General features: G+C 38.0%; 2 pseudogenes; both read left to right on the forward strand.

Moving 5' to 3' along the window:
* The first annotated feature begins 22246 nt into the window (after positions 1-22246).
* LOC138150491 (keratin, type I cytoskeletal 18 pseudogene) lies at positions 22247-23494 on the forward strand (annotated as a pseudogene).
* A 7796-nt stretch (positions 23495-31290) lies between these two features.
* On the forward strand, positions 31291-40252 carry LOC138150492 (large ribosomal subunit protein eL28 pseudogene; annotated as a pseudogene).
* Positions 40253-72089: the final 31837 nt, after the last annotated feature.

The raw sequence follows: 72089 nt of genomic DNA on the forward strand, positions 1-72089 counted from the left end.
CAAGTGACTGAGGGGCGACATGACCAGGCAAAGGAAACAAAGAAGACAGAAGATTCCAACATTAGACTCCTATTTTGGGGGACAAAAAGGAGCAAAGCATGGAACAGGAGGAAGACAGTGAAGTCAAAACTCCTGCACCAAAAGCATCAAAAGAAAATACGAGCTGGTTACAGGCCATAGAGGACCTTAGGAAGCAGATAAGAGAAGTGGAGGAAAATTGGGAAGAGAAATGCGAACAATGCAAGAAAATTATGAAATGAGAGTCAACAGCCTGACTGAGGAAAATAATACCTTAAAAAACAGACTGACTCAAATGGCAAAAGAGGCTCAAAAAGGCAATGAGGAGAAGAATGCCTTAAAAAGCAGAATTTTCCAGATGGAAAAAGAATCTCAAAAGCTCACTGAGGAGAATTATTGCTTCACAATTAGATTGGAGCAAATGGAAGCTAATGACTTTATGAGAAATCAAGATACTGTTAAACAGATCAAAACAAATGAAAGAATAGAAGGCAATGTGAAATATCTCATGGGAAAAACCACTGAACTGGAAAATAGATGCAGGAGAGATAATTGAAAAATTATTGGTCTACCTGAAAGCCATGATCAAAGTAAGAACCTAGAAATCATCCTCCAGGAAGTTCTCAAAGAAAACTGCCCTGATGTTTTAGAACCAGAGGGCAAAATAGAGGTTGAACAATCCACCGATCACCTCCTGAAAAAGATCCCCAAAAGAAAATTCCTAGGAATATTATAGCCAAGTTCTGGAATTCCCAGATTAAGGAGAGAATATTACAAGCAGCCAGGAAGAAACAATTTGAATATTGTGGAAACACAATCAGGATAACACAGGATCTGGCAGCTTCTACACTGAGGGATCGAAAGGCTTGGAATATGATATTCCGGAGGTCCAAGGAGCTGGGATTAAAACCAAGAGTCACTTACCCAGCAAAACTGAGCATCATGTTTTAGGGGAAAATATGATCATTCAATGGAATAGAGGACTTTCGAGCATTCTTGCTGAAAAAACCAGAGTTGAATAGAAAATTTGACATTCAGATACAAGAAGCAAGAGAAGCATGAGAAGGTAAACAGGGAAAAGAAATCATAAGGGACTTATCACAGTTGAACTATTAACATTCCTACATGGAAAAACAATAATTGTAACTTATGAAAGTTTTCTCAGTAGTTGAAGGGAAAATATATATATATATATGACGTCATATGGGCATATGAATACATATGTGTATGTGTATATATGTTTACAGGTATACATAGATAGAGGGCATAGGACCAATTTAACAGGAAGGGATGATACTTAAAAGGTGAAATTAAGAGGTGATAGAGGAATATAATGAGAGGAGATGGGGAGAGACATAATGGGGTAAACTATCTCATATAGAAGAGGCAAGGGAAAATGGTTACAATGGAGGGGAAGAATAGGAAGGCAAAAGGGAATGGGTCAACCTTATTCCCATTGATTTTGGCTTGAGGAGGAAATGAAATACACACTAAATAGGGTATCTCACCCTCCAGGAGAGTAAGGGGTGAAAGGGATGAGAGGGGGGATGATGGAAGGGAGGGCAGGCTGAGGGGGGAGGGAATTTGGAAGGACCCACTTTTGAAAAGGGACGAGATCAAAGTAAAGAATAGAACAAGTGGGAGTTGGGATAGGAGGGAGGGAAATATAATCAGTCTTTTACAATATATCTACTATGTTATTGTTTTGCATCAGCCACACATGTACAACCTATACTGAACTGCTTATCTTCCCAGTAAGGTTGGGTGACAAGGGAGGAAGGGAATGAGTCTGGACTTCAAAGTTTTAAAATCAAATACTCAAATATAAATACTATTATTAATACTATTTTACATGTGATTTGGAAATAAGATATACAGGCACTGGGGCATAGAGATCCACTGGAAAAGACGAAAGGGGTATGGGAGAAAATATGGGAGAGCGCACATTGGAGGAGGGGATATCCTGCTATTTTGGGGTGGTGGGTAGGGGAAAAATGGGGAGAAAATTTGTAACTCAAGATCTGGTAGAAATGAATGATGTAAATCAGAAGTTAATAAAGCATTTGAAAAGTTAAAAAATTTAAAAAATTAAAAATAATAATCCATGTGAACATTTGGGGTGCATACTCCAAATTTGCACATCCTATGTTTCCTTTGAGCTGTCTCAATTATGCTTTGTTCCTAGAGCACAGCACCTTTTCTGATGCAGGCATGCCACGCTGCGCAGTCCTGTGCCAGTGTTTACTATGTCACACAATCAATTCCAAAGTTGTTTTTTTTTAAGCAATTGGGGTTAAGTAACTTGCTCAAAGTTACACGGCCAGTTGTTTCTGGGTGTGGTGCTGAGTGTCTGAGCCTGGGATTCAATCTCCAGGTCATTCCGACACTGGAGCTGGTGTTCTTACTCGCTGAGCCATCTGGTCACCCTTATTCCAAAGTTCTTAAAAGAGACCTTGAGAGTGTCTTTGTATCACTTCTTCTGACCATCATATGAACACTTGCTCTGTGTGAATTCTCCATAAAATTGTCTTTTTGGCAAGAGTACATTTTTCATTGGAACAATGTGTCCAGTCCATTGGAGTTGTGCTCTCTGAAGCAGAGTTTGAATGCTTGGCAGTTTAGTTCAAGTAAGGACCTCAGTGTCTGATATCTTAGCCTGCCAGGTGATCTTCAGAATTTTCCTAAGACAATTCAAATGGAAGCAATTCAGTTTCCTGGCATGGTGCTGGTAGACTGTCTAGGTTTCACAGGCATACAAGAATGAGGTCAGTACAACAGCTCTGTATACCTTCAGATTGGTACTCAAGTCTAATACCTCTTCTTTCCTATACTTTCCTTCAGAGCCTAACTTTTAGTTGTTTCACAAATGTACTTTATATCTTTTCAAAGTGATATGAGGTTGAAAGCTGGGACCCTCATCCTTCTTTTTTATAATAGTTGTACACTAAAGAACTAATGGGGCAGCTAAGTGGTGTGGTGGATAGAGTCAGGCCTGGAGTCAGGAGGACCTGAGTTCAAATATAGCCTTACTAGCTGTGTGACCCTGGGAAAATCATTTAACCGTGTTTGCCTATTTCCTCATTTGCCAAATGAACTGGAAAAGGAAATGCAAACCACTCCAAAATCTTTGCAAAGAAAACTTGAAATGGAGTCACCAAGAAAAACAACTGAACAATAGCAACAACAACCAAAAAACCCCACAGTGGTTTTGGAACCAGTAGATCTCAGTTTAAATTCCATCTCAGTTTTAATCATAATAAAAATTGTTAAATTGATTTATCAGTTAACAAACATTTATTAATAGTATACTATGTGCCAAACACTTTGCTAAGTAATGGGGATACAAACAAGGCAAAGAAATGCCCTTATCTTAAAGATGTTCATAATATAAATTGTATGTATGACAAGTCACTTAAATTCTATCATTTCAATTTTCTCATTTACAAAATAAGAGGTTTTTCCTGAATGTTTTCTGAGCTCTCTTTCTTTCTAAAGTCCATGAAACTTGCCCCATTGGTCCACTGTCTGTCTGGGTCAGTCTTTTCCTTTAATGAACTCATTAACATTAGTCAATGTGTCTGTATTCATTTGACAAATGTTCCTTAGCTTGGGATAAAGATCATGGATTAGAAAAATAATTTGTAGGCTTTGCAATGGGACTTGGAGGGATGTATTTCAAGGTGAAATTAGAAGTTTCTAGGTAAAGAAGCTGTTTCCCTTGCCAGAGGACTGAAAAGAAGGAAGGTTGGAAACTAGAATCCATTTGTCTTGATTTGGAAACACTTTAATTCTCATAAGGTTTTAATCATCAGCTGGATGAGCAAGAATCCCTTGTCCAAAGTGCCAGGGGCTAAAGCAGAATAGGAGCCACTACTCATGTACAGATTATGAGAAAGTTCATTGGAAAATGGGCAAAATGCTTTTGGCCTACAACAAATGACAGCCACAGAGAGTTAGCTCCTCCATTGACCCAGGAGTCTCAGGGGAGAAGATTTTTGTTCTCTTCTTTGATTTAGGATGATTTAACCAAAGACCTGGATAAAGATAAGCCTCACATCTAGAGCTTAGGATTATAGAAATGCTCTATCTTAGAAGGAAATCATATCGGTTATAGAGCTATGAGTAGAAGTGTTCTTAACCCAGCAAGGGAGAGAGGTCATTACAAAAGATGAAATGGACAACTTTGATTATATGAAATTGAATAGCTTCCTCATAAATAACATTAATATATCTAGGATAAGAAGAGAAGTGGTCAAATGGGGAAAAATATCTTTGCATGAAATTTCTCAGATAAAAATTTCACATCCAAGATAACATAGACAACTAAGACACACATATATGTACTCATACACAAATATGTATATACATGTATATGTACCTCTATATAAATTGTATATTCTTCCCTATATATACATATGTGTATATGTATTTGTATGTATGTGTACACATCTATCTATATTTATCCATCTATCATCTATCTATCTACCTATCTATCTATCTATCTATCTATCTATCTATCTATCTATCTATCTATCTATCATCTATCATCTATCATCTATCATCTATCTATATCTATCTAGCTACCAAGAGTCATCCCCTAATAGATAAGACTAAACAATTCTCAAAATAAAAATCACAAACTATTAACAACCATAGAAAAATGCTCCATATACTGATATTAGTAAGAGGATAACTAATAATAAGAGAAATGCAAATCAAAAAATAATCTAAGATTTCACTTAATATCCTGGAAATTGGCAAAGATGACCAAAAATGGGAATATTTAATATTTTAGGGGTTGTAAAAATAGTCACGTGAAGTGTTGGTAGAGTTGTGAATCAGTGCAATTGTTTTGGAAAGTAAATATGGCCCTATGAAAATTAAGTTACTAAAATGTTCACATGTTTAACTCAGAGATTCCACTACTAGGCACATGCCCCCAAAAGGCCATTGATGAGAAGAAAGTCCTCATTGCACCAAAATAGTTGTAGTAGCACTTTTATGATGGCAAGAAATTGAAAACAAAGTAGATTTCCATCAAATGGGGCTTAGCTTAAAAAATGTGGTACATGGAAGCAAAAGAATATTACTGATCTGTAAGAAATGATATATATTATGAATATAGAGAAGCATGTAAAGATTTATATGAACTGATGCAGAGTAAAGAAAGCTTAGTCAAGAAAACAATATACACAATGACTATAAGAATGTGAAGACAATGTTCAACCACACAAAGATCAAAAGTGATTTTGCAAAATTTGCAAAGAGTAGCTATGGCTCCAAATAATAGATTTGAAAAGACACACCCTACTCCCACCCCTTTTCAGAGGTGGGAGGTCCACAAATGTGGTAAATTGAATGTATTTTCAGATTTATTTTGATGTATTGATCAGTTTTTATTGATTTTCCCTTTCTTTTTTGTCTCTAAAAATATTGTTTGTTATATGGGATGCCTCTCTGGGAGAGGAATGGGAAGAAATACTCAGGTAAATTTTGATGGTATAGAAAATGAAAGAAATCAATAGAATTTATTTTTAAGGGGGATGATAATATATACTACTTTTCTTGAGACTGTTCAGAGAGAAGGATTTGTCAGACTTACAGACACACACATATACATACACATTATCTGTATATAATAATATATGATATATAAAATAGATATGTGTGCATATATGTATATGTATATACACACATGTGAATCTTTGTTGTATCACAGAAGCATAGAAAAATGTATGTCTATCCCCAGAGATCGGAGACAAGAGTAAGACACAGCATACAAATCTGCATTACACTAGAATATAGTTAAATACTCAACCATGTCGTGCATTTTTTAAAGGTTCATAGAATTTTGGAGTTGGAAGGGAACTTGATGGTAAGTCATCTAATTCAACCATAAATGGAAAGAACCACAAAACAATTAAAATTAATGTTGCAAAATTGCAAAGAACACATATTGCCCTAAGGAAGAGATAATGAGAAATATACCTCCATTCAGTTCTTTGTGGAAGTGGGAGTTTCAGGGGTGTGGAATACTGAATGTATTTTCAGATGTGGTATTTCTTGGTATTGCTGATTTTTTTCTTACTTAAATTATTGTTGTTGTTTTATGAGATGGCTCTCTGGGAAGGGAGAATGTAGAAATTTTCAGAGAAATTTCAATAATATAAGAATGTCAAAAATTATTTTTACCAATAAAGAAAGAAATTATCTATCTTAAAAACATTTTGACCAAAAAGAAGCATTAGAAAATTAGGTAATAAAATGATGGTTTAGCATGGTTCTAATCCAACTTTGAAATTACCTTAGGCAAGTCATTTTAACCTCATTTTTCTGATCTGTAAACTCAGGAGATTGGACTAAATGATCTCTAAGTTCCCTTTCAACTCTAGCTCTATAAGCCATAACATTAATATTATTAATAAAATCAATAATATTAATCAACAGTGGTAATTAATATAATATTATTTTATTATTGCTAATAATTGATGTTATTAATATTTATATGACTTCTTATAGTTCACAAAGAACTTTAAAACAGTTATGCAAGGGATGTGGAAGCAGGATTATTCATCTTCTTTTACATTGAACAAGCCAAGATTCAGAGAGGCAAAGGGTCTTTTCTGAGGTTAGACAGTCAGGTGTCACACTGGAACCCTGGTCTTCTGACTCCAAGCCCAGTGATCTAACCATTCTACCACAATGCCTCCATGTTAGTCCAAAAGCCCCTGAGAATGAAAACATGGAAGGACACTTAGGTGGGCATCCTGTTCAGTAGCCTCATTTGAATGAGAAGTGAAATGATTTGCCCAAGATTATCCTATGAGTAGTAAGATAGCCAAACAACCCTATGAGATTCATTTAACAAAGCAACAAACTAAGGCTCAGAAAGAAGGAGGGAGTAACTATAATTTTGTAGTTGGTGCCTGTATTCATTTGAGGTAGGCAGTGGAAGACCCAGGTCTCCTTGTTCCCATTCTGGTACTCCTTTTAGTAGGATGACTCTAATAAGGAGTTAACAAATTGATTTGAAGTCAGTAAGTGGCCCTTGTCATAGACAGCTACCGCAACCCCTTCACTTAACTCCCTAGGATTTTCCCCAGGATGTTCCATCTAGGCCTTAGAGAAAGTATGGTCAGAGGATTATGCTCCCTCATCTTGAATGAGCCAATTTTGAACCAAACCTTCTGCAAGGTTAAGTGGCCCAGAGATTAGGCTTTTGGGAAGTTAGAGAAGCAGAAAAAAACCTCCACTTCCAGTAGCCATTAAGGACCACAGGGCTTCTCCAGAAGGTTAGAGGCCTGATCCTGGGGTGCCCAGCAGGATTCCTAATTAGGAATAGCTGGCTCTGTGGGCAATTTCACAGTTGTCTAGACAGCTGAGCTGCTGCCTTGTTTTCTTGTTGGCCAGAAAAAAAAGAGAAAGAAATAAAGAGAGAAAGAGAGAAAGAAAGAAAGAAAGAAAGAAAGAAAGAAAGAAAGAAAGAAAGAAAGAAAGAAAGAAAGAAAGAAAGAAAGAAAGAAAGAAAGAAAGAAAGAAAGAAAGAAAGAAAAAAAAGATAGAGAGGAAGGAAGGAGGAAATAAAGAAGGGAAGAAGCTCGTCATTATAGAATGTTTTATACAGCACTTTCCTCACAATAGTCCTATCAGGTAGGCAGTGCAAGTTTTATTGCCCTCATTTTATAAAAAAGGAAACTGAGGCTCAGAGAGAGGAAGTAGCTCTCCATAGTCTCATATGCATATCTTTGTAAGGCCGGTAATAAATTCCTGTTTTAAAGGTGGGATGCCCCTTATCCAAGCCTCAGTTTCTGCATCTATAAAATGAGAATAATAATTCTTCTTCTGCGTTAACTCAAACAGATAGATTTTCTACTTGAATGGTTATGGAAAGTCACTTTCTGTCTCTGAGACTTAAAATTCACTTAATAATCATCAGATCTGGGGCTTAAATACTCTTTATTTTAATGACCCATCTGGGGATTTCAGTATCCCTCCCTCCCATTTCTAGGGTTTTTTCTGAGACAACATCCTTTGGCATTAATGACTTTTGAATACCTCTGGGAGTCTGGGTTGCTTCAAGGAAAGGTGTCTATAAACCCATGCCTGATAAGTAACCCTCCTTTCCCCTTTCAACCATCTCCCCAGTTCTCTAGATTCTCGCTTCTCACCCTCCACAGCTGTATTTATAGTGACTAGTTTATATTCAGTGGTTCTTGTGATGAACAGTATCCTAGTCAGACCCCTTGTGCCTGGGGTGGGGAGGGGGGTTTATATTAAATAGGCCTCTTGAGATATGTGGAGTTTAATCTTTACTTGAAAGGGTTTTTGATCATCTTTCAGGCTATTCCCCAACCCTGTTCCCCTTTCTTATTCCCTCCCAGGTCTTTGTCCCAAAACACTTTCTCTTCCTCTCCTTGGAATTCACTTACATCTATATAATGCACATCCATCTGCAGTGAAAGTTGAGGGTTATTTTTTTTTCCTTCGATTCCTTTTATCTCTTCCCTTCTGATCCCATCTCTTCATTTAGACTGGGAGGAGGAAGAGCTGACTCTGGTCACTTCTGACATCAGCAGCAGTGAAAGCTGTCTGTCTAACTGTTCCTGAGTCCTCCTTGATACTGCGTCCCCTACCCCCACCCCATTTGGCCCCTCTCTCACCCCCACCTCCAACTTCTCCTTGGCTGTTTTAACTAAGCTCTGAGTGATTGTCTCTGTGCCATCCTTTCATGCTGCAGAATGATTCGCTAATGCAACCCCCTGCCGGCAGAAGCCCAGTCTGATCTCATCCTAAATAGGCCCAGTGTTTGCCTGGGAAATGATGGATCAACGTTCCACGGTCTCATTATATATTCATTGGGCAGAATGCAGGTGGAGCGGGAGGCCACTTGCTTATTCCATAAATGAAGTCCCTACCAACTGAGATTCAGCTGGATCGAAAACTCCTCCAGGTTCACTTTTCCTGTAGAGAAGCCCAGGGCTATTCTTTTTCAAATAAGCCAAGTGTATAGTCACGATAAAGGGGCCTGAGGAATCCTAGGTGGGAATGACTAGATTAAACTTGCTTGGGACCACCAGGGAAGAAGGGAGACCCAAAGAGAATCTTATTTTCCTCCATAAATCCCTGGTTCTCTGCACTTGCCCAGCATCTTGGCCTAGCTATTAATGCTCAGTGTTCTTATACCAGTATAGATCACTTCACTATCAGGGTTAGAGAATGAATGAACCATGGTGGTAGAGAAGAATGGCTTGTGATAGAAGAGAAGAAAACTAACCATAATCTAATCCTTTCTAGATGTTTGAGGGAATACATTTCAAAGGGTTCAGAGGAAATATAGGCCAACTCCCATGGATTGAAGTTTTAAAGGGCAAATCAGCATTCAGGAAAACTTGAATGGGAAATAATCGAGAACAAAATTATGGAGGCTTAAAGGGGAATCATCCATATAAGAAGAAATTCGGGTTGTCCAAAGAGTTTGAGGCAAACAAAACTCACCAACCAACTTATATTTTTAAAAGATATGTACAGAAAACAAAATCAAGGGCTGCATGTGGGGGATAGATGAATAGAGGATAACTATAGAAACAATGTTAAGAGTGGTGTAGCTCAGTTTAGAGAGAAAGAGAGGGGGATATAGAGAAAGGGGGGGGAGAGAGAGAGAGAGAGAAAGAGAGAGAGAGAGACAGAGAGTGAGAGAGACAGAGAGAGAGAGAACTTAATATATGCCAGGCACTGTATTAAACACTGGCAACCAGGTCGTGCAGTGGATAGAATAATAAACTAATGAATTTGGAATCGAGAAGTCTTGAATTCCAAGCCTGCCTTAGACCCTTACTATGATTCTGAGCAACTCATTGAAACAATTTACCTCAATTTTCTCATTTGTAAATGGGAATAATAATAGTTCCCACCTACCAAAGTTATGGTGAGGATAAAATAAGATAATGTAATTAAGATACTTTGCAAATCTTAGAGTGTCATATAAATGCTAGTTATTATTATTGGTATTATACAAATACAAAAAAAGCAAAATGGTCCATATCATCAATGAGCTTGAATCCTAATGAGAGAAAGCAAATGCATAAAGGGGATCAAAAGGAGGGAAGCAAGTGATTGGGGCTTGAAGGTGGAGGTCTCTAGGGCACAAGTTAGTGAGGGGGAGGAGAAGCAGCACTCGTGAGATTTGAGATGTGAGTCAAATGAAGCCTGTTTTGGCAGCCACCAGATTAGGGTGGCTGTATCTCCAGAGGGGCAAGACAGCTAGCAAAGATGAGTAGAAAAATCAAAAGAGTCACATTGTAAGTGAGCAATAAGCAGAGCCTGGTGAAAAGAGCTAAGGGCAACTGAAAGTTTTTCTTTAGATCAATATTAGGTGGAAGATGAGCATTCTCAGGATGGATGGGATGATGACAGCAGGCAACACAAAGGAGGCAGAACTTAATTCTTAACTTGGATTTTCTTGTCCCTGACAATGACTATGGCTTTAGAATGAAAGGACAGGATGAAACTGGCTAAGAGGGAGCTGAGAAGATGGTAAAGAGAGATCACAGTTACCCCTGATGAATTCAAGTCATTTTTTCCCAATGACTTACATCATTGGGTACAGATGAAATCGTTGCATGTATTTGTTGAGCCACCATCTATTATATTTGAGCCATCATAGTGTCTGGCATATAGCAGGCACTTAATAATTGTTTATTGATGATGATCAGAGTGAACTAAAGAACTACCATAGGATTACATAAAGAAAAATGTTCCAATTTGAAAAAAAATGGAGAATAGAATCTGAAAACTCTAGGTTAGTGGACTTGATTTTAATTCCTCACAAAGTTCAAATATTGTTAAGGAACTGGCTAGTAGATATTTAAAAAGGGAAGCAGTGATCACAAAAAGTCAGTATGGCTTCATTAAGGAGTCATGCCACAATCACTTTATTTCTTTTTGTGACAAGGCTATCAAGATGGTAGAGCAGGGAAATACTTTAGATAGGATGTATTTCGACTTTAACAAATCATTCAACAAAATGACTCACACTATTCTTGTGGAAAATATGGAGGAAAGTGGACTAGATGATACCAAAGTTATATGAATTTGGGACTCGTCTATATTTGGAGAATTGTGTTTACCTAAAGCTCAATAAACTAAAGAAGATCCAATGGAGGGAGCCAAGATGATGAAGGGCCTAGAAATTGTCCTCAGTGAAAGTCAGTTGAAAGAATTGGGGATGAATAGTCTGAAGAAGATTCAAAAGGGACATGAAATTGTCTTCAAACATTGAAAGGACTATCATATGAAAGAGATGTTAGACTTGTTTGGCCCCAAAAGGCATCAATGAGAGTGTGGGGGGAGTTTTAAATAGGAATACTTATGCTTTGTTTAAAATATTTTTATTATTATATAATATATTATAGTATATCATATAATATTATATAATATAAAAATAATATTATTTTTATTTTTTACAATTAGATCTATTCCAGGGTAGAATATAATACTTCTGACTGCACATGTGTAACCTGTATCAAATTGGTTGCCTTCTCAATGTGAAGGAAGGGAAGAGAGGGAGGGGGAGAATTTGGAACTCAAGAAATTTTTGAAAAAAAAAGTTGAAATCATTTTTACATATAATTGGGGGAAATAAAACATTATATTATAAATAAGATATGGAAGGGAAAAGAATGTAATGCCTCAGGAAATAGTAGGTTCTCCTTCATTGAGTATAATAATAGGGAGATTCCCCTGTCGCCGCCCTCCAGGTTTGGATTGAATGATCTCTTTGGTTCCTTTCTCACTTTAAATTCTCCAATTCTAGTATAATGGAAAGAACACTGAACTTGTACTCATTTTATTTCAGTTCTAGTTCTTATTCTTCCACATGTTCATTTTCTTCCTCTGATTGGAAGACTGGTGGGTGGAGCAAAGAGCTCTTCCCACAATCTCCATTTGAAGATGGTTCCCTGGCCAATCATGTCTATACCTTTTACAATCTGGCACTCCTTGAATTAGACTGCATCAGGTCCCAAGCAAACTACCTTTCCCTCCTTCTGTATCTCTCCCCACACAAACACTTTGAGGTTTCCTTTTATGTGTTATCTTCACCCATTAGATTGTCAGTTATTTGAGGGCAGGGACTGCCTTTCTTTTTTATGTATGGGTCCCCGGTGATTATTAGTACAGACTTTGACCACATAGTAGATGCTTGATAAATTGTATTCACTATGACATGAATTTGTACACTTTTCTTTTCCTCTTCTCTGGGCTTCAGTTCCTTCCTCTGGTTGTTGTGTTTGTCCAGCATTTTCGAAGAGGACCATGGCATCAGAGAAATGATGACATGACTTGCAGTTGACTTTGATTTGAGTGAGGAAAATGAGGGTGTTGGATTAGTTTCATAGATCCATTCTAGCTCTAATGATCTATTTAACTATCTTAGGATCCCTTAAAATGCTGATGCTTAAAGGTCTTTTCTATCTTTAATATTGGTCTCCAATACCTTCTACTCCTGTTCATTTGAATTCACTACATGTTAAGATGTAAAACTGACATGTAAATTTCTACTGTTCATTTTTCCTCTCCCCTACCTTTTAATTCTCTCTTCTTTCCTTACAAGGGAATAGTCTATATTCCTGAAGTTTCCTATGATGGGCACCATTCTTTTACGTTTATGTAAACATATTAATCTAATCCACCACATTGGCAGGGGAAGAAATTTTCCTCAAGATGTAGCTCTCAGTTCATTCCTTTAGTTTTTTTTGCTCTGTAGGAAACTACCACCTACATTCTTTGAAGGAACTAAGCCTTGTACTTCTTGAGAATGGCTGAATAAGAAGTTATATGGAACACTGTTTGCTATTAAATTATGAGTTAATGAGAACTAGCCCTTGCTATCTCTATTTGTGTATGTAAGACTGATAGAGGTGGTGCAAAAGGTTGTGCCTAGGTTATGAGAGAAGAATCAATTTAGAGCTGGAAGGGACCTAAAATGTCATCTAGCTCAATTCCTCTCATTTTAGGATAAGAAAACTGAGGGTTAAACAGGTTAAATGACTCCATGATCATATAAGTATAATAAGGATCAGCACATGTATAGAGAGCCTGTTATAGTATCTCTCCACATAGGAGAGTCTGGGAGACCCTATTTAGACATAACTGGTGTGTCTTTGAAAGGGCACCAATGATCAGAGCTATAGTCATTCTCTCTTCAGCTGCATTCTCTTTTTTGGCTGCTTGCTCTCTGTTTTAGTCTTTTGCTGATGGAATCCCATGAGAAAAAAAATACTCCATGAGATGGGCCTTGGTACTATTGCTTCATCATTTTTTTTTCATTCTAGATAAAGAAAATTAATTTGGAGGCTCTAAACTTGTGAATTTTGAAAGGTCAGAGATGAAACTGCAACTATCTCAGGATGAAGAGGAGATCTTAGGGTAGCTATGTGACTCAGCAGATAGAATGCCAGCTCTGGAGGTAGGAAGACTCATCTTTGTGAGTTCAAATCTGACCTCAGGCACTTACTGACTGTGTGACACTGGGCAAGTCAATTAACCCTATTTTTCTCATCTGTAAAATGAGCTTGAGAAGGAAATAGTAAAGCACTCTAGTCTAAAATCCCAAATGGGGTCACACAGAGTGGGACATGACTGAAAAACACCCCAACAACAACAGGATTAATACCAAGAGGAGGAAAGAGTGTTCTTTAGATGGGCCTTCAATACACAACCCAGTGATGCTGAGATGAGGATTTATCTGGTGGTTATGCCACATTTGGACATGAACTTGGTAGGACCCATGCTGTTGTTGCCATTGTTCATCCTTAGTTTTTGAAGAGGACCAGTGCCATCACAAGGTGATGTTTTAACTTACAAGTGAATTGAATTTAAGGCAAAGTGACACAAACTTGTGAGCTTCACTCTTTCTTCCAGAGTCAATAAAGTCCAGTGGCAAGACAAAAGTCAGGAAGATGGTGATGGCCTGAGATGCAGTAGATGGCCTTGACATTGTCAATGTCTGACCAAGCTCTAAGTGCTACACAGTGCTTGCTTCAGCTGCCTTTGTAGATGTTGGAACAAATTGTTCTCATCCATCCATTCCACTGGGAGAAGTCTTCACAAGCTTGCAGTAGACATCCCATTAACTCACCAAAGGGTCTAAGGCTCATCAGTTACCCTTAACCTGGTTTAGCCTGTCTGCCAAGACAGTTTTAATGGGGTTTGGCTGCTGCACATGCAACAGTTTCTTGGAATTACAGCTGAGAGTTAGGTGAAAGGTGGACACCAAATGTGGACAAATACCCCTGACACCAGAAGTGCTATTTCTTCCTGAATACCCTGTGTACCACAGAATAAATGCTGTATAGAAACTAAACCAAGTTTGAGCCCGTTCTTCTTGGAAAACATAATGGGACAGGAGAGCGTATACTCCTGAGGTATTGTGAGGGGATATTTGTGATTTTATTCTTGCTATGTCTTTGAAACAAGTATCACTTTATAAAAGCTAATTGCTTTTATGTGGTTAAATGAAACAGATTCCTCAGTGAGAATTTAAAGTGGGGACATTAGAGAAGACACATTCTTCAGACCTCTCAGGGTACCCCTAGAGCCCTTGGGGGGAGATGTAGCCTGCCTGGCTCTGGGTTAGTGGGCCAGATTACACCTGCTACATACAGAGGTGATGTCTGCAAGACTCAAGATCTGAACTAAGATCTTCTGATTATAAATCCAGTATTCTTTTTCGCTATACCACATTGCTTTTCTACCTAAATTTTTTATGCTGTAGGTTTCAGAGGGTAAACAGGACCTGATGTTTTATAAATAAACATGACAAGTGTAACAATACTGCATAGGTTTCCAAACAAAAAAAATAGGGGTAACAATTTCCCAACCTTTTCACAAAGTGTTTTTTTGTTTTGTTTTGTTTTTTAATATCTAAGACTTATTTCATGAGTCAAGCTCTCTCTTTTTAAACAGTCATTCATTGGCTCAAGGTGATGGACTTATGCATAGTGTCAGCTCCCCAGAGTAGAGAACCATAAAACGTTAAGGTTGAATAAACATTAAAATATGAGATGTCAGTATTGGAGGGGTCTTTTGATAATCTAATCCAATTCTTTCATTTTGTCTGAGAGAAACTGAGGAGCAGAATCATAAATAGAATTTTCACATGGAAAAACAAATCCTACAACTTTTGATTGGTGGGGGAAAAGGGAAGGAATCAGGAGGTACAGAGAACAGTTTGTCTATGGATGTATCAATACCAGAAGAGATGACCTGTATGTTATCTTTGCTTTGTCTTTCTGAGGGATGGGAGGTGGAAAAAGTGAACTTCAGAAAAGAGATGCTAGATGGTAGTACCCTAGAGGTTTTGTGTCATATGATGATACAAGTTGTTGGAGGACCATGATATGGTAACATCTGTGGGGAGGAAGCACCCTACTCCTCAGATGTCCACACCCTGTGTCAAAGCCCCATTCACTTCAGGGTAGTTAACAGCTAGTGCTGCTGCTGCTGCTACTATTACTACTACTGCTACTACCACCAGCAGCAGCAGCTAGCATTTTATAGCACTTACTATCTGCAAAGCATTATGCTAAGTGCTTTACCAATATTTAATTTAACTGTCAAAACAACCCTCAGTATGTGCTATTATTATCCTAATTTTTCAGATAAGAAACTGCTTCAAATAGAAACTGATTTGTCTAAGGTCACACAGCTTGAAAAAGTCTGAAGTTGGATTTTAAATTAGGTCTTTCTCATTCCAGGCCTAGTGCTCTATCCTCTATGCCACCTAATTGCCCCCATGGGAAGTGACTTGCACAAGATCATAAAGCAAGTTAGTAGTAGAGATAGATCTTGAACTTTTAGTCCAATACATCCCCAACTCCTCAATGTGCCTACTCTTTAGAGTCAAGCCAGAGATCTGGCTAACCCATTACTTAATTATACTAACCACATAAACTCAAGAGAGGTGTGCCCTCAGGTAAAGAAGATAAAGAGAAGTCCATAGGTCCTGGCCATCCCTCTTGTCTATTTTGCTGTTCTTAGAACATTTTCACCTCCTGGCTAAATAACCAAAAATAAAAAAATGAAACTTGTGAAGTCAGACTGACACATTGAACCAAATGAGGGTAAAGTGGAGTTGTCACCTGTCAAGATTTAGGAAAGGTAGGCTGTCCTCCAAGTTTGTTGTCTATGAATGGCAACAGATGAATAAGAAACTACCATCCAGGCATCTGACAACAGGTTTATGTTCTGTGACTGCCAGCAGACCTCCCCTGGGACCTAGCCTTTAATAAATCTGTGACAATGAGATGGCCAAATACTTTAGGGAAGCTATCTTAGTCTTAGTTTTCTCATCTATACAAGGGGTAAGACTAGATTATTACTAAGATTTCTACAATTTGTAACATAATTTCCAGTCTTTAATACTCTATCTTCTAAACTTCTGCCCAGCTTCTCAGGTCTTTTCAACCCTAAACTTCTATAATCTCTTAGAACATACATTCTCTAGTTTATATTAGAACATATTCAAAATATATACCAACTCTAACATTCTCTGATTCCATAAGAATCCAATATATGTCAGAGAAACTCTCAATACTTACTAAAACAAGGTGAAAACATAGATGAGCACAAATGGTACTAGTAAGAGAAACCTAGAGAATATTGTGGAAGATGACAAAGTTTGGAGGATCTGAAGGCCAAAGGGACACAATTGGTATTTCCCCCACTGTTGTCTGTGGAAGTCATGGAATGAAGATTTTTTAAAAAAACCTGTTTTGGATACCCTTTGACCCACCAATACTACTTCTAGGTCTGTATCCCAAAGAGATCATAAAAATAGGAAAAGGACCCACATGAACAAAAAAATTTATAGCAGCTCTTTTTGTGGTGGCCAAGAATTGAGAGGAAGTCGACCAATTGGGGAATGGCTGAACAAGTTATGATATATGAATGTAATGTAATGCTATTGTTCCATAAGAAATGATGAACAAGCAGACTTCAGAAAAACCTGGAAAGGTTTGCATGAACTGATGCTAAATGAAGTGAGCAAAACCAGGAGAACATTATACACAGTAACACCAACAGTATACAATGACTAGCTTTGATAGACTTAGCTCTTCTCAGCAACGTAAAGATCTAAGATAATTCTAAAAGACAGGTGATAAAAAATGCTATCCACATCTAGAAAAAACTGTGGAGTCTGAATGCAGATCAAAGCATACTATTCTCTCTCTCTCTCTCTCTCTCTCTCTCTCTCTCTCTCTCTCTCTCTTTCTCTCTCTGTCTCTCTCTCCTCACTCTTCTCTCTCCTCTCTCTCTGTCTCTCTCTGTCTCTGTCTCTGTCTCTCTCTCTCTCTGTCTCTGTCTCTCGTTTCTTCTTTCCTATATGAGACTGCACTCTATCTTGGGAAGTGGAGAGGGGAGGGAGGGGGAGAAAATTTAGAATTCAAAATCTTAAGAAAGTTAATGTTGAAAACTAAAAATTATTTAGTTAGAACATTAAAAAAACATGTTTTGGGAAGAGAACAACTGGCTAAGAAGATAGTATATGAGAAAGGGACTGGAATTTCTTGATCATGGCTGAAAATATAGGAATGATAGGCTACATACCTGGGATGTAGTACACCAACAAAGACTGATAGGAAAGCATTTTTTCCTTGGAGTCATTGAAATCAAATTGGTCTTTAAACTAAAAAATAATGTACAAGAGCTAAAACCTGCCTTGTATATCAACCAAGATAGACAGCAAAGAATAACTATATTGAGATACCTAGAAGTTTACAACAAATTACATCCAAGAAAAGAGCCTGCAATACATATTGTGACTTCAAATGTCTTTACGCAAGTGCCTATAGGTTAGATAATAGTAATTAGGTAGTGGTCCTGTGCAATCAGGTAAATGACCTCATAGATGTCACTGAAACTTGTTAGAATGAAATTCATTACTGGAAAATGCATTTCAATTGATCATATTTAAAAGAAACGGCAATGATAAAAAGGAGCTGTATAGAACTGTATATTTTGAAAGTCTACTTATGTGAGGGAATCCAGGAACCATGGTAGAGAGAATTTGGATAAAGAATAATTGAGAGAGAAACAGAAGATAATTTGTCATTAGAGTACACTACAAAATGCCCTCATGGAAACAGAGTTCAGGAAACAGATCACAAGTGAGGCAGAGAGAAATGTTATAATAGTGATGATGAAAAGCTTCAATTATCCAGTAATCTGCTGGCTATCTCTCTCTGACAAAAGTAGACTAGCAAATAACTTTTTGACTTAAAGATAATTTCATCCTTCAAAGGTGAAGGAACCAACAAGTTAAAATTTCATTCTGGGTCTAATTCTTACTAATAGGGATTTAGGATGGGAAATAATAGGATCCTTGGAGGGAAGTAATTGAGTATGTGGCTACATTGTAGGAATTGGTTTCAGATTCAGATTCAGAGTAAGCATAAATATGAACCCACAGACTGAAATTCTATAGAGGAAATCAGCCTATGAAGGATACGAAACTTAAGGACAAAGATTCTGAAGACACAAAGGGAAAGAATTACGATAAACAGAAAATAACAGATGTGTGATGAATCTGTGGATCCATGCTGGTCTTTAGACAATTGTTCTTCCTTCTCTTCCTCTTGCTCCTCCTTCTTCCCCTCTTTCTCTTCTTCCTTCTTTTCCTCTCCTCATTTTATCTCTTATAAGCATGGTATATTATACTTATATATAAAAATTATATATGTGAAATTCAGTCACAGTGAAGCTTTTATATATTATATATATATGATAAATACATGTGTGTTTAGTATACACACAAATGGAGCAGCTAGATGACTCTGTGGATAGAGTTTTGTCAGGGTTACTAACCTGGTAGATCATAGGAATGCTATCGATAGAAAACATCACCTATTATTCTTTTGGAAAATATGAATGGAAATGGCATAGATGAGAGTCTAATTCTATAGGTTTATTTAATGACTCAACTCAAAGAGAAGTGATTAATATTCAATGTTATTTCGAAAGCACATCTCTAGTGGATGTCCCAGGCCCTATGCTATTAACTTGGAATAAGATATAGATGATATGGTTATCAGGTTTTCAGATGATACTAGATGGAAGGATACTGAACACACTGGATGACAGAATGTGGATCCAGAAAAAGTCTTGATATGCTAAAACCTGGTTTCTGGTAACCTGGAGTTCATGAAATTGGGTTGTTTGTGTTTGTGTATTACACATATGTATGTGTATACAAATGTATGTATGTGAACAAGTATGTATATTTGCGTATGTATGTACATAACTGGACTTTAATATAATTGAATTTCTTTGTAATTCCTTGCATTTAAAAGCATTATTTGAGCAGAGGTCCATAGGCTTCACCAGGTTACCAAGGTAACACTCTCTAGACAGAAAAAGGGTTAACACTCTCTAGAGGATTGGTATGAATTTAAAAAGATAAAATTCAATAGTGATAAATGGAAAGTATGATGGTTGGGCTCAGAAAAATCAGCTTCACAAGTCCAAGATTGGGGAGACATAGTGAAAGAGATATTTTTGAGGGGGGAAGGCAAGGCAATTGGGGTTAAGTGACTTGCCCAAGGTCACACAGCTAGTAAGTGTGTCAAGTGTCCGATGCTGGATTTGAACTCAGGTCCTCCTGACTCCAGGACTGGTGCTCTATTCACTATGCCACCTAGCTTCCCCCCAAAGGACTTTAGTCTGAAAAAGATATACAGTTCTTCTTCAATCATGGTGTGAATTAGAAGTGTGATGAAGAAGCCCCCAAAAGTTGATATGAATGATTTTGTTCACTATTGAGAAGCATGCAGTAGTTTCTAGGAATATTGATAGATCTCTTATATCACCTTAATGGTCACCTTAGTGAGATCATACTTGGAGTTCTGTGTTTAGTTCAAGTAACAAAATTTAGAGAAGACATTCACATAACCCATTGTACATCCAGAAGGCAACCAGGATAATGAAGTCTTTAGGCCCATCAAGTATATGTTTGTGGTTTATCCTTTGTTCTAAAAGAGGACCATGACATCAGGGAGATGATGGCATGAGTTCCATTGAATTGGCTTTGGTTTAGGTAGGGCTGTGCAAAGTCACCAGCCTCACTTTCTCCTCCGAGGTCCATCACATATGGGATTCTGTAGGAATAATAGGGTCAGCTCAGCCTGGACCATAAAAGATTCAATGTATTAATGAAAGCTGCATTCAAATATTTGAAGGGACAAAAAACGGCAAAGCTATTAGACTTGTTCTATTGGGTCCCAAAGTGAAAAACTGGGAGTAACATGTAGACTTTTTAAATGGAGAAATTTGTATTTGATCAGTAAGTCTTTGTAATAAATAGAGTTGACCCAAAGTGGAACAAGATGCTTTGGGGGATAGTGCTTCCATGTTATTGGAGATCTTTAAGCAGAAATTCAATGAACACTTGTGATACATTGTAGAGGGGTTTTCTTTTCAGATAGTAGTTATATGAGATCTCCTTTGAAATCCCTTTCTCTAAAATTCTGTGATTTGATTTTGTAATTCATTGTGGTTTGAGATGCATACATTGTAGTTAATTATATTGAGGCAGTAGATGGTACAGTGGAGCACAGGACTTGAAGTTAGGAAGGCCCGAGTTCAAATCCTCACTTAGACTCTTTGCTGTGTAACCCTCAGCAAGTCACTTAACCTCTTTCAAGTTCATCTTTCAGTTCTTCATCTGTAAAATGGGGATAGTAGTGGAACCTACCTCACACGATTGTCATGAGGATATAATGAGAAAACAGGTAAAATGCTTTGCAAACCTTTAAGTGCTATATAAATGCTAGGTAGTGACTTATTAATGTCAGGCAATTGGCAAATGTCCTCCAATAAGCCAAAAGTCAGTCAGTTCTTTTGGTCAACATTTTAATTTTCAATTTAATGGCTTCTTATTGCCAAGTGGTCATTGGTACCTTCTTAATTATTTAATAAAATCATGTATCTATCTAACACTATACAGTTTTCAAAGCATGCCCACATTTGGTGTGGTCACATTATCAAGTAACATAAGACAAAGAATCTAGTTCCAATAATCACTAGATAGAAGATGCTGGACAAATCACTTCACCTCGTTTTACCCATGTATAAAGTAGGGATAATGATCTTTGTACAATTTATGTCTCAGAGGTGTTCTGAGGAAAACCCTTTACAAGCTATAATTGTTTTTAGAAATGGAAATTCATTATTAATGGTGTGTTGGTTTATCTATGTGTTTCTATCAGAGTCTTGCATGGAAATAAAGTCTTGTTTCCAGGACTACAACTTAAAATATAGGAATCATCATCTCCTGGACAGGGATGGAAAATACCTAACAAGAATTACTAAGAATGTATTTGGTGGGACTATTTTAAATCTACTCCAAATGGCTTTCAACAGAAACTGAAGGGGAGCGGGCAAAGAAACCTGCTTAAGCATATGCACCAATCGACAAAGCTCAAAGAATAGCTACAGCATTAGAAGAATAATACTTGAGGCACCGAGGAGTTCACTGCAGGCTCAAACCAAGTAAAGAGCCATTAATGAAATCTGGACTTTCAGATGTTTATACACAAATTCACAAAGAATGGTCAATGAATAAGGTGAATTGAAATCCTAATGAAAGGACGTGATCTAGCTTCTGAAAGTCGGGGGGACACCTAATGTGAACACTGGTATTACTGACACATGATGAGATGATGCCCGTGAGAGAAATATGATCCTAGAGTTCTTGTTGTTTGTCCTTAATTCTCAAAGAGGACCAATGACTTCACTAGGGTGATGTCTCTACTTTTGAGTGAATTGGATTTACGCGAGACAGAGCTGCACAAAGTCATCAGCCTCTCTCTCTTCTCCAGAGTCATCTGAGTCCACTGGCAAGACCAAAGTTAAGATGACTGGGAATGGCTCCTTCTAGTGTTATATAATTTATATAGAGTAGGTAGAGAGGGTGGATTAAAGAAGTGGGGCGGGAGGGGGGAGAAAAGGGAGGGAGAGAGGGGGGGAGAGAGATAGAGCCAGACAGAGAGAGAGAGAGAGAGAGAGAGAGAGAGAGAGAGAGAGAGAGAGAGAGAGAGAGAGAGAGAGATGGAAGATAGGTAACAGATGATGAATGCCAGTTTTTTTATTTTGTTTTTTCTGTATATGATCCATGAACTTCAAAAATCCAAATAAACTGAACTATTCCAATTATGCCCCGTTCTCTTCTATCATGAGTTTTACTACTAGCTTCACCACGTTCTCCACCAACTACCACTCACTGAACTCAGTCCAGGTGCCCAGCCACTGGGTCAGGGCTGGCTGGCAGCATCACCAGTGTCTATGTAGGTGCCAGCTGCTCTGGCTCCCAAATCTCTATGACCCACACCACCAGCTCTTGCAGGGGATGGCAGATCGGGAGCCTGATGGGGGGGGGGCTGGTAGGGATGGAGGGGATACAGGGAGAGGAGGAGACCATGCAGGACATTAATGACCACCTCACCTCCTATCTGGAGGACATGCAGAGCCTGGAGACTGAGAATCGCAAACGGGAAGGGAAAATCAGGGAGCATATGGACAAGAAGGGATCTTAGACCAGAGAGTGGGAACACTATTTCAAGAAGATTGAGGATCCACAAGTGCGGATCTCTACAAACTCAGTGGACAATGCCAGAATTGTCCTACAGATTGATAATGCCCGTCTGGCGGCTGATGACTTCACAGTCAAGTAGGAAGCAGAAATGGTCATGAGACAATCTGTAGAAAGTGACATTCAAGGCCTCTGGAAGGTTACTGATGACACCAACATGACCAGGTTGCAACCTAGCAGCAACCTGAAGGAGAGCTAGCTGCTCTTCATGAAGAAGAAACATGAGGAGAATGTGAAATATCTCCAAGCCCATCACAGGCTCTGGGCTGACTGTGGAGGTGGACTCTCCCAAATCTCAGGACTTGAGCAAGGTCATGGCTGATATCCTAGCTCAGTATGATTCTCCGACTCAGAAGAACAGAGATGAACTTAAACACTGGTCCCAGCAGATTGAGGAGAGCACTGTGGCGATCAGCACAAGATCTCAGGAGGTGGAAGCAGCCTGAAACACTGTCACTGAACTGAAACATAGGGTCCATTCCCTAAAGACTGACCTAGATTCCCTTCAAAATCTGAAAACCAGCTTGGAGGACAGCCTGGGGGAGGTGGAGACCCCCTATGCCATCCAGATGGAGCAGATCACACAGCCCTACTACACCTGGAGGCAGAGCCAACAGAGGGCCAGTGCCAGGCCCAGGAGTATGAGGGCCTGCTCAACATCAAGATCACACTGGAAGCAGAAATAAACACCTATCCAAACCTGGAGATGGGAAAGACTTTAATCTTGAGCGTGCCTTGGAGAGCAGCAGCAGTTCCTTACATAAGACCAGCACTTGGAGGATTGTAGATGACAAAGTGGTGGCAGAGACCAATGACACCAAAGTCCTGTAGTGTTAGGGCCATAAACTGAAGGCCTGGAATGAGACAGGAAGTCAATAAAGGTCTTTGGTCACTGAAAAAATCCAGATAAATGGAGGCTAGCAAGGGAAGATAAGAACAAAAAAGTTATTTTCACCACAATCTTAAGATTAGTCAATGTGTTCATTGTTAATAGAGTCTCTGTAGCAATCATAGGGTCATGGCAGTTTGGGGTTGGCTTTATTTCCAGCAAGCATGAATTGGTCAGGGTATGGATATAACAGCAAAGGCAGAAGCAAAGAAGGAGAGAAAATGGTAATTGAGTTGATGCACAAACCACGACTACCTCCCTTAACTTCTCCATAAATTTGGTGCATTTAGATTTCCCTGATGGCCCTTTCCTCCTTCTGATTTCTGCATTCCTAATTTTACATATCAGATCAAAGTACATATGACCTAGGGACCCATGAGATAGTAGTCTCCGATCTTCCATGATACTTGGAAATAGTATTGACCTCAGTGGAGAAGCTCTAAGACTAGCCCAGTACTTCATTGCTGGAGTGACTGGGGTTATCCCCAGAATGATTTGTCTCCTGTTTCCCTAGAAAATATCATGGATGAGTAGCAGATATCACCACCCACCCTCCTTCCCACATATGAGATAATATTTGTAAAACATTTAGCACAGTGACTTGGCACTTAGTAGGTGCTTATCTGTCTTCTCTTCCCTCTCCTCCATTACTTATTTCAGTGGTGGGAGATAGGAATTTCCCATTCAGCAGGTGACCTTCAATTTCTTTGCTCTCACAGAGCCTTGTAGCTTAGAAACTGAAGTATCATAGGACCATATTCCTACCTGAATAATTTTTTTTCCTACCTTAGAAAGTTAGAATTGGGTAGTGAGTGAAAGGTTAAGTCTGTGATACATCTCTAGTGAATTTGTATTTTACTATATTTCTTTTGACTTAATTAAGTCATTTGTTTAACCAACACTGCTGAAACTGTGTTTGACTCAAATAATAAGCAAGACCTAGAAGGAGTGTAAAAAACTGATTGGCAGAGGCTAAAGCATGAGTTATGTATCATAATTTACAGATATTTCTATGTAAAGAGGCTGGAAAGTGATAATAAGAAGCTGAATACAAGTTAATTTATAGCTGCTTGTCCCCTGGTTGTAACTACTAACAAGAACATGCTGCTATATGAGGAAAAGAGGAGAATTAAAGGAGGAAATGGCCACTGCTTAAAATGGAGGAGATGGCAAAAATTGGCACAAAGTGAATGTTTAAATAAATGCTTAAAATAATAATTAATATGTGCTTTAAAAAACAATGCAAAATAGGAAGGACTGTTTAACTTTCATTTAATTTCTGGGTGATCTTTGGACTGAAAAGATTTTCAACTCCTGGCAAAATTCTGGAATGTATTATTAACAGAATTGATAGTGAATATATAGGAAAAAAAGGAGTAAATACAAAGAGGAAGAGAATGTCATCAAGAACAGTTCATTTTGGAATGAAATTGAATGAATGAATGCCAAAGCTAATTATTAAGTGTTTACTGTGTACCAAACACTGTGCTAAGCCTTGAAGATATAAACAGAAAAGTAAGGTAGTACCTACTCTCAAGAAGCTCACGTTTTAATTGTGGGAGAAAACAATGTAGGAGGGTGCAGTTGTAGGGCAGATGGAAGGAACCTGGTCATCTTTATGATGCATAAGTAGATATAAAGGAACAAGTGTCCTTAGGATTCACTGGTAGGTCAGAGTAGGGGTCTGCTGTGAGGAGTTGCTGGGCAAATGGCAAAACTCTATAGACTAGCTGTTATAATAGCAGGAATGCTGGGTGGTGGAATGGATAGAGTGCTGGCTTGGAGTAGCAAAGACTCAATCTCAAATTCTGCCTTAGACTAGCTGTATGACCCTAGATAATATGCTTAATCACACTTGCCTCAGTTTCCTCAGCCGGAAAATAATCTGGAATGTCTCAGAAGGAGCCATTGAGTTCCCTTGTAGCTCTAAATTGATGATGCTATAATTCCACTGAAAATTGCAATCCCCAGTGGACCTAAAGGTACAGGGGAAAGGCAAATAGTAAAATCCCATGGTTCTCTATTTTACTGGAAGGATTATAGTTGGTCACTCCCTACTCACATATTTAATAAGAGGAAGAGTAGAACTGAAAAGACCTGGTCCATAATCATCAGCAAGACAGGAATGGTTCAAAAGTTGGGGTGAAGTGGAGACTCTGTGTTCTTTCCTATAGATATGGTGATAGAACATCAGCATCCAGCCATGAAGAGGAAAGGGGACTGGGTGGGAAGATTGGCAGGAGTACAGGTTGGGGAAGAGGGTGCTTTCCACTGTGTTTATTACTGTTAGGTTAGGTGAATGGGATGTGGGCCAGCAGGAGGAGGAGGAGGATAGCATCCTGTGGCACCTGCTTCCTGTTGGGCTTGCCAGATGGAATCTAAATTTATTTACATTTCTAAAGGCTTGTTATACTGGTAGATCAAAAGAATGATGTATATATCATCCTTAGATTTTAACAAAAAAATAGCTAATAGAGATTTGGCTCCTAACCTAAGTCAGGAGATATTAAAAGAACACCTAGGTGCCTTGATGAATTCAGGTCACCAGGACTGGATGAGCTACATGCTCGGTTATTGAAAGAAATAAGAGATTTGATTGCTGTGCCACAGTCAGTAATCTTTGAAAGATCTTGGGAAACAGGTGAATTACCTACAGGATAGGAAAATGGAGTCTGAAAACTCTAGTAAAGGAAGCTTGCCTCGCTTTCTGGCATCTAGAGATGGAAGCCTTAATCACAAAGAATCAGAATGGCTTCATCAAAAACAGGTAATTGCTGACTAACCTAATTTCCTTTTTTGACAGGGTTGCCATACTGCTAAAGTCAGGGGAATGTTGTAGAAATAGCTTACCTAGATTTAAGCAAAGACTGATAAAATTTCTCTTGCTACTGTTGTGGAAAAGTTAGAAATGTGTGTAACACAGAAGTACAGCAATTTTAATTCTAAAGTGACATAGCATCTTGACACAAGAGTAGTTGTTAATGGTTTGGTGTCAATTTAGAGAGAGGTCTCCAGAAGAGTGCCCCAGTGGTCTGTGCTCAGTCCCATGCCATATACTTTTTTTTTCAATGACGTGGTCAAAGGCAAAGATGATATAGTTAGCAAATTTGTTGGTGGCAAAAAAAAAGCTGGGGGGGGGTATTTTTATATTGAGGAGAGTCATAATCCAAAAATAACATGAGAGTTTATAATGGGAGAAGTGTGACACAATTCTTCTGAAAAAGGTCTTTTAAGTTTTAATTGATTGCAGTCTCAGTATACATTGACAGTGAAATAGTATGTCTGAGAAAGCTAATGAAATCAGAGGCTTCATGAAGAGACACAGTGCCTAGGACTGGGAAGGTGATTGTATTGTACTCTGTCCTGGTGATGTGACATCTGGAGTATTGTGTTGTGATCTGAGTGTCATGGTTAAAGAAGAATTGATAAGGTATATCGCATACAGAATAGGTGACCAGGGTGTTGAAGGGTCCTGAATGCCTGCCATATGAGAATCATTTGAAAGAATTACAGATTCTAATGCTGGATTGAAGGAATATAATAGCTATTTGAATATATGAAAGAGGGCTATTAAATGAAAGAGGGATTAACTTTTTTCTGCTTAGCCCCAGAGAGCAAAATTAGGAATAATTGGTAGGAGTTTTGTAGAGGCAAATTTTTGCTTGATAAAAAGGAAAACTTCCTAATAAATAGAACTATAACAAAAAGACCATGGACTGATTTAGTAGGTAATGTGTTTATTTCAGTCAAAGTCTTCAAGCAAAGGCTAGATGACCATTTACTTGGCTATGTTGTGCACAGAATTCTTTTTCAGGTGTAGTTTGGACTAGGTCTCTTAAAGTTCATTCCCTCTCTTACAGGCTTAGTGAAAAAAGATGAAATTCATATTCATCTAGTCACAACTTCTTATCTTGATGTGTCATGAGGTTGTCAAAATAACATTTTGTCACTGTCCATTGGAGTAATATTATAAACATTGACATCTGCTGATTTTCTCTGTGTTTGAAAGGAAAAGAAAACAAATCTCATCTTTATGCTTCAATTCCCAAAGGGAAAGAATCATGAAGTCTTGGAGCTGGACTATACCCTCCCACTCAGTCAAGACATCTCTCTTACAAGATTCCCAAAAAATTATTCTTAGAATTTAAAAACAGAAGTGACCTAAGAGATCATGTAGTCTTACTTCCTTATTTCATAGAAGAGGAACTGAGGAGGTGGCTAGATGGCACAGTGAATAGAGCACCGGCCCTAGAGTCAGGAGGGCCTGAGTTCAAATGTGGCCTCAGACACTTAACACAAAAACTAGCTGTGTGGCCTTGGGCAAGTCACTTAACCTCAATCCCCCCCCCAAAAAAAAAGCAAAACAAAAAAAACCCAAAAAATAAAAGGAACTGAGACCCATAGAGTTTATGAAACTTGTCCTAAGTCACATAGGTAGAATGGGAGTATGTTGCAACAGAAAGAATGCTGAACTTGAAGTAAAAGAATCTGAGCAGCCTGGATCAGCCTCACATTTTATTTGTGTGTCCTTGGACAAATCACTTGACCTCTCTGAGCTTCAATGGCTTCAACTGTAAAGGAAGGAATTTTAGTAGATGAACTCTAATGTTCCTTCTGGGCAGCAAAGGTGGCACAGTGGATAGAGTGCTGGGCCTTGAGTCAGGAAGACCTGAGTTAAAAATCTGACCTCAGATACTTACTAGCTGTGTGACCCTGAGCAAGTCACTTAACCCTGTTTGCCTCAGTTCCTCATCTGTAAGATGAGCTGAAGAAGGAAATGGCAAACCACGCCAGTATCTGACAAGAAAACACTAAATGGGATCACAGCGAGTCAGATATGACTGAAATGACTCAACAACAAGAACAAAAATGTCCTTTCCAGTTCTAGATCTATGATCCTAGGTAGGAGAACCTGAATTTTATTGCTGGTCTTCTGCCTTTAATTCAGCATTCCTTCTTCTAGAATTTATTCAGTGCCTCAGGAATGGGCTCCTCTGTTCAGTGAGGAGCTTGGACTAAGCCATAGCTAACTTCCTAAGCTTAAGCTTTCCTAAGCTTCCACTTTTTCTCACCTTCAACCTCTTCTTTCATCAACCCATCTTTCTTTAACCTTCCTCCTCCAACCTACCTCACCTTAGCAGCTACTCTCCCCCAGAACTGCCCTTGTTATCCCTCTAGGAAGACGTGCAAAGAAGTCGTTCTAACTGAGATGTTAGAGGCTTAAGGAATGAGGCACTTCTTCCATCCCCTGTTTTTTGAAAGAATTGCCTTATAAAAGGCTCCTGAAAGGACAGGGCCAAAGTATTTATGCCAAAGTACTGAATGGTCAGTGGTAGAATATCAGGCATTAGCTAGTAAACTCTCTTGGGTCATAGGCCTCACTATCCCTCTCCCTGCAAGCCCTAGTACATGCATGTCTACCTTCAAATAAGCCTGTCCCTGTTCCTGTGCATCCATAGTGGGACTTCCCCGAGGCCCCAGGTCTATTTACCTCACAGTTTGTTGATCCTGAAATGGCCAGTGGAAACCCTCCACAGTCTTAGTTTGATAAGAATCCAATCACGGAAGGTGATTGAACTTCTCCTATGTGCTTTCCTCTTGCGTTTATACTTTTCAACTAGCTTGAATTGTTTAATCTTCAGTTAATTCAGAGACATACAAGCCAGACTCCTGATATATCAGGAGATCAAGATAAACGGCTGGAGTGTTTTTATGAGTAAAATCTCTCCAGATTTCAGTACATAAATCATTTGTTGTGAAATCGCTCATTGTCTTTAGGCTACGTTGTGGTGAAAAATTCAATCTATTTATGAACCAAAAGTCAGGGGATTAGGAACAGTTTGAAGGAAAAAGACTACAATAAAAAATATGATTTATCTCTTAATACTCTCCTAACACGATTTTTTTCTACTTTTCCTTTACTTACTTTCCAGTGTGGACTGTGAATTCAATTTCATACTCTGTCCACAGAGCCTGATGGAAGAGAAACAACAGCCACAACAACAAAACCCGTCCTTGGGGGCTGAACAGGGGCTGGGTTTTGGATTCCTATCGGCTCAGCAACGTGTTTTGTCCTTATTCCTTCCCCTGCGTATGCAATGTTGAAGGCCATCGTGGGTGAGGGAAGCAACATCTGCTCAGAGAGCACAGACTCATGGGCATACACACATTCCCTGAGTCTTTCCATGAGAAATCTAGGATTCCCACAGGCTGAAGATGAGCATTCTGTTTGTCATCTAAGGACCTGGGATTCTAATCACAGCTCTGTTTCATCTTACCTGGCTAACTCTGTGCAAGTTCCTGCTATTTGCCACTTGTGTGAATTTACATCTCTGGGACTCAGCCAGCAAATAAGAATTTAAGTGCCTGGCACTGTGTTAAGTGCTTTATAAATATTGCATTTGGGGGCAGCCAGGTAGCACAGCAAGTAAGAGCACCGTTCCAGTGTTGGGATGACCTAGGGATCGAATCCGGGCTCAGACACTTAGCACCCACCCAGAAACACCTGGCTGTGTAACCTTGGGCAAGTTACTTAACCCCAATTGCTTAGGGGCGGCCAGGTGGCTCAGCTAGTAAGAGCACCAGCTCCAGTGTCGGGATGACCTGGGGATCAAATCCGGGCTCAGATACTTAGCACCACACCCAGAAATAACTGGCCATGTAGCCTTGAGCAAGTTACTTAACCCCGATTGCTTTAAAAAATAAATAAATAAATATTGCACTTGATCTTGACAAAAACTCTGTGAGGTAGATGCTATTATTATCATCATTGCCATTTTATAGTTAAGGAAACTGAGTCAGACAGAGGCTAAGTGACTAGTAGATGCTCAAAGCTATATTTGAACTCAGGTTTTCCTGATTTTAGACCCAGAACTCTATCCGCTATGCCACCTAGTTTCTTCATTGGTAAAAATGATGGTTTCAGCTAAAAATCTCTAAGTCCTAAGAACATTCTCTGAAAGGTTGTACCTAATCAGTTTCCCTATAGTCTTAATTTATTAAAATTTATTATACAACTACTGTATATAGAATCCTATCCTGTACAATAGGAAAGATGTAAAGTTTAGATAAGACACACATCCTGTCCTCATACAGCTTATGGCTTAGTAGAGGGATGAGACAGACAACTACAATTCACAAATTTTTGTTAAGGTATATTAGAGAGACTCTTTCCTGCCCCAACTCCCCTGCTAGTGTGCTATATTAAATCTGAGGAGTAAGGCCAGTACCAGCAATGGAGATGAAGGAAGGCTACATGAAAGGTGTGGCAATCAAGCTGTGATTTAGAAGAGAAGTAGGAATTTATAAGGAAAAAAGACATTCTAGTAAGCATATTTTAGGTATAGAGAATAGGGTAAGCAAAGGTGAGGAAAGACAGAGTTGGAAGTACTTGGGCATGTTTGGGGAAAGATAGTAGTCTAATATGCCTAAAGCATGATTCATGGAGTGGAATAATAGAACTAAGGCTGTAAAGATATCGTGGAACCAAATTATTGAGCAGTGGTTCACAAAGGGTGTGCCACAAGCTTCTCACAGGTATGCCATAAATAGCATGGCACTTACAGTTTTAATTACATGTGTACACAATAGTGTCTCCATTCATAGTTCTGACATTGTCCCATGAGCAAAAATTTTTGAGAACCTCTGTTATAGAGGGTTCTGAATGTCATGTAAAGAATTTGAACTTTATTTGAAAAGACATAGGGAGCCATTGAAGTTTTGTAAGAAGAGAAATAACATGATTGCATTTATGCAAAAAGTGCCTGTCAGCAATGTCAAAGTAGAATCTGAAGGGGATCAGGTGGAAGTGAAAATATCTGTCAGGAGGCTATTATCATCATCCAGGAGGATGCTAAAGAGGACATATATTAGAATAGTGGCCTTTCCGTCTCCAAGAGCCTCCGTGAGAGCAGCCCCCGCCAAGTCAGCCCACCTGCAGTGGAACTGCTCCAGTTTCCTCATCAAGTGCAACAGACACACAGCACCGAGCCCAACAACCTCAAGGCCTGAAACTCGTTCTGCTATAACAGGCTGATCCATCAGAAGACAAGGGGCATTGAGCCATGCGGCCAATGGCAAAGGCATGGTGGTGGTGCTGAAACGGTGGGCAGATCGGAGAAAGCCTGCCACCTCCTACCTCAGGACCACAATCAACAAAAATGCTCGGGCCACACTTAACAGCGTCTGGCACATCATCCGCAAGAATAAATACTGGAAAGATCTCCGTATGGCCGCTCTGCACGGGGTCAGTGCCATCCTTCAGAGCCAGAAGCCAATGGTGGTGAAGAAGAAGCGAACCTGCCCCCTCCCCCAGAAGCACCTAAGGTGCCAGGCCTACCTTTGGCTAATAAAGTCAGACTGTCTACCCCCTCCCCCCAAAACAAAACAAAAAAAAAAAGAATAGTGGTCCTGGGAATAGAGAGCAAGGAGTAGATATGAGAAACCAAACTAAAAAAAAAAAAACAACAACAACCCACATCTGGAGTATTGCCTTCAAATGAGACACCATATTTTAGGAAAGACATCGACAAACTCCAGTATGTGCAGAGGAAGGAGTGATAGTGTCATCGAGGAATGACTGTCAACACAAGTGAAGGTATTTATACCCTGAAAAGAAAACCTGGAGATATGGATAATAGAGGACAATACCTAAAGACATGCAGAGGAGAGAGAAGAGTTACTATTAGGACCAAAGTGTCAGAAACAACTGAGAGGCAGCTATCAAAATAATGAAGAATTTTCCAACAATTAGTTATCTTTCGATAGGAAGTGATATAAGTACTCAGAAAGAGGTAGGATAATGCTCTATTGGCTTATTTTAGAGACAACACCTGCATTGAACAGGTATGGGGTCCCACATGACTTCAAGTACACATTCCAACTTTTTACAGTTACTCTTTTAGTCTAAAGATTCACCAAATTCACCCTGGTAAATCATGCCTACCTCGAGAATGTGAGCTCCTTTGAAGGACTCTATTTTAGGAATGGACCCAGGCAAGACATCCTTTATGTCCATTCTGCCTACACTTTTTAAAAAAATTTTTAAAGCAATTGGGGTTAAGTAACTTGCTCAAGGTTACATGGCCAGTTATTTCTGGGTGTGGTGCTAAGTATCTGAGCCTGGATTTGATCCCCAGGTCATCCCGACACTGGGGCCGGTGCTCTTACTCACTGAGCCACCTGGCCACCCCTAAGCAATTGGGGTTAAGTAACTTGCTCAAGGTTACACGGCCAGGTGTTTCTGGGTGGGTGCTAGGTGTCTGAGTCTGGATTTGTTCCCCAGGTCATCCCGACACTGGAGCTGGTGCTCTTACTTGCTGTACTATCTAGCTGCCCCTTGCCTATACTTTTGATTCATTAATCCTGACTTCTTCTGCATCTCCCTTTTGTGTGCGGTCTTTCTCCATTATTACTTAAGTTCTCTGAAAGCAAGGAATGTCTTTTTTCTAGTATTTGTATCCCTGGTGCTTAGTACAGTGCCTGGCATATAGCAAGTGCTTAATAAATACTTGTTCTTTTGCCTTGTCTTAAAAGAGGAAAAATAGTCAAACATAGAAAGACACTCAATGTACACTTGGTGACTGATTGATACAACTCTTGAAACTCCTGTGGGGCATGAATAGCATAAACATGGACTTGCTAACCCAAGTCTAGGACATTAGAACTAGGGTTCCACCTTTTTCCTGTCCATTTCCCCTAAAATTTAAAGTTATTAGTGTTAGAATCTAAAGAACATCTCATTTTATAGAATGAAGTGTAAACAAGTAGAACTTTTTGCCCTGTGAAATGTTACAGACTGAAAATATAAACAGATTCAAGAATATTCAGAATTATTTCAGTATGACAGTTGATGAATCCCTAGTGCATCACTTAGAGAAATTAGGAACATCATGACAGTTCTCTGATGAGAGATTTTCGGTGACTTCCTATCACTTACTAATGAAAGTTCAAATTCTTTTATCTGTCATTCAAGGCTCTCCATACCTATATCTCCAAAGTCATCTCACAAAATTCCCTTTATCCACTCACTCTATTTTCTGCTCTGTGAACATTCCACAAACGCTCTCACTTCATTGCTTTTGTTCAAGCCATTCCCAATAGCTGAATAACATCTCTCCTTTTTTGACTTGATGAATTCTACTTATCCTTTAAAGTTTAGCTGACATGTGACCTTCTCCACAAAGGTTTCACCAATGCCCTGGACAATAATGTTCTTTCTCTTAAGACATGATAGTACTTTATAATTCACTAATGGAATCATTATATAATATTGCATATTACAGAAATCTTTGTAACCCTGCCACCCTAATTCCCACCCTACTAGACTACAAGGTCAAGGTTTTTTTTCTTAAGTAAACTTTTTATCTTCCCTAGCACATAACACAGTACTTTGTGCACAGTAGACACCTAATAAATGCTTAATGAATTGTATTTGGTTAGGTTGTAGATAGAGTTGTCCAGACTGGAAAAAAAGATGAGGGTCAGAAAGTTCTGAGGCCCTCAGGTTCATCTGATTGTGTTCTGTGAACTTTGATGAAAGCATCCTCTGGGGGTTAGAGAAGGTTGGATCTTTGACCAGAACAAGGAGAGTCCATAAGATTCCCCGAAATCAACTTTGAAATTCTGCCAGAAGAACTACCCGTGATGAATAATTGAAAAGTGCTCTAGTTTTCTTTTTTCCTACCCTCCAAATCAAAAGAAAAATAATGTTAGATCAAAACCTTCAAGAAGAGTCTAAAGCAAAATATTCAGACAAGATATGGGTGTTTGGAATAGGGAAAATCTTCCAACATGCATCAAAAGAAGCCACTATTTTATGAGATGTTTTCATGTGGGATGTAGTACTTTGGGACTTGAAAAAAGTATAGCTCTGCATTATAGGTCATTAAACAGTGAATCTTTGGGGAAAGAAAGTAAAGGTAGGTATAGGACTTTCAACCTAATAGAAAAGCATTTTCCCTCCATTTTCTCATTTGAACAACACAATGATCCTGTGAGGAAAGCAAGACTGATTTTTTTAAACTGGACCTGTGATTTCATTGGTTTAGGGAATTCCCACTGAATAAACTCCTACCACCAATGGAAATCAGCAACTACTCTTCTGCTTATGATATTAGAGAGTTTCTTGGGACAACACTTCCTTTCATGTTTTCATTGTCTAAGGTACTGGGGGGAAAATGAAAATTATAGTGAATTATTATTGTTATTGTTATTAAATATAATCATCTGAAAATGTTTAAAAATCCCCTGAACAGTGGAAGTCAGTGTCTAAGGATTTGTTTTGGATTCTCAAACATCAAGAAGAAGGTAACAAGTCATGCAATGAGTTAACTTAGACGCCATCATTCAATAGTCTGGAATACCCACAACCCTCTAATTCTGCTCTGATCTCTTTCACTCCCTAAATCTTTGGTAATTCCCTTACCCTCAATGGTCTTCAGTTTACTTCTCTGTAAAGTGAAAGGGATGGACTTTCTGGAGTCTTAGAGTGCAATAGTAATGATCTATTTGTGTGTCAAGTGTCAAGACCACCAGGCCACTTCTCCAAGTGGGAGAACCAGTTAATGAGAAGTTAATGAGTCAACAGTAAATGAGCTTGTCAGGGAGATAGCCCAATGTGATAGAAAAACCACTGGTCTTGGAAACAGATCTCAGGTCTAATTCAAACTAAGTGACTCAGTAGCTAATTTCTCTAGGGAAAGTAAATCCACCTCTCTGTTTTTTCATCTTATAGAATCTTGGGATTTGTATCTATAAGTGACCTTAGTGATCATCCTTAACATATTACTTATGAAGAAGAGGTTGAATGACTTGCCAAGGCTGACCCAGATATTCTGTGTCAGAAGCAAGCCTTGAACCTACTTATGAGACTGACTCTTCCCATAACACTGCCTGTCTAGAGTAATGATTGCCTGAATTTCACTTGAGGGCAAAGAATGGTGTAGTGGAATAAAGATTGGATTTAGAAGTAGAAGACTGTGGTTAAAATCCATGGTCCATTTTGTATCACCTAGGTGATCATGGACAAGTCTCAGCTTCTCTGGGTCAATCTCAGTTTCTTTATTTGTAAAATGCGGAGGATGGACTATCGTTGGTTTTCAAAGTGTGGTCTGTGGACCACTGGAGGCCCTTGAGACCTTTCAGAAAATCCTCAAGGTCAAAACTATTATCATAATAATACAAAAAACATTATTTACTTATTAAAGTGATTTTCTTTTTCTAACTACATGTCTACAGTACATGTGAGCCTAGATTCATAGACTTAAACCAAAATAATGTATTATAACATTGAATGTATAAAGCATATGTGAGAATCCAATTGTCTTTTACTAAGTCAGACATTGAAGAGATTTGCAAAAATATGTTTAAAGAAATGATTCTTCTAACCCTTTTTTGTTCTGGAAAATATGTGTGATTTACATTAACATGGAAAGATATTTATTATTATTTTAAAATTAATAAATATTTTTAAAATTATCAGTTTTAATTTCTTCTATGATGAATATTGATAAATGTAACCCATATCAACAAAAACTGTTTGGGGAGAGGATTTTGAATTTTTTTTTTTAATAATGTGAATTTTAAAATGTGAAACCAAAAAGTTTGAGAACCACTAGAAGAGATGATATCTAAGGTCCCTTATAGGCAGCTAGGTGGTGCTGTGGATACAGTACTAGTCTTCCTGGAGACAGGAAGACCTGAGTTTGAATTTGACCTCTGGCACTTATTAATCCTGTGACCCTGTGCAAGTCGCTTACCCTCTGTTTGCCTTAATCCACTGGAGAACGAAATGGCAAACGACTCCAGTTTCTTTGCCAAGAATATTCCAAATAGAATCATGAAGAGATGGACATGACTGAAATGGCTGAAGAGTAACAGTAACAACAAGGTCTCTTATAGCTCCTAGTGGGAGAAAATGGAGCAAATAGCCACTGAGTGGCAAAATTTTGAACGGAACATAGATCTTTTGATTTCAAGACCAGTGGTTTTTGTACCACAGGTAAGAAATATTCCTGTCAAGCTCAGTTGAAGATGATTCACTAACTTTTTACTAATAGGGTCCCCCACTTGGAGAGATGACCTGTTTGTCTTTGCATAGAAGTAGGTCCTAGAGTTCAACATACATGTTGTCAATTACTCTCGAAATGGAGCCCTAGAGAAGAGAAAGGACTTGCCTAAGATTTAGTAAATGGCAGAGCTAGGACCAACATATATATCTTTCCTTATGCTATTTCATCTTAAAATAGTTGGGTAGGTTTGAGAAAAGTCAAGTTTGAAACCCAATGCTAATCAAGGCCTATAATTTACCTTACATCAATTCTGACTCTAAACAGTAGTTAATATTTATGGTATGATCTTTAGAATTCACAGGCTGTTCTCAAGAGAGGTTTTCTGACCTTGAGCATAGATACCAAACAGAGAGAATGAGGCAGCTGGTAGAAGAAGGCAAAGAGAAGATAGGACCTTCTCTGAAATTTCACACATTGATGCTATGATGGACTTAACAGCACTTCACTGGGAGACAGGAATCTTGGGTTCTTTTCCATTTATGTCATTTACTAGATCTTGACCTAATAACTTCCCATTCTCCCCCTGTAAAATGAAGGGGTTGGATTATATTGCCTGAAAGGTCTCATATATTAATCTTGTAAAAATTATACTACCATTGTAAATTCTAGCATTTAATAGTCTAAGGTTCCTTACTGATAGTTGTAAAATTCTCTATTTTGAGGTGCCTTCCTACTCTTATATCCTATACTCTAAATTTCCTTCTGGATTTAGCATTCTATATACTAAAGACTAATGACATTGCAGCTTTTAGAAGGAAGTACTTTGTCAGTAGTGTTCTCATACTCTTCCAAGGTTCATCTCTGAGTAGTCATAAGAGCTTCTCTCTACCATCCTCCATAACACCCCCACATGTCCATACAAGATGTCAGAAATCAAGGTTTGTAGGAGCTTTAGGCCAGGGAGCCTGTACCAATGTCATCCACCATTCATTTCAGCCATACTCCACAAATATTGTCCATGATACTCTTGCCTATGCCAGATGCTCCTAAATTCTAACCTACTTCACTTCTGAAAGCGATGCTAATGATATTTCAGCAAAGGAAAGGTCCATCTGTAGGACCTGTTGGCATTGATAACCCATATCTAAGGCAACAGCAGAAGCACTTTGGGAAATGCATTAAGCTTGCAAATAAACTGGACTCTATGGATTCTGCTGTTGGCCTTTGGCAAATGTGTCCATGGTACAAATTTGTGATTAAGTGAGTCACACTACTATTCTCTCTCTGAAGGCATCATTATCTTCTCAACATATATTTGATCATTATTCCTTACAAAGTGTTTTTCTCACAATTTTGGGATTGTTATCCCCATTTTTAAAGATGATGAAACTAAAGCCTAGAAAGGAAAAGTGATTTGCCAGAGGCCGCTAGGTACTGAGGGTCAAGGTTAGAACTCAAATCTTCTAAATTTTCCTATTTAGGAAATCTATTTCCAGAAACAACTAGTAATCAAAAACAAGCAATCAAGACTCTCAAAAGGCTTCTGAAAGTTTTTGTTTTGTCTTCAAGATAAGGGGTTAAGTCATCTCTGGAGTCCCTTCCAGGTTTGATATCTTGCTAACGGAGGGACCTGTCCCATCTTTTAGGTTAACACCTAGATTTATAGCCAGGTTTCTCTTTCTGACAAGCACCAGGTGGAGAAGAAGACCAGACCACATTCCAGACACAGTGTTCTTGGTTCAGCCAAAGTGACTTGACTCACTGATGTTTCTAACCTCATTTTCTGTTTGCTTTGTCTGCTTTCCTTCAATATCCTGACTGTTGAGTCTGGAGCTGGAAGTGATATTTACATTATCTATTTCTTACCTTCTTTCACAGATGAAAAATAAATAGGCCAAGAGAAGGTTGATATGCCTGTATTTGCAAGGAGTAGAGCTGGAGTTCATGCTTAGAACCTTCCCCTCCACATTCAGTGACATGCTGCCTTTCTTTGTATTTCTGACTCTAACCTGATAGTGTGACCTTATCTCTCCATCTCTCCTTTGCATGCTTGTTTGGTAATGGAAGAAGGTGTGGACTCAGTCAGTAATATCAACTCTGACTTCTATAAGCTATGTGATCATGGGCAAGTCATTCACCATTCTGAAATTTTTTTTGACTTGTTAAATGGGTAAAATAACATTGTAATACCCAACTAAAAATATCATCTCCTCCTGGAAGCCTTCTATGATCCCCTCAGTTAATAATGAGCCTCCCACTCTGTCCTTCAAGGTACTTTATTTTATAATTATCCACTGTGCTTTCTATCAATTATTAAATCGACAAGTATTTATTAAATGTCTACTATATGCCAGGAGCCATGTTGGTTACTAGGAATACGAGCACAAAGAATGAAACAATCTCTATAGCCAAAGAATTTACCTTTTAATGCCTGATAGAAGTACAGTTAATCCTCAACATTTTCTAATTTCCATGATTTCAAACATTCATGTGATCTTATTCGTAACCTCATTTTCACTTTCCCATTGACAATTATATTGGTAACTATGTGGATTAGAGAGAAAAAAGAAGTGTGATGTGCATGAGTTTGTGGAGCCACTGGTATCCTAGTAGGCACTTCACTGGTCTTGTTCACCCTAGTTATAAAAAGCCCCCTGTGTACTCAATGTGTGTTTCCATTATTTTCCTTTAAAACTCAAGTTTTATATTATAATTATGCCACCAAAGGATAGTGCAGTCATTTGGGCTCTAAACCCAAGCATGTCAAGTCTGTGATGTGACTTAGTGAGAAAATAAAGGTGTTAGATAAACTTCCTTTCAGAATGTTTGCAACCTCTGTCAAGCTGGTGTGTCCTTCACAATCTCCAAGCCATCCACCAGCTGTGAAAGACAAAGTATAAAAGGTGATGTCAAGACCTTGCCAATCCCTGAGTCATCTGACAGCAGTAACTAAAGTCCCAGCAACCTCTCCCTTGACTTTCAGAGGGCAGCCAAGGTACAGAGGTTTACAGCAGTATAGTACACAGTACAATGCCCTTACACCACCATCTGACACAGTGGAAGTTAAGATTCAGGTTAGAAAATGTTTTAGTTTTAAGAATTTTATTTGCTGTATAGCATTTATAGTACTGTAGATTTCTTGTGTTATGAAAATTGAATATTGTCTGAAATCAAGTTTTTTTGAGATGTTAGCACAAAAGGTCACAGAATTCTAGGGAATTACCAGTGAGGAAAAAATGTTTTACATGTTACCAATTTTATTTTGTGTATTGAATTTTATGGGTTATTTCATGGTTATTGTGTTAGGGAAAGTATTTCTTTCTCTCTCTCTCTCTCTCTCTCTCTCTCTCTCTCTCTCTCTCTCTCTCTCTCTCTCTCTCTCTCTCTCTGTCTCTCTCTCTCTCTGTCTCTCTCTGTCTCTCTCTCTCTGTCTCTCTGTCTCTGTCTCTGTCTCTGTCTCTGTCTCTGTCTCTCTCTCTCTATATATATATATATCAGAATTAATGTTTTGCTATGAAGAATTGCATGCAGAAAAGTGTATTTTCAGCACTCTCTACCAAAAAATTATAGTTTTTGGTGGTGACAGGAATCTAACCCCCTATTTTCCAAGGGTTCAATGTATCAGCATTCTCATTTTTAACTTTTGTGCTGTTTTCTAGGAATGTTATCTCCGTGAAAATTGAGAATTGACTGTGCATATTAAAATGTATATGTATACAGAATAAACATAAAGTGAATAAATACAAATAAGTACAGTGTAGCTTAAGAGAGAAGGCACTAGCAGTCAGGAGGCTCTGGTAAGGCTTCATGCAGAAGATAGTGACTGAAGTGAACTTATAAAGTTCACTTTAAGAAAGATTCAGATTCTTCCAAGACTTGAATTTTGCAGTATTATATATTATATTTACATGTATTTACCTGCTTATCTGCATACCTTCTTAGTTTCAAGTGCCATACCAACCATTCAGTTTAATAAATGTTGCATTGTGTGGTTAATAGGGATGACTATCATTGGTCATCATGATCTTTAACTAAAAGAGATATCATGAGGAAAGCACTTTGTAAATTGTAAAGAACTATAGAAATGGAAACTATTACTGATATTATTTATACCCTGAATTATACCCCTGACTGATTAGTCTAGTCTCTGTTTTCAGCAAGAAAAAGTGAGTCATTTTCCAAGGGCAACTTATGAAGATAAACATTTGATGTCAGAAGGCTGATTGTTAAATTTTCCATGGGAGCATTTCCACCTAAGAAACTGGGAAATGGGGCAAGTTAGGGCTTGATATATTGTTTTCTTAATTGTCCAGACTTAGGAAAGAGATGGAGTAAATGTTAATAATGCAGATTAAATATAAAAGGTTATTCTGCAAACATTTTTCTTCTTCTCCTCGCTCTTGGAAAGCCTATTGTTCAATCAGTACATTGCTTAATATAAAAATATACAAAATAGATACAAGTTTGTTTTTTTGGTGGGGGGAGGGGAGACAGCATTTAATTTCTTAAATTAAAATAAAATTAAATAAAATAATAAATAAATAAAATTAAAATAAAAAACAAGGAAATTCCTCTTGTAGGAGGAGGCTTTTAAGATAAGCTTGGAAAGAACCTGGAGATCAAGGAACAATTGAGAAGTCAATAAGGGGAAACAATAAAAGCAAAAAAATAAAAATTACCTGAGTCTATCCTGACAAATTTTGTTGTTAAACAGCAGGAATTAAGCCTCTGAGAGACAGCATGAATGGGCTAGTTGAAAACACAGCAACAACAACAATCCTAGGCTGGAAGTCAGGGCATAAGAGTCCTGCATGAACTTTGAAAAATTACTTTACCTCTCTGAATATGGGAGTTGGGCTAGGTGACCTTTAAGCATGAAATAAAATAATGTATGTAAAATGCTTTGCAAATCTTAAAGCCAAGCTCCAGTTTCCTCCTCCTTCCCTTCCACCTCTTTTTTATCCCTCCTTTTCTAATATTCTATTATATCTAAGGGACTTCTAGCTGACCTATGTTCTAAGAAACGTTAGGCTATCATTTTATATTGTATTTTGTTAACAATTTATGTGCTAAGATCCTAACATTATGTGTTCTAAGATCCTTATAGGTATGACATTCTCTGTCATAGGACCAATGGCCTGAAAAATGCTTGGCACATGATAGATTCTTAATAAATGGTTGCTGATTGATGACATTATTAGAGATTTTTTTAAACTGGATTTTAACTTAGCAATCATTTAGTACATGTTCATTTGACATCTGAGGAAACTGAGGCCCAATGAGGTTAATTGACTTGTTCAAGGTCACAGTAATAGTACTTGTCACTTTCATATAGTACTTTAAGGTTGACAAATTACTTTTCCAGTTCATCCTCTACTTAACTGTCAAATTATTTTCTAAAGTTCAGTAGTGACCATGTCACAATACTGATTATGATCTATTCCATAAACTCCAATGGCTTCCTTGTACAACTTATAGCATCGTGTAAAATTCTGTTTGGCATCCAAAGTGCTTCACAACCTGGACCCCTTCTATCTTTTCAGCCTTCTTATACCTTCCTCCCTTCCGCATACCCTGTGATGTAGTGACACTGGCTGCCTTGCTGTTCTCCAAGAAGACACTTCATCTCCCAACTCCAGGGATTTTCTCCGGTTGTCCCCCATACATGGAATTCTCCCTCTCCTCTGCCTCCTGGCTTTCTTCAAGTCTCAGCTAAAATCCCACACTGTACAGGAAACTTTTGCTAATCATTCTTAATCTTAGTGTCTTCATTCTAATGATTATCTCTCATTTATGGAGTATCTTTCTTGTTTATACATAGTGGTTTGCATGCTGTATCCCCCGTTAGACTTAAGAGCAGAAAATATCTTTTGCCTTTCGTTGCATCCATAGTGCTTAGCACCACAAGTAACAAATAGTAGCATCTTATAAATTGCATGCTGGGCTACCTACTGCTCACAACAGTCCTGCATAGGAGGCAAGTACCGCAAATATCACTATCTGAATTTTATTTATTTTTTGTTTTTTTTTAAGTGTAATTACCTTTTTGTTTTTTCCAATTACATGTAAAAAAAATTTAACATAAAAAAAAAACTTTGAGTTCCATATTCTCTCCCTTCCTCCTACCCTACCCTCTCTCTTTGAGAAGGCAAGAAATCTGCATGTGTAGGCATACAAAACATTATTTCCATAGTAGTTATGTTGTAAAAGAAAATATAGACCTAAAAAAACCCTCAAGAAAAATAAAGCAAAAAAATTGTGCTTCAATTTGTATTCAGACACTGTCAATTCTTTCTCTGGGGATGGATAGCATTTTTCATCATAATTCCTTCAGAGAGTTGTCTTGGATCATTACATTGCTGAGAAAAACAAAGTCATTTCACACTCATCTTACAATATTGCTGTTACTTTGTACATAGTATATTTCACTTTGCATCAGCTCACGTAAGTCTTTCCAGGTTTTTCTGAGAGCATTCTGCTCATCATTTCTAATATCACAATATTATTCCATCACAATCACATAACACAATTTGTTCAGCCATTCCCCAGTTGTTGGCATCCCCTCAATTCCCAATTCTTTGCCATGAGAAAAGAGCTGCTATAAATATTTTTGTACACATAGGTCCTTTTCCTTTTCTTTTTTGTCTTTTTATTATTTTTGTTTATTTTTAGTTTTCAACATTTGTTTTCACAAGATTGTGAGTTACAAATTTTCTCCCCATCTTTCCCTTACCCCTCCCCAAAATAGTGAGCCCTCTGAATACCCCTTCACCCAATCTCTTCTCTCCTATAACCTACTGCCTGTATATCTTATTTCCCAGTTGCATGTAAAAAGCATTTTTTTTCTTTTGGGAGGGCAGTTGGGGTTAAGTGATTTTCCCAAGTTCACATGGCTAGTTAAGTGTCTGAGGCCGGATTTGAACTCAGTTCCTCCTAACTCCAGGGCCAGTGCACTGCACCACCTAGTTGCCCCAAAAGCAATTTTTTTAAACAATTGTTTTTAAAACTTTGATTTCCAGATTCTTTCCCTTCTTCCCTCCTCACCCACACCCACTGGGAAGATAAGCAATTCAATATGGATTGTACATGTGTAGTTACGCAAAATGTTTCCATAGTAGATATACTGTGAAAAACTAACTATATTTCCCTCCATCCTATTCTGTCCCCCACTTATTCTATTTTCTACTTTGACCGTGCCCCTTTTTCAAGAGTGTGTGTGTCTAACTACCCTATCCCCCAATCTGCCCTCTTCTTATCCCCTCTTATCCCCTTCCCTTCTACTTTCCTGTAGGGCAAGATACCCAATTGAATATGTATGTTAATCCCTCCTTAAGCCAAATTCAGTGATAGTAAGATTGATCTTCCCTTTCACCTTCCTGTTCTTCCCCTCCATTGCAACAGTTTTCTCTTGCCTCTTTTATATAAGATAATTTACCATATATTATCTGTTCCTGTCTCTTTCTCTCATTATATTCCTCTGCCACCTCTTAATTTTATTTTTTAGATATCATCCCTTCCTATTCAACTGATCCTGTGCCCTCTGTCTATGTATACATATTCACATACATACACACACTTACATATGTATTTATACACACATATACCCTGCTATATAAACATATATGTATGAATACATACACATATACACACAGACACAACGGACATATTCCCTTCAACTATCCTCATACTGAGAAAAGTCTCATGAGTTACAATTATCATTTTTCCATGTAAGAATATAAATAGTTCAGCTTTAATAAGTTCCTTATGATTTCTTTTTTCTGTTTACCTTCTTATGATTCTCTTGCTTTTTATATTTGAAAGTCAAATTTTCTTTTCAGCTCTGGTTTTTTTCATCAAGAAGCCTTGAAAGTCCTCTATTTCGTTGAATGACCATATTTTCCCCTGAAGCATTATACTCAGTTTTGCTGGGGAGGTGATTCTTGATTTAATCCTAGCTCCTTTGACCTCCGGAATGTCATATTCCAAGCCCTCTGATCCCTTAATGTAGAAGCTGCTATATCTTGTGTTATCCTGATTGTGTTTCCACAATACTCCAATTGTTTCTTTCTGGCTACTTTTAATATTTTATCCTTGACCAGGGAGCTCTGGAATTTGGCTATAATTCCTAGGAGTTTTCTTTTTGGTATCTTTTTCAAGAGGCAATCAGTGAGTTATTTAAATTTCTATTTTGCCCTCTGGTTGTAGAATATTAGGGCAATTTTGCTAAATAATTTCTTGAAGGATGACTTCTAGGTTCTTTTTTAGATCATGGCTTTCAGGTAGTCCAATAATTTTTAAATTATCTCTCCTGGATATATTCTCCAGGTCACTTATTTTTCCAATGAGATATTCCACATTGCCTTCTATTTTTTTCATTTGTTTGGATCTGTTTCATAATATCTTGATTTCTCATAAAGTCATCAGCTTCCATTTGCTCCAATCTAATTTGAAATTCCTTTTCCATCTGGACAATTCAGCTATTTAAGGCATTCTTCTCCTCATTGTCTTTTTGTGCCTCTTTTGCCATTTGAGTTAGTCTATTTTTTAAGGTATTATTTTCTTCAGTATTTTTTGGATCTCCTTTAGCAGGCTGTTGACTCACTTTTCATGATTTTCTTGTATCATTATTATTTCTCTTCCCAATTTTTCCTCCACTTCTCTTACTTGATTTTCAAAATCCTTCTTGAGCTCCTTCATGGCTTGTAACCAATTCATATTTCTCTTGGAAACTTTTTTTTTTAAGCAATAGGGGTTAAGTAACTTGCTCAAGGTTACATGGCCAGTTATTTCTGGGTGTGGTGCTGAGTATCTGAGCCCGGATTTGATCCAGGTCATCCCAACACTGGAGCCAGTGTTCTTACTTGCTGAGCCACCTGGCTGCCCCTTCTCTTGGAAAATTTTGATGCAGGAGTTTAACTTTTGTTGACTTCCTCTGGTTCCATGTCTTGATCCATTTTGTCCCTAAAAAAGGATTCTATGGTCTGATTGTGCTTCCTCTGCTTGCTCATCTTGCCAGCCAATTACTTGCCTTTTGAGCTCTTTGCCACAATAGAACTCTGCTTCCAGAATGGAGAGAGCTGTGTCCCAAATTTCTGGGGTTTTTGCAAATGTAATCATAGGTATTAGGAGGGCACCCTCCCTACAGCCACCACAAACTCTGGCACACTGGCCACACACCCCAGGACTACCACCCATGATCACAATCTATATCAAAGCAGGTCAAATCAAGAGCAATTACCCTCTGAATGGTCAGTTGGTCCACCTACGATCTGTAGGACAGGAGCTCTGGCGGCACCCACAGGGTAGCAGCTGCAGCCACCATGCCTCTGCCACCTCTGGCTCCAGGGCCAGTGGCTGGACTACACTGTTCTGTCACCCAGTTCCAACAGAGTTCCCTACTGACCTTTTACTTTCTCTTTGATGTTTATGGGTTGAGAAGTCTGGAAACTGCCACAACTGCTGGTAATTCAGTCTCCTGAAGTCTGCTCTGGCCAGTCTCTGTTTTGTCTGTGCGTTAAGGTCAGGGCTGCCCAGACTTGGCACGACTCATGCAGGACTGCACTAAGCTCCCAGTCTGGAGTCCCTTCCTGTTGACCTGCCAGGCTGCCTTTAGTGGGAGATTTGTTTCCCTCTGTCCCTTTGTGGGTTCTGTAGCTCTAAAATTTGTTTAGAGTCATATTTTACAGGTATTTTAGGTGTTTGTGACTGGAGCTCATGGAATTTCCTGCTTCTACTCCTCCATCTTGGATCCATCCCCCCCCCCCTTTTCTTTTTATAATCTCTTTTGAAGATACAGACCTAGAAGTGGTATTGCTGGCTCAAAGGGTATATATGCTTTTATAGCCCTTTGAGCATAGTTCCAAATTGCTCTACAGAATGGTTGAATCAGTTCACAACTCCAACAGTGCACTGATGCCTCATTTTTCCCACACCCTACTCACCATTTGTCATTCTCCTTTTCTTTCCTATTAGCTAATCTAATATATATGAGGTAATACCTCTGAATTGTTTTAATATGCACTTCTCCAATCAATTGTGATTTAAAACATTTTTTTTCATATGACTATAGATAGCTTTGATTACTTCATCTGAAAACTCTTCATATATTTTGATCATTTATCAATTATAGAATGGCTTTCATTTTTTATAAATTTGACTCAATTCTCTATATATTTGAGAAATGAAGCCTTTTTGTCAGAGAAATTTGCTTTAAACTTTTTTCACATTTAAGATAGCTAAATGTATTATCCTCCATCCTATGCCCACCATTTATTCTATTGTGTCTCTATCCTTTCACTCTGTCACTCCTCAAAAATTTTTTTTGTTTAAGGAGTAGAGCCAAGATGGTTGAGTAATAACAGGGATTTTCCTGACATCTCCCCAAATCCCTCCAAGTACCTGTAAAAATGACTCTAAACAAATTCTAGAGCAACAGAACCCACAAAATGACAGAGTGAAACAAATATCTAGCCCAAGACAACATGGATGGTCAAAAGGTAAGGTCTGTTGCACAAGTATCAGAGAAAAGCACAATCCAGCATGGGCTGCACCACCACAGACAGGGCTGGAGCAGGTGTCAGGGGACTTAATTATAGGCAACGGTGGCAGTTTCCAGACTTCTCAACCCACAAATGCAAAAGACAACTTGGAAGGTCAGTAGGAAAGGTCTGTGGGAACTGGGTAAGAGAATAGCTAAGTCTAGCCCCAGGAGGTGGTAGTAGCTGATTCCAGAATTCTCTGCCCATAGATGGTGTGGGGATCGAGCAGCTGATCACAGGAAGATTGCAGGGATGCCTTTGGTGACAATAAGGAAGGATTTTCTGCTTTGCCCGTGCTTCAATCTGGGTCACAGTCCTGGGTGGCTATCTTGGTGTGAGGAGCACTGGTATGGCTGAGCTTGTGGCAGCAGTGGAGAGGGATTCCTCCTCACAGTTCCAAGGCAGAAAATAGTGCTTGGGGTCACTCTCAGACCAGAGCACATGCCAGGCAAGAAGTAAACACCTCTCCTTCAGTCATATCACCTTAGAAAAACTGAAAATGTACAGGTTCCTAGAAGTATCTCTGCACACAGCTGCACAAAACCTCTGAAGCTTGGGACAGTACACCCCCCCCCACACACACACATATACACAAGAATCAGAATCCTATCTTAATAAAGAGTTTAAAAAAAGCTAAGTAATTGGCTGGGGAAATGAGCAAACAGCATAAAAAAGTTCAGACAATAGAATCTTATTTTGGTGGACAAAGTAAGAAAATCAAAACATACAACCAGAAGAAGACAGCAAAGTCAAAGCTCCTACATCCAAAGCCTCCAAGAAAAATGTGAATTGGTCTCAGGCTATGGAAGACCTCAGAAAGGATTTTAAGAATCAAGTAAGAGAAGTAAAGAAAAAATTGGGAAGAGAAATGAGAGTGATGCAAGAAAATCATGAAAAATGAGTCAACAGCTTGCTAAAGGAGACACAGAAAAATACTGAATAATACCTTAAAAAATAAAATAACATAATGAAAAAAAAGTTCAAAAAGCCAATGAGGAAAAGAACGCTTTAAAAAGCAAAACTAGCCAAATGAAAAAGGAAGTCCAAAAGCTCACCAAAGAAAATAATTCTTTCAAAATTGGAATGGAGCAAATAGAAGCTAATGACACTATAAAAAAATCAAGAAAGTATAAAGCAAAACCAAAACAATGAAAAAAATAGAAGACAATGTGAATTATCTCATTGGAGAAACCACTGACCTGGAAAATAGATCCAAGAGAGAGAATTTAAAAATTTTTGGACTACCTGAAAGCCATGATCAAAAAAAGAGCCTAGACATCATCTTTCAAGAAAGTATCAAGAACAACTACCCTGATATTCTAAACCAGAGGGTAAAGTAGAAATGGAAAGAAATCACTGATCACCTCCTGAAAAAGATCCCAAAAAGAAAACTCCTAGGAATGTTGTAGCCAAATTCTAGAGTTCAGAGGTCAAGGAGAAAATATTGCAAGGAGTCAAAAAGAAATGATTCAAGTATTGTGGAAACACAATCAGGATAACACAAGATTGAACTGTTTCTACATTAAAGTATCTGAGGTTTGGGATATGATTTTCCAGAGGGCAATGGATCTAGGATTAAAATCAAGAATCACCTACCCATAAAAAAGTGAGTATAATCCTTCAGGAGAATAAAGTGAGCATTCAATGAAATAGTGGACTTTCAAGCATTCATGATGAAAAAACCAGAGCTGCATAGAAAAATTGATTTTCAAATAGAAGACTGAAGAGAAACATGAAGAGGTAAACAGGAAAGAGAAATTATAAGGGACTTATTAAAGTTGAACTATTTATATTCCTACATGGAAAGATTATATTTGTAACTCATGAGACCTTTCTCTGTATTAGGATAACTGAAGGGAATACACACACACACACACACACACACACACACACATATATATATATATATATTTATATATACACATACATACATACGTATGGGTACAAGGTGAGTTGAATATGAAGGGATGATATTTTAAAAAATAAAATTTAGGTGTAAGAGAGGAATATACTGGGATAAGGAAAAAGGAAGAGGTAGAATGGGGTAAATTATCTCACATAAAAGAGGAAAAAAAACTTTTACAGTCAAGGGGAAGAGAGGGGAAGTGAAAGGTAATGAGTGCATCTTCCTCTCATCGAATTTGACTTGTGGAGGGAATATCACACATACTCATTTGGGTATGGAAATCTATCTTATCCTAGAGGATAGTAGGGGGGAAGAGGATAAGAGATGAGGAGATGATACAAGGGAGGAAAAATGGGGGAGGGGTAATCAGAATCACACTTTTTAGGAGGGACAGGGTCAAAGGAAAGAAAAAATAAATGGGAGGTGGGATAGCATGGAGGGAAACATAATTAGTCTTTCACAGCATGACTATAATGGAAGTGTTTTGCATGACTGCACATGTATGGCCCATATTGAAATTTTTGCCTCCTTAATGAGAGTCAGTAGGGAGGGAGGAAGGGAGAGAATGTGGAACTCAAAGTGTTCAAAACAAATGTTAAAAATTGTTTTTACATGCAACTGGGAAATAAGATATACAGGCAATGGTGTATAGAAATCTATCATGCCCTATGAGAAAATAGAAGGGAAAAGGATGAGAGAAGGGTGTGGTATTAGAAGGGAGAGAAGATTGGGAAGAGGGGTAATCAGAATGGACAATATCTTGGGGTTGGTGGAGGAGAGAGATGGGGAGAAAATTTGGAACTCAAAATCTTGTGGAAATGAATGTTGAAAACTAAAAATAAATTAATAATAAAAACCAGTGAAAAAAAGTTTGCTTCTGATTACCACCTCCCCCAATCTGCCCTCCCTTCTATCACCCTGACTTCTATTATCCCCTTCTCTGTCCTTTAAGTTAAGATAGGTTTTTATACCCAATTGAGTGTGTATGTTATTCCCTCTTTTAGCCAGTTTCTGATGAGAGTAAGGTTCATTCATTTTACCTTACCTCCTACCTCTTCCCCTCCATTTAAAAAGCTTTTTCTTGCCTTTTATGTGAGAAAATTTACTTTTATGTGAGAAAAAAATTCTACCTCTCCCTTTCCCTTTCTCCCAGTGCATTGCTATTTCTGACACTTTAATTTTATTTTTTTAGATATAATGCCCTTCATATTCGGCTCACAACTGTGCCCTCTGTGTATGTATACTCCTTTTAACTGCCATAATAATGAGAAACTTTTCATGAATTACAAGTATCATCTTTCTATGTAGAAGTGTAAATAATTTAACCTTATTATGTCACTTATAATTTCCCTTTCACGTTTACATTTTCATGCTTGATTCTTGTATTTGAAAGTCAGTTTTTCTATTTGGCTCTGGTCATTTCATCAAGAATGCTTGAAAATCATCTACTTAATTGAATATCCATTTTTTCCCTGAAGGATTATACTCAGTTTTGCTGGGTAGGTGATTCTTGGTTGTAATTGTAGCTCCTTTGCCCTCCAAAATATCATTATCTAAGCCCTTCAACCCTTCAACATAGAAGTGGCTAAATCATGTGTTGTATGGATTGTGTCTCCAAAGTACTTGAATTGTTTCTTTGTAGACCTTTGCAACACTCTCTCCTTGATCTGGGAGCTCTGGAATTTGGCTACAATATTGCTCTGGGACTTTTTATTTTGGGATCTCTTTCAAGAAGTGATTGGTGGATTTTTATTTTACCCTCTGGTTCTAGAATTCCAAGGCAGTTTTTCCTGATAATTTCTAGAAAGATGATGTCTAGATTCTTTTTTTGATTATGACCTTAAGGTAATCCAATAATTTTTCAATTATCTCGCCTCGATCTATTTTACAAGTCAGTTGTTTTTCCAATGAGATACTTCACAGTCTTCTATTGTTCATTCTTTTGGTTTTGTTTTATTGTTTCTTGATTTCTTATAAAGCCATCAGCTTCCAATTGCTGAATTTTAATTTTTAAGAAATTATTTTCTGGGCAGTGGCACAGAGGCAGGCCCGGAAGGTGGCAGCACCTCAGAGGCAGGCCTGGGAGGAGGCCTGATCAACTCAGGGGGAAAATCATGCCACCAACCACAAGGACCACTACCAGGCCTATCAACAAAGGGCTGGGACTGGAAAGAGCAAGGTAAGAACCAAATGTAGGGCCCCTCTCCAGGACAGCAAATACTCCTGGGACTACCACTGCATAGCCCAGAAATAAAAAAAAAAATCCCCTATCAGGACCTCCAAGGACCAGGATGGCAGAGTGAACCTCGCCTGCTCCAACCCCCCACCCCCAACCCTGAAAACATAGTAACTATAGCCCCAGGGCAAAACCCTCAACAGTAAAGGCTTGGGAACCTGAGAGGAAGGGCATAGCTAGGGCCCTGCCTCAAAATGGGTAGAAAGCAGACTACAAAGACTCTGGAGTCCTACTATCTTCAGAGGGAGGAACCAAACTCAGAAGGAGAAAATGTGGACTCCACACCCACAGCTGAAATATCAACAGGGAACGGGTCCCAAGCACAAATAGCTCTCCTAGATGAGCTCAAAAGGAATTTTGAAAACAAAATGAGAGAGATAGAAGACAAAATGAATGAGTCTCTTAAAATCAAAATTGCAGAATTAGAAAAACATTATGATGAAGAAAACAGCTCCTTAAAAAGAAAAGTGTATGATATGGAAAAGGAGCTCCAAAAACTAACCAAGGAAAATGATTTGCTAAAAACTAGAATCAACCAAATTGAAACAAATAACTCTAAGGAACCAAGAATTAGTCAAACAAAACAACAAGAATGAAAAATTAGAAAAAGAGGTAAAATATCTCAATGAAAAAATAACTGACCTGGAAAACAGATCCAGGAGAGAAAATCTGAGAATCATAGGCCTGCCAGAAAATCATGATGAAAAAATGAGCCTGGACAACATTCTCCAAGAGCTTATTAAGGAAAATTGTCCTGAGATACTAGAACCTGACAGTAAAATAGAAATTGAGAGAATCAACTGGACACCTCCTGAAAGAGATCCCAAACTGAAAAGTCCTTGAAATGTTGTGGCCAAACTCAAGAACTACCAGGTCAAAGAGAAAATACTTCAAGTGGCCAGAAAGAAACAATTCAAATATTGAGGAACCACAGTGAGGATTACACAGTATTTGGCAGCCTCTACACTGAAAGATCGGAGGCACTGGAATACAATTTTCTGGAAGGCAAAAGAGCTCGGGTTACAAACAAGGATCACCTACCCAGTGAGACTGAGCATATTCTTCCAGGCAAAGAGATGGTCACTCAATGATATAACAGAGTAAACAAGGAAACACACACACACACACACACACACACACACACACACACACACTGAGTTATTGAATAAGAGCAAACTGTTTATAGTCAAGTAGAGGGTATGAGTATAAAATAAACAAAATGATAATTAAAAAAATCTTATTAAGGGCTACAAAGGGAATGCAGTTGAAGAAGAGGAATGAATGAAGTGGAAAAGGGTAAATTATACCACACAAAGAGGCATAAAAACAATATAGCAGAGGAAAAGAAGGGAGGGAGATGAGTATTATATGAGCTTTTCCCTCATTGGTTCTGGTGCAAGGAAGGAATAACAACCAATCAAGCATAGGACTCTATGGGGAAGAGACACAGAATGTATCATATTAGAGGGAAAGAGGGGAGGGTGAGGAGCTTCACATGAAATTTGTTCCTGTCACCCTTGGTGGGAAAAATAAATAACACACTTAATTAAGTATAAATATATCCTACAGGCAGTAGGAGGGGGAAAGAGCTATGAAAGGGGGAAAGGTGGTTAGTAGGGAGGGAAGAAGTAAGGGAGAAGGGGAGGAAAAGGGAAGGGAGCTTATAAGGGAATACTGAGGGAGGCGGTGGCCAAAAGGAAAACTATTAAGTAGGGGAAGGGGAGAAAAAATAGAAGCATTAACAGGGGAGGGAATAGGATGGAGGGAAAGAAACAGATAGTAATAATAGCTATAAATGTGAATGGAATGAACTCTCCCATAAAATGGAGGCAGATAGAAGAATGGATTAAAAATCATAATCATACAATATGCTGTTTATAAGAAACACATCTGAAACAGAGGGATACACACAGGGTAAAGGTAAAAGGCTGGAGTAAAATATATCATGCCTCAGCTAAAGTAAAAAAAAGCAGGAGTAGCAATCCTTATCTCAGAAAAAGCAAAAGCAAAAATTGATTTAATTAAAAGAGATGAGGAAGGAAACTCTATCCTGCTAAAAGGCACCATCGAGAATGAAGCAATATTATTACTTAACATATATGAACCAAGTGGTATAGCATCCAAATTCCTAGAGCAGAAAGTAAAGGAATTAGAGGAAGAAATAGATAGCAAAACTATACTAGTGGGAGACCTTAATCTCCCCCTCTCTGAACTTGATAAATCCAGCCTCAAAATAAACAAGAAAAAAGTTAAGGAGGTGAACAGAATTTTAGAGAGGGTAGGTATGATAGATCTCTGGAGAAAATTGAATGGGGATAAAAAAGTAATATACTTACTTCTCAGCAGTTCATGGCACATACTCAAAAATTGACCATGTTCTAGGGCATAAAAACCTCACAATTCTGTGCAGTAAGGCAGAAATATTAAATGCATCCTTCTCAGATCATGATGCAATAAAAATTATATGAAATAAAGGGACATGGAAAGACAGACTAAAAACTAATTGGAAATTAATTTAATCCTAAAGAATGAGTGGGTCAAACAAAAAATTATAGAAACAATTAGTAATTTCATTCAAGAGAATGATAATAATGAGACAACATTCCAAAATTTGTGGGATGCATTAAAGGCAGTTCTTAGGGGAAGTTTTATATCCTTGAGTGCATACATGATTAAATTAGAGAAAAGGGAGGTCAATGAATTGGGCGTGCAATTGAAAAACCTAGGAAAAGAACAAATTCAAAATCCCCAATTAAATACTAAATTAGAAATATTGAAAACCAAAGGAAAGATTAATAAAATTGAAATTAATAAAACTAACAGCTGGTTTTATGAAAAAAAAAAACAATAAAACTGATAGACCCATAATCAATATGATTTAAAAAAAAGAAAGAAGAAAATTAAATTATGAGTATAAAAAATGAAAAGAGTGAATCTACCTCCAATGAAGAGGAAATCAAAACAATAATTAGGAATTATTTTTTCCAATTTACAAAAATACAAGTTCCCCAGATTAACTGAAGAAGAGGTAAATTACTTAAATAACCACATCTCAGAAAAAGAAATTGAACAAACCATCAGTCAACTCCCTAGGAAAAAAATCTCCAGGGCCAGATGGATTTACTAGTGAATTCTATCAAACATTTAAAGAACAATTGATTCCAATACTCTACAAACTATTTGGGAAAATTAGTGAAGAAGGAGTCCTACCAAACTATTTTTATGACACAAATATTGTACTGATACCTAATTCAGGAAGAGATAAAACAAAGAAAGAAAATTATAGACCAATCCCCCTCATGAATATAGATGCAAAAATTTTAAATAAAATATCAGCAAAAAGACTACAACAACTTATATCAAGAATAATACACTTCGATCAGGTAGGATTTATTCCAGGAATGAAAGGATGGTTTAATATTAGGAAAACCATCAGTATTATTGATCATATCAACAATAAAACTAGCAGAAACCACATGATTATCTCAATAGATGCAGAAAAGGCTTTTGATAAAATACAACATCCATTCCTATTAAAAACACTAGAAAGTATAGGAATAAATGGAGCCTTCCTTAAAATAATAGGTATCATCTATTTAAAACCATCAGCAAATATTATATGTAATGGGGATAAGCTAGAAGCATTTCCAATAATATCAGTCATGAAACAAGGGTGTCTGCTATCACCCCTCTTATTCAATCTGGTACTGGAAATGTTAGCAGTAGCAGTTAGAGAAGAAAAAGAAATCAAAGGAATCAAATTAGGCAAAGAATAGACCAAGCTATCACTCTTTGCAGATGATATGATGATATACCTAGAGAATCCTAAAGAATCAAGTAAAAAACTACTTGAGACAATAAATAAATTTGTCAAAGTTGCAGGATATAAAATAAACCCACATAAATCCTCGGCATTCCTATGTATTTCCAATGAAATTCAACAGCAAGAGATAGAAAGAGAAATCCCATTTAAAGTTACTGTAGACATTATAAAATATATGGAAATCTACCTACCAAAATAAACCCAGAACCTATATGATCACAACTATGAAACACTCTTCACACAAATTAAGTCAGATCTAAGTAACTGGAAAAATATCAATTGCTTGTGGCTTGGTCGAGCTAATATAATAAAAATGACAATTTTACCTAAATAAAATTATATATTTAGTGCCATACCAATCAATCTACCAACAATCTACTTTATAGAGCCAGAAAAAAATAGTAACAAAATTAATTTGGAAGAAGAAACAGTCCAAAATATCAAGGGAATTGATGAAAAGAAATGCTAGGGAAGGTGGACTAGCTATACCAGATTTCAATCTGTGTTATAAAGCAGCAGTCATCAAAACTGCTTGATACTGGCTGAGGAATAGAGTAGTGGATCAATGGAATAGATTAGGCACACAAGATTCAGCAGTCAATGACTATAGTAATCTATTGTTTGATAAACCTAAAGACCCCAGTTTTTGGAATAAGAATTCACTATTTGACAAAAAATGCTGGGAAAACTGGAATATAGTATGGCAGAAACTGGGCATAGACCATTACCTAACACCATATACCAAAATCAAGTCTAATGGGTGCATGATCTAGGTATAAAGGTTGATATTGTAAGCAATTTCAGAAAACAAGGAATAGTTTACCTGGCAGATTTGTGGATAGGGAAAGACTTTATGACTAAACAAGAATTAGAGAGCATTATGAAATGCAAAATGGATAATTTTGATTACATTAAATTGAAAAGCTTCTGTACAAAGTAAATGTAACCAAGATTAAGAGGGAGGTGGGAAATTGGGAAAGAATTTTTACAACCTATGTCTCTGATAAAGAACTCATTTCTAAAATATACAGAGAATTGAGCCAAATCTATAAGGATATAAGTCATTCCCCAATTGATAAATGGTCAAAGGATATGAACAGACAGTTTTCAGAGAAGGAAATTAAAGATATCTATAAGCACATGAAGAAATGCTCTAAATCACTATTGATTAGAGAAATGAAAATCAAAACAATTCTGAGGTACTACATCTCACCAGTCAGATTGGCTAAGATGACAAAACAGGAAAATGACAAATGCTGGAGAGGATGTGGGCAAATTGGAATACTAATGCATTGCTGGTGGAGTTGTGAACTGATCCAACCATTCTGGAAAGCAATCTGGAATTATGCCCAAAGGACTATAAATAATTTCATACCCTTTGACCCAGCAATACCACTTCTAGGGTTGTATCCCAAAGAGATCATAGAAGTGGGAAAAAGACCCATATGTACAAAATATTTATAGCAGCTTTTTTTGTGGTAGAAAAGAATTGGAAATTTAGTGGGTGCCCATCAATTGGGGGAATGGCTGAACAAGTTGTGGTATATGCATGTTATGGAATACTATTGTGTAATAAGAAACGAGGAGCAGATTGACTTCATATTTACCTGAAGAGGCTTATATGAACTGATGTTGAGTGAGAAGAGTAGAGCCAGGAGGAATTTGTACACAATTACAGACACAACGTATGTGTGATGACCAACTTTGATAAACTGGACTCTTCTTAGTAATCCAGAGACATAAGTCAAACCCAAAAGACTCGTGATGGAGAGAGATGTTTACACCCAGAGAAAGAACTGTGATTGAACCTAGATTGAAGCAAACTACCTGCCCTTTTTTGTCTTCTTGTTTGGTTTTGTTTCCTCTTTCCCATTCTTCATTCCATCTGTTACAATCCTTCTTTATAACCTGACTAATGCCTAATGTGAAAGTATTTGCAGATACTATACTTGATTGTATGCCGCCATGGGGGTGGGGGAAGGGAGAGAAAATTTGAAACTCAAGGAATTGTGGTAATGAATCTTGTAAACTAAAAATAAACAAATTAATAAAGTCCACTTTGAACTGCAAAAAACAAAACAAAACAAAACAACAACAACAAAAAAAGAAATTATTTTCTTCAGTGAGTTTTTATACCTCCTTTTCCATTTGGCTAATTATACTTTTCAAAGCATGTTTTTAAAGGTGTTATTCTCTTTTATATTTTTTGTGTCTCATTTTCCAAGCTGTTGACTTGTTTTTCATGATTTTCTTGTACCACTCTCATCTCTCTTCCCAATTTTTCTTCTCCCTCTTTTACTTGGTTTTCAAAATCCTTTTTGAATGCTTTCATGACCTAACAACAATTTATATTTTTCTTGGAGGCTTTGGATATAGGAACTTTGACTTTGTTGTGCTCTTCTGATGGTGTGTTTTGATCTTCTTTGTCACCATAGCAATTTTCTATGATCCGATTTTTTTCTGTTGTTTGCTCATTGTTTTCCAGTCTATTTCTTGAATTTTACCTCTTTGTTAAAGTGCGGCTCTGCTTTCCAGGTGAAAGGTGAACTGTCACAAGCTTCAGGGGTTTGGGGCTACTCTTTTCAGAGACAGTTCTATGAACCTTTAAGTCTTTCATTCTTCCAAGATGGTACGACCTAAGGAGAGATGTGTTTACTATTCTCCTGGCCTGTACTCTGGTCTATGATTGACCACAAACACTCTTTTCTGCCCTGGAGCTGTGACGAGGGTCCCTGTTCTACTGTGGCTACAAGCTCTGGTGCTCTAGTGCTCCTCCTCACCCTGGGACTGCTACCCAGGACTGCGACCTGGATTTGAGTATGGGCAAAGCAACAGAGTCCTTTCCCTAGCTTCAGCAAAAAGGCCCCTGCCACCTCTTTCTCATCAGTTGTTCCAACCAGAGCTTCATAAGCAGTTCCTTCCACTGCTGATTCAGTGACTCCCAAGGCCTGCTCTTGGTTTGCTGGGCCCAGTTTGTGCTGGCATGACCTGCGTTGGACTGTACCTAACTCTCACCCAGGTGTGACAGACCTTTCCCGCCAACCTTCTAAGTTGTCTTTGAATGGAAAATTATTTTGCCCTTCCTTTTTTGGGTTCTGCTGCTCCAGGAATTGTTTTATGGCATTATTTAAAGGTATTTGGAGGCATTTTGGGGAGAGCACAGGGAAGTTGCTGCCTTTTCTCCACCATCTTGGTTCTGCCTCTGTCAGTTTTTCCTATCTACACTTTATAGATAAAGAAACTGAGGCTCAGAAAGTAAATGTGAATTCTGGACAATAATAACATAATTCAATTATAAACTCCTTGACTTTGGGGAAACTTCTTTTTTATTTTGTGTTTTATTGTCAGCAATTAGAACAGCACCTTGAATGTGGTAGGTACTTAAAATGTGTGTTGATTTGAATCATTGGTTCCAGTATTCAAACAAAGTATTCAATTTCCAGTATCCACTGGGCTCTAAGTCTCTATCTCTTTTCATTGTTCCACTCTTTCTTTAAGTAGGTCAGGAAGACACAGTTGCTTTTCTCTGGCATGTCTTCCTCAGAATTGCTTTGAACTTTCTCATATTCACAAACTTTCTTAAAAGTTTTTTTTTGAGAAGAGAACTAAAAAGGGTTATCTTTTGGCCTTCTTTAGATGAATCCATAACTCTATATTCTAAACTCATGCCTTGATCTAAGCCTTGATTACATCCAGAACTCTCAGTATTCCAGAAATTTGTTCTATTATGTACAACCATTGCCTTAATTATATCCATACTGAAAAGTAATTGATAATAGTTGGGTGTGATGGTGCTAACTCATACCTTAGTTCTTGCTACTGGGGAAGTCTAGACTTGCGTATTGCTAGAACTTGAGAATTCTGAGCTGCAGTAAAGCTAAAACCTATAGGGTATTCACACTGTCTGATATCAACATGGGGATTGAACTTAAGGAGAAGGACAGGGTACCAGGTTGCTTATGAAGGGGTGAATTGACCCAGGTTGGAAACAGAGCTAGTTTATAGCTTCTGAGACTATAAGCATTGGAAATTGGCCCTGAGGAGTCACTGTACTTCCAACCTGGGTAATGTAAGGAGGCCCAGGTTCAAAACAACAACAAGGGAGGTAACAGAAACCCAATGATAGTATAACAAAATATAATAGTATTCAATATATTAAAAAGATAATATATCCAATATAACATTTAACAAACAACAGTAGTTAAGGACTTAACAACTTTGAGAATATCCATATTGCCACCTAACTTGGTATTTAAGCTTTTCCCCAGGAGCTGTACTAGGAAAAATTTTGCCCATTTCCCAAGATTTCCCAAGTAGTAGCCATTTCTGCTGACATGATGCATGGGGTTGGGACACATATAAGAAGCAAATTAAGTGTGTTCAGTTTCATCAGAGGTGTGGTGGGGATTGAGTAGGTTTTGCCTACAAAGCAGATGGGATTTTAAGTCTGTTTGCCAGACCCATTAAAAAGTAGTATTTCCCTTCTCTTCCATTCTACTTCTTAGCACAGAGCTCCATCTTCTAATCCTTCACAGGGCGGTTCTCAGCTTCAGCAAATTGGGACCATGGCTTTTGAAAGGTACCAAATAAGAGACTCAAGAAGTGAGGCAATGGCTGAGTGAGGTGACCAAGAAGGGACTATTTCCTCCCAAACCCTCCCATCCCCAATGAAGCTGAGAAATTCAAGAGACTCATATATATGTACCATTATATATCAGTTTTTCATTCTCCTTCCCTTTAGCTTATCATGTATCACTAAAACAAAGGGAGAGTCTTTCTTATATTTTTTTATTCACCCCACTGTAGCACCAACACAACATTCACAATGTAGCACCAATGCAGTATTCACAGCACCAACAGTGACTGTAAATATGCTGGCATAGTTCTCAATCACAAAATATAACAGACTCTCCATATAGAAGACAGAAGCAAAACATTTATTCAGACAGCAGAAAACCAAATCACAACACCAGGAAACTGAATACATCATAGCAACATAGAAGTTAATACATCACAATGCAGCTGACAGCCACATCCTTTAGCCTTCCCACAAACCAACACTCATGAACCTAGCTGTCTCCTTGGGTGTGTCCTCTCTCTCTCTCTCTCTCTCTCTCTCTCTCTCTCTCTCTCTCTCTCTCTCTCTCTCTCTCTCTCTCTCTTTCTCTCTCTCTCTGTCTCTCTCTCTCTCACCATCTAGCTGCTCTGGCTCCCAGCTTCCTGTGGGCTCTGCTCCACCCTTCAGCAAACTCCTCCCACCATAGTTTCCATATGATTACATTTAGCCTATTAGGGGGCAGGGTATATCTTCAAAAACAGGAAATGTCTTCCAATTCCCCTAGGATTATTAAGGGGCAAGGAAGATCTTAAAATTCTCATTTCCATTACACCTGCTCGGCGTGACTTTTTATGGTTTGGAAAGAGTGTAGGATTTGAGGTCAAAGGACCTGGGTTGGAGTACTGGCTTTGATATTTGTGTGACCTTGAGCAAGTCATCTTAATTTCCCAGGTCTCATTATCCTCCTCTGAAAAAACAAAAAGATGGATGAGATATTCTCTAATTTCCCTTCTAGCTTTAAATCCTACTGACTTGTGATTCCATTAAGACTACCCTGGATGTGCATTTAAGCCTGATTGTACCTGGGTAATAAGAGTAATGACTCACACTTTTATAGCACTTTATATCATTGGGAGGTATGTGGTGTAGAGGAAAGAGTGATGGGTTTGAAGTCAGAAGACCTGAATCCAAATGCTGGCCCCATTTCATACTTTCATGACCTTAGGTGAGTCACTTAATCTGTTTGTGATTTTGGTTTCTCATCTATAAAGGGGGATAAAGGAAGGTTAGAATAAATGAGATATAAGATCTCTTTTAGTTCTACATGAATGATTCTATAATGTTAGAGAGGCAGGTGATGACAGTGGATAGAGTACTTGGCTTGGAATCAGGAAATATTGACTTCAAATCCCACCTTTGACACTAATTGGATAACCATGGGCTAATTATTTGACCTCTCTGGATCTCAGGCAACTCTAAGATTTAACTGCTAAGTTATAGGTGGTTGTAACTTAGAGTAGGAGAATTTCTGCACTGATAAAACTACAGGTCTTTGTTCTACTGTATCTATTATTTCATTTGATCCTTGCAACAATCCAGTTGAGTAAGGAATGGAAGGATCACTTTTGCTCAGAATTGAGGTTTAGACAGGTCAAATGACTTGCCTACTGTCACACAGTTGTAAACATGCTGTCAGAAGAGGGGAGGGGATCAGTGTGAATGCCCTAGAAACCTACAACATTCACACCACATATTCACATATCCTGCATATCCAAATTTATTCAAAAGGTGTAAATTAGCTCTGTGCCCAATTTATCAGAAAACACATACAATTTCTTCACTTTAAACAATGCCATGTATTTGACACAGTTTCACATTTGCCACCTTTTCTGTGTTTCTCCAGGGCTCCTTTCCACACAAGCTAGTGTGGAAGAAAGGAATGGGAAACAGGGAGGGAGGAAAAGGATTACAAGAATACATCACTTTCAATTCTAAAAAAGTGTTTTCCCTTCCAGGTATTTCTAATATTGTAGGTAATCCATGTGGTCTGTAAGGCCATGTTCTGAAGGGTTTTCTAACCAGAACCAGCTAGATTTGAATATAGAGGCATTGGACACTATCTAATGAAAGCCTCAAGAGAAGAGAACAATTAATGTCTGGATTTTAGCCCATGTAAACAGAGAAGTCCCAGACTGCTTTCGCAAATCACTTTTCTCCCTGAATTACAAATGTCGCAGATAAAAGCAGACAGAATGAATTTTTACAAACATGGGTACAACTTTGCAGACATGCATACAACTTTAGAGACATGAATGCATCTTTCCCAACCAAACTGAATTCTCTTCTTTCATTCTCATTATGCAAACCACATGACATTCAAGTATCTCGGCAACGTCTTCTGCTCTAGAGCAGTTTACACCTAGATACATCTAAGTCCTTTCAATTTCCTTTGAAGGAATTTGAGTAGCTGATTTAGGTGTCACATTTTAGGAACTGGAGCTCACCTGGAAGGGGCCAGGAAGCCATTCCATGCAGAGCTCAGTTGAAAGAAGCATAGATATTTGACCTGGAAAGAGGAGACTTAGTGAGTCTAAGAAACTGTCCACAAACAGCTGACGTGTTGCCATTTGGAAAAGAACTTACACTTGCCCTGGTTTTCTTTAGAGGGCAGAAGCAGGAACTAAAGGGTGGAAACTGAAGAGAGGCAAATTTAGGATAGATACAAGGAAAAGTTTTCCAACCGGTAGAATCGTTCCAAAATTCAATGGGGTGGTAATGGGTTCCGCCCATTGAATTGCCCCCAAAACAAAGATTTGGTTATCTTTTTTTTTAAAAAAAGCAATCTGGGTTAAGTAACTTGCTCAAGGTTATGCAGCCAGTTATTTCTGGGTGTGGTGCTAAGTATCTGAGGCCAGATTTGATCCCCAGGTCATCCCGACACTGGAGCCAGTGCTCTTACTTGCTGAGCCACCTGGCCGCCCCAAGATTTGGTTATCTTGTAGAAAGGATTTTTTTCATGTATGTCTTAGACTAGATGGCCTTCGATACCATTCCTTCCTCTGAAATTTTGTGATTCTGATACCTGTAAGGCCCCTTCTGGCTCTGACATTCTATGCTATATCTTAATATTTATTATTTTAAAGTATTCCAAAACTCTAACATTCTATAATTTCATGTTCGCTTATGCTAGACTGGTATGACAGGCAGCAAAATTTCAAGAAGTGTGTCTTTGGGTTTTCTCCATTTGCCATCCCATGCCTTCTATACCTATAACCCTAGGCACCAATGCCTTTCCACCAGCAAAAAAAGAGTGAAACTGATATAATCAGCAATACAAAGGCATTAGCAACTGAATGTGTCACCCCTCTTAGGCTTTTAAAAGCCAAGTACCATGGAGAAGCTGTTGCTTAACCCAAAGAAAATAGATATCTAATGGTAGAATTTCAGATATTCATAGGTTGCTGAAGGAAATAATTGGAGGTAGGAAGACTTACCTGACCTGGATAGAAAATCAAGGATGATCAGAAGTGATCATGGGCAGAAAAGGGAGGATTAGAAGTGGAGCTCACCACCAGAAGGCTACTAAGGTCCCTTAGGTTATCTAAAGTACTTAGGAAAGACCACTAAGATCCACAGACCGACATGCTAGGAACACAGTGCATAATTGGTCCACAGAGACCCTGAGGGACTCTGGGAATCAATTTCTAACAGCCTGAAGAAGAGGCAAGCCAGGAGCCAGGTGGTGTTGTCAGCATGAAGCAGGCCTGCCACAGCTGGAAGTGGTTGCAAAATAGCTTGATCATAACAACTCTCATGCTCACATAGCATTTCCCACCTCCTTTCTCTCCTCTTGGGGCCAGATAACTCTATTTATTTTGAAATTAGCTCAGAGAAGCCTCATAAGCCCCTTGAAGGGGTGGGGGGTGAGGGGGGATGCAATGTTAATTTTCTCAGGGATTAGAAATGAAACTGGGGAAATCAAATGACTTTCCCATAGTGGCAAGTCATCCAAGTAAGAATCAAACTCTACTAGTCACTGATTTTTGAGAAAGGAGAACTGAGTTTTATAGCGATTGTTTAACTGCTTAACTTTAGTCAAGTCACTTTCCTTCTTTGGGCCTATTTTTCTCCTGGAGGGGTTGAAGTAGATGATTTTTAGTTTCCTTCCAGTTCTGACATTCTATATTTATTATCATGTGGAGAATGAGATGATCATTTTGATAGCTGGAGTGAAGTAGGACAAAGGTCACTAGCCTTTTCCAAACTTTTCCACCCAGTTCCTGTGATTTTTCATAGACCAATATTATCATCATGGGAATAGAAAGTAATCTTCTCACTGTGACCTGAGGAGGCCATGCCATAATAAATAAGGAACTAGGAAGAGAATCTTAGAATAAAGGATATCAAATAGCTACATGATTTAAAAAAGAATATGGGCTGAGAAAGACAGATAACCAGTGGATGGGTCATGGTGTTGTATTTGTATATTTGCCACATTAAGGCAAATTGAAGAAGACCTTCAACACATTAAATAGATTTTATACCCCTCAAACTCCAACTGCACTGATGAAATTATGGAGGGCCATAGGTAAGAGTTGTATAAGACAGGAAGGCATGGATAGATTACAATTTGTATTATTGGAATAAGCATCTACAATGATGGGAGCACAGATGGGAGAATAGATTGATAGACAACTCTCCATGCAGGAGCAAAAAAAAAGTGATTCTGAAGAAAGAATTAAATGCCTAAAGTCTAACTGGTTGCCATGATTCAGATGGCTTAGGGGTGGGAAACCTGTGGCCTGGAGGCCACATGTGGCCTCAGTCAAAAGGCCCCACCTAAGGACCTAGAAGGTCACATGTGACCTCCAGGCTGCAGATTCCCCACCCCCTGAGAAGTCTGTATCACAAAAGAGCTAAAAATGTTCTTGGGGGCATAAGCTAAAGAAGCAGAGCCCCCCTCTCACAATAGGTAAGAACCTCCATCTTAGCTGAAGGCAAAAAGAAGGCAACATGAAGCTGTAATAACTGAGTAAATAAGACATTTCTGCTTGAAGATCAGAGGATGATAGCAGAAAGTAGCAATAATTCAGCATTGATGCCCAGCAAAGTGTAGATGACATCACCAGAGGTCATCAGTGGCTCTGCAGTTTGGGAGGTTTGAATCTGCCACTTATTTTCTCTCACCATGCGTGGTTGCTATGCATGCCCCTCCTCATGTATATTTCCTAATCACATGTGTTTCGTGTGTGTGTGTGTGTGTGTGTGTGTGTGGTGTCTTTTTTCCCTATTAATGTTATGGTAACCAATGAGGGTGTATTCTACTGGGTATGGGGAACACTTTCTTGTCACTTTTTTTGCTACACTATTTGAATAAATGATTTTTGCTTGGAACTATTGTGTTCTCAGGATAGTCTAGTTACAAAGTAAATGCATTTGTGGGCTCTTATGCTACAGTTTTGTAGTAGATTCTGAACATAGAGTGCCTCAAACTGGGCGTGACTTTCCAGTGTAAAGAGGGCTGGGGCTGCTATGTTAAAAAATATTGTTGCTTTTGTTGTTGCCTCATAAAACAGTAAAAATCTGTAGTGAGCAAAATGGTCTAGCAGAAAGTTTGGCTTAAGACCCAACTAATTCAGAATGTCCCCCAAATTTTATGTTTAAAAATGAGAGAACAACAAATAGATATGGAACAAAAGAGATCCCTTAGTGTTTCTATATCCTTATATTCTCATTGTCAGTAACAATGGAGCCATAGGCTGGTTAAATCTAATTAAAATTGCACAAAAGGAAGCAAGAAGCCAGTGGAAGAAGGAATAGAAAGATGTAGAAGACACCCATTTGCCAAGGCTTCTTAGAATTTCTCCATAGTAGCATTCCAGGGGTTTGCCCCTTGCCTCTTTTCTTAAATATTCAATTCTGTAAACTCATCAATTCAGTATATCCTTGCTTATTCTGTGCAAATCTTGCCTGTTTCCTCTTCAAAGTTCACCCAAGGGGATCTATTCAACATGATCAAGGCTTTCCTTGCTTTCTTCCAACATTGATAATGTACTGGTGGAACATTCTGGCCATCTACCTGTCATCCCTCACTCTTGCCCATATTCTCTTTGTGTCACACACTTCCTTGTTGCCATCCTTTAATCCTGTTCTTCTCTATGGTTTCTTATTCCTTATATGTTACAGCCTACTCACATCCACCATGTACCTTTCCATTTTCCACTGTGTGATGCTTATGTTTAGCTTTTCAGAGACAGTAGTATCCCAGATCTTGCTTCCACATAGCAACATTGGTAAAATGTCAATATTGTAAAGATGAGCCTTTGCTATTATGAAAAGGTTAGGGTCAGGAAGAGTTCTTTGATATTCCCTGAAAGCAATCAAGCCTATTCACCTTCCCCTTTCCAACTCTGGGCTAACCTCACTGTCCAGCTGTACTGTCTGTCCCAGATATACCTACTGTTAGACAAGCTTTGTGATTCTTCAGCTTTGTTGTCTTTCCTATGTGGCTGGATGTGTCAGACTCCTTTGAGTGATTACAATTCTCTTCTTTTTTTTTGTTTTTGTTTTTGCTTTTTGGAGGGCAATTGGGGTTAAGTAACTTGTCCAAGGTCACACAGCTAGGTTTTTTGGGTGTATGTGTTGTGTCTGAGGCCATATTTGAACTCAGGTCCTTCTGACTCCAGGGCCAGCAATCTACTCACTGCACCACCCAACCACCCCACAATTCTCTTCTGAAAGACTCCGCAATGTCTAGCTAAAAGAAAAAAAAAACACCACCACCACAATATTATGTACAAATAGGAACATCTGTTTCTCACCATCCACGGTGAATCCATCCTCAACCTAGGCTCTGCACGAGATCTACTCTAAAACAGTGATGAACACTTTTGGTAAGCATACATCTCCCTGTTCTATGCTTCTTGAGACATTTTTTTTTTTTACCAGAGGGTTGTTTCTGTTACCATTTCTTCAAAGGAATACTGAATAATCTTGTTATATGGAAAAGAGGCACATTGTGGTGAAAGAGACTATAAGGTGGTGTTTTGTTCTATTTATTTGAATATTTTTTTCATAATGAGCAACAAGTAAAATGGGATTTTACATTTTCTACATCTTTTAATAAATTTTGAGATGGCAAAGTTTCACTGTTGAATATTACTTGTGAAAATCTGCTTGTTCCCTATGAATTAAGTATGTGCTCAGTTCATATTCAGATAATTTTCATAAAGACTTTACATAGGTGGAGAATAGACCTATAGGTTTACATATTGATTTTTTATAGTTCACCCCTTTTTTGGAGGGGGGAAAGCAAGGCAATTGGGTTTAAGTGAGTTGCTTGAGGTCACACAGCTAGGAAGTGTGTCAAGTGTCTGAGGCCGGATTTGAACTCAGGTTCTCCTGACTCCAGGGCCAGTGCTCTATTCATTGTGCCACCTAGCTGCCCTTCAGCTTGGTTCTTAACTCTGATTTTTAAAAAGCTTGAATAATATTGGAGATATTTTATATGCCTTTGGTACCTTCCCCTTCTCCATATACCTTATATATCTCTCCCTCAATTTCCTCATGATTGTATTATCTCCAGAACAGATTTTCTCTCTATATATTTTATCCAAAATGGGTTCTTTTCCCATCTTTCTTTTTAAAGAGACATTGCTGTCTTTTCTGTAAGCATCTCATGGGTTGTGACATTAGAGTGCAAGGGGTGGGAGTGTCTTCCCGATTAATTGTAAACAAACAAACAAATATATAAATAAATGAAGAATGAATGAACAGGTAACTAGCATTTACATAGTTGGCAAAGTTTGAAGAACCTTTTACAGATGTGATCTAAATTGAATCTCACAACTGCCCTGGAAGTTAAGTGCTATAATTGTTCCCATTTTACAGATGAGGAAACTGAAACAGATAGTTAAGTAACACAGTTGGGAGAGTCTGAGTCTGGGTTTTAAGTTGTATCCTCCTGATTCCAAGTCCAGTTCTCTATACAGTTTATTACCTAGCTTCTTCTTTTGATAGAAAAAAAGGTTTTTTGTCTACACACATATATTTGGCAAATATTTTTGCATTTTTCTTCCTTCTGTAGTCTTCTTTAGACCCACCCTGGAATAATTTGCCATGTTTTCTTTAAGCTGTTGTTACCATACACTGGGTCTCTCTACTTTATGAGATGCTGCTGCTTATAATCATCCATCATCCTTCTTGATAAGATTATACAGACTAGTTTACATTCTAAGGGGTATTCCCTTTGGTGACCATCTCTCTCTGACAACTAAGTCAAATCTCACTGATTCAACACTTTCTAGGGTTTTTCATTCTTTTTGTTTTAGTAATTAATTTAAATTGATTTAATTTCTGCATGAAATTATTAATTTATGTTGATTTAGCTTCTGGATGAAATAATTATAATCCACATCAATGTCATTTCCATTGTCTACTTCCCACTTTTGATTTTGAATAGTTTGCTTTAATAATTCTGGGTTAAATCTTTAATTATATATCATATATTTTATCATTACTTTATAATACCTATTACAATATTAGATTGTTTTTAGCCTAGGAGAAATACATCTAGGTCCCACTTAGTATGAATAATGGATCCTGTGAATTGGTTGCATGTATTTGAATTTATGCTGTGAGAAGTTATAATTATGTAAAATATGGCAGTAAATGGCAATCCAATGAAAATAAGTGGTGAGAATTCAAGTAATTTGACCACTACATGGAATTTATTATTTCTGTCACTCAGGACCTAACTGTTTAAGGATTCTTCATGACCATGTGGTTCTCTTCTTTACTGCTTTGGGAATTTATATTAACTCAAAACTTAGGAATACCACCACAGTATCCCCAAATTGACATTTAGGAAAATTCCTAACATTTAGGCAGAGTTTTGCCTCTTTGTATTAATTTACATTTATATTCACTTCTTGCTGACCTTTGGTCTCTTTGTGAATGAGTAAATCTAAGGTACCAGAAATGTTTAGGTTAAAGGAGCAGCAGAATACATTAGAGTATTTGTTAATAGACGGGTACCAGGAGGAAAAGTTGGGAAAAGAGTGAGGCTTTTCTTGGAATTTACCTCAGTCTTTGAGGAGGTGAATACAACTAGCAAAAAAATGTCTTAATTATATGTTCCTTTAAAGCTGATGACCCTTTTTGATCTCTCACTTCTCTGTCATAACTAAGTCCCATTTTCTCTCTCTCTTTTGGCCATTTTCCTCATGATGCTGATTCTTTCTGGCTTAGCTCTTGATATCCCTCTCTACTACAAGACCCTTGAAGTCTCTCCCTGGTTGTGAATTAGCTCATCTTTCTATACAAACTGCTCAGAATGTGACCAAACCCAATGAGAATAGATTTTTCTCTCATATCTAATAGAAATGTCTTTGATATAAGGAGGAACTCAAATCCTGTTCATGCCTAGTAAATAAATGAAATGTATTTTCACATGATAAATATGTCAGGAATGAAAATATTGATACTTGCTTTAAGTGGGATGGAGGTGATTTGAATGAATTACATAATAAAGAATCATCTTTACATCTTTTGCTGGGCAGCTAGGTGGTACAGTGGATAGAGCACCCTGTGTGGAGTCAGGAAGACTCATCTTCCTGGATTCAAATCTGGCCACAGACACTAGCTATGTGATCCTGGGCAAATAACTTAACACTATTTGCCTCAGTTTCTCACCTGTAAAATGAGCTGGAGAAGGAAATGGCAAAACACTCCAATATCTTTGCTAAGAAAACCCCAAATGGGGTCATGGAGAGTTGGACATAACTAAAATATGATTGAAGAACAAATTATAAATTTTGTTCTTAGCTGTGGCCAATTGGTCATCTGATTCTACATCTAACTCAAGGATGTCTCCAACATCAATGATGAGTATTTTCATATATTTTAAAATGTTTATGATTTCTTTTTGGTGATATTATTTTTGATGTTCAATACCTACCAATTTTTAAAGTATTCATGAAATAGCGGTGCGAGTTCTCTGTGTAAATCTACAACCTCATTTCTTATATACTTCTTCCCGTCTTCACCTTTTCCCACATTTTCCTTGAAGTCACCAGTGTCAGAATATAGGCTCATTTGGTTTGAAGGTCCTTATCAAGTCCTTCATAGAACTGATTTACCACTCCTTCTTCAGTAACTGATGTTAACTGATGTTAAGCTGTGATTATTTTTATACGGTCTTTTTGAAAATACTTATCATTAATACTGTGATATATGATGACTAAATGTCCCATGAAATAATATTTCCTGTATCTTCTGGGCATATGATAAAATGTATCCTGCCAACTCCTTTCCTTTGCTTCTCTTAAAAGTACCTATGAACCATTCTTCAATTTAACTGCAAATTCCTTCTTTCTTCTGTTTTCATTTATAGTAACAATGTCAAGACTGATATGATTGAGTTCCTCCAACAGTGTGTCAACTAGTGGGCCATATGTCAAGGATCTCACATTTAGAGCACCAACAGTCAAATTAAAGCTTGACATCCACTTCTTGGACTCATATTTTAACTCTGATACCTCAGTACCCAACATGCTATAAGAAGAAGTAGAAATTATATTTAAGAAAAATGAATCAGGAAGTGAATCTCGAGCAGACCAAGTATACCTGGAACAAAGTAGAGCTTCAGGCAACATATTTTTAATGGCATATGAAGATAAATTTTCAAGATATCCCAACAAGAAAAAAGATCTCAAAAGAATGTGAAAAATAAATAACACCAAGAAAAGGCCAACTAGAAAGTCAGCAGTTACAAGTACATCTCTCTACTTTCTCACCTCTATAAAATATTCATGAGAATGGTCTGTGAACATATTTAGGATCTCCTTAACAAAACTACAGGAAGTAAAAAGGCAAAATTTCACAGATGATTTTCCACAGTCATACAATTAATTGAGAAGCATAGAGTATACATGATACAACAGGACCTGTATCTCTTGTTTATGCATGTAAAAAAATTACTTGATTTTTCACATCAAAATTATAACCTTAAAAACTCTCCTCCATCTTTTATGGCTTTTATACATGTGTTAAAGATCACATAGCATTCCTTGACAGATGCCACTAAAGAGATTATTTGGTTTATAGTTCTTTTGATTATCAATATTCAGCAAAGCATAATATAAGGAGACACATACATACCAGAGGTATGTTTGTCAGTGTCATGAAGGGGGTTTTTCAGAGTACAAGAGGACTGATGGTGAGAACTTCCAAAGGTTCTTATTTCTAGATTGCATTATACAGATTACTTCAAATCCTAGAATACTATAGAACCTGTTCAATGAGATCAATACTATTAGAAAGAGATCATTCTAGAAAAACCTCATAGGAAAAACCCAAGTGGATGAAGAATGTTAATTTCCCAGATTATGGTATGGAGTTGAATGTTGAACCCAATGAAATAGTCTATACATACATACATACATACATACATACATATATACATACACATACATATTTGACAGGCATTGAAAGTTGAGAAAGAGTTATGTCCAGAATTGAATAGGAGGTCCAGGCTGGGTTGCATTTAAGATTATGAGCAGTATTTTCAAAGATCCCAAGCTTCTTCCTGACACAAAATCCTCCATTCCCCCAATACCTCCCCCTTTTTTAGTATCTATACTCTCCCAGTGGTACTATGTAGTTCTGAAACATGGAACACCATGAACTACAAAGAAATCAAATTTTCAGTGAACTAAATGATAATGGAGAAATGTATAGTAAATATAACTATTGATGTGCTGTATTACCACTTATGGCGTATGCTCAAGAAGCATCATCAAAAATATATATGAACAGAAAAGAGATGAGCTAGTCATGTAGTGAGCAAATAGCAACATACTGGTATCCATGGCAATATTAAAACTGAAAAACACATACCTAGGAGAAGGCCTCCAGAAGTTTGAGTAGGTATGGTAGATTATTAGAAGGGCAATAACAAAGAATTGCATAGCATAACAAGAAAGGGATATGCTTCATTTTGCACCAGTGGGGAGCATAACCACATTGATCAGGTCACAGATCCATTGAGGTCAGTATCATTATCATTAGCATTATCTTTGGAAAGAACTGAGAAAGCCATCATTTTCAGTGGAAATAACACTGGATTTTTCATCAAAAGTCATGAATTTGAGTGCAGACTTTACCTGGCTTACCAGCTGTGTAAACATAGATAAAACAGAGCCTCAATTTCCTCATTTGTATAAAAAGGGGATAATAGCATTTGGAATACCTGCACTGCAGTGTTTTTGTGAGGATAAGATGAGAAAATATGTACAAAGTGTTTTGTAAACTGTGGCACATTCATGAATGCTAACTATTGCCAAAATGATTTTTTTCTTTGTCCAGTGCACTGGCATAAAGTTGTATAATTTGCCCAAGTAGATTATTTAATATTTTAGATACTAATTTCTTTTCCCATATTCCTTGTGGGATGAATGTCCATTTT

The sequence above is a fragment of the Petaurus breviceps genome, unplaced genomic scaffold (assembly GCF_028583685.1).
Source record: "Petaurus breviceps papuanus isolate PSGF00001 unplaced genomic scaffold, PetGlider_PUasm1.0 90879, whole genome shotgun sequence".
Classification (NCBI taxonomy): domain Eukaryota; kingdom Metazoa; phylum Chordata; class Mammalia; order Diprotodontia; family Petauridae; genus Petaurus; species Petaurus breviceps.